This window comes from Helicoverpa armigera, chromosome 29, assembly GCF_030705265.1.
Source record: "Helicoverpa armigera isolate CAAS_96S chromosome 29, ASM3070526v1, whole genome shotgun sequence".
Classification (NCBI taxonomy): Eukaryota; Metazoa; Arthropoda; class Insecta; order Lepidoptera; family Noctuidae; genus Helicoverpa; species Helicoverpa armigera.
In genome coordinates, this window is record NC_087148.1 from 1,903,386 (window position 1) to 1,962,533 (window position 59,148).

A 59,148-nucleotide genomic window follows, 5' to 3' on the forward strand; every position below is an offset into this window, starting at 1 on the left:
TTTAATTTTGGAGTATTGCTAAGTAAGTTGTTAAAACCTTGTTCTGGACTAATTCCTAGTAGAAACTTTGTCGGTGTTTTGAATAGCAAGTTTTCCAAGTGATGTTCAGGAAACTGATACTGCAGTTTTAATAACTGATTGATGAACATTTTTGCTACATCAAAACATTTTTGAAAAATCATGCACATTTAGAAAAATTGACATCTGTACTGAATGATAATAAGATCATACAGAGGAACTCAGCACGACGATTGACGACAAATTATTAGATATAAAAAATAATAAAGAATATAAAAAAAATTGGTGGCAAAGCGTCTTCTTTCATGTCGATGACATGTCATATATTGAGACTACACTATGTTAGCCCAATATGCCGCCAGAGAGAGAGCGCGGCGGCAAAGCTGAAAACTATTTATCCTGATGTTATTCATATAACATGGTCACCCTTAATGGCGACGTCCTAAGGAATATGGAAAAGATGATTTTTTATCAGATATTGAATACATACAATTTTCATTTGTGCATGTATATTTAGTAGAAATTTATACTAAATGTTAGTGTCTTTATTTTGTTTATTCCGTTCCGATTTCAGGTAACTCAAGCATTTTCTCATTTCAGAAACGTCAGGATTGAGGAGCCACTTAAAATACCTTTTTTTACAAAATTCACTCAGTTTTACTACTTTGTTTATGTACTACAAATTCAGACACACTTACTACTAAATGTTTATGGGGTGTAATTTGAATTTGCCACTTACGATTCATGGGAATTCACACTTTCATTGTATGGGTTAAGGTGCCACATTAAAAGTATTGTATCTTCTTAAATATTAAAGGTACTGGAATTAAATTTTTAGTACTCATTGCGCTCAATTACTACTAAATCATACAAAATTTTCAAGAATGTACATCGTATACTTTCTGTGTTCCAACGTGGCTCCTCAGTCCAAATATTTAGATTGAGGAGCCACCTTTGTGTTCATATAACTTTTGAACTATTATACTACAAATTCCAAGATTGAGCCTACAATACTTTTTAACTTACTAAATAAGTACAAAATTTCATTAAGATACAAAAAGTGGCTCCTCAATCCTGATGGACATTCAAACTGGACTTTTACTACAATACATCCGCAGTCGGATTGCAGTTGAAACGGTCAGTTGACGACGACGCAACGTTAGTATTGTCGACGCGTCAGTGCGTTGCGATGCGTCGTCGCAACGGACCAACGTATCGAGTTGATCACACCTGCGTTGGGTTCTCACTAACACCGAAATTCAGCTTTCGATATAATTTGTCTGAAGCCCTACATACAGCGCTGTTACATCACGCATGCTGCGGGGCAAATTCTCGAGAAGGTAATCCTATGACATGAGTCGCGTGCGTAATGAATCCCTGACGAATAAATGAAACGATTAAATTAAAGATTGACACCACATTTTTATTCATAAATCTCTCCACAACAAACTTCTTTTTGCAAATAATCACTGTTTACATAAATAGGACCACACTGCCACAAACACTTAGGACAATCCAATGGGGCACTACGCTTTGGCTCTTGTAGGTCCACCCATCGGCAATACGAATGCTCTTCATAATCGGAGCCATTCGAAAATTTATCATTCTCATTGAAGTTTTGCCATTTTTTCATGAGTTTTTCTGGTCCACTTAAACCTCTCTCGTGAAGATATTTTGTCAGCTTTTCGATTTTTTCTGCTGCAGACACGTTAGAATTTTCCACGTTTGCTGATTCGTCGATGGCTTGGCACGATTCGGGCATATCCGAGACTTCAGTCCGGTTCTCGAACGATAAGTCCCAGGTGCCAAACGAAGCTTCTCCGATTGATACGGCGGGTGTTGCAGCTGAAAATTTTTCATATTCAAGTCTTACGCACCTAAAAGGGAGATTGTATTTATTATCAGCAAGTTAACTTACTACCTCTACTCCTATGAAGCTGGTGACTTGAGGAATTAACTAAGAATTAATGCTTGAATTACTACGAGTACCTACTTTGCATAGTACTATTTTCACGCTCGTCTTCGGATAAGGGGTGAACTGTACTGGCGTGCACAAGGCCTACAAAAACAGACAAGCTTCAATTGACAAGATTTGGCATTAAAATTAACTAAAGGGGACATGGCCAGCAAAGCTCTTAACAGCTTCTTCCATTAAAGACTTGGGGTGAGCTAAGGGCAGGTAATAAAACATCCAAAATATAAGTAAGAAGATGAGAAAACAACGTACATTTCTTTGGCTCATTATTCTGAAACCAATCCTGGGGTCCGGTGCCACATCGACAGAAAGGTGGCTGCTGTCCTTGCATCATGAATATAAAAGGCGCGCTCTCCTTATTCCCTGCGAGGAATTCCCTCATGTTCTCAGCAAACTGAGTATTATTCTGCCATTGCTCGAAGCAGTTCTTGAAGAACTCTGATGGGTTATCCTTATTTCGGTTAAGTACGTGCTTGTTAAAGCACTCTTCACAGAACACTTGTCCGTAGTATATCTTGATGTTGTCCGTCGGGATCGTGTGGCAGAAGTCTGAAAATAAGAATAATGTTAGGTAGGTTAGTAACCACTTAAAGTAAAGACTGGAAGCCGACCCCAACTAGATGGGGAAAAAGGCTCAGGATGATGCTAGGTTACTAACCAACTTCTTAGAAAAAAGACAAAAAATTTAAAATACGCTTTGAATTGAAGAACCTAAATACATATGCCTGACAGATGCACCACAGTTTAGATAATATATTCTCTGGTAAGCAGTTATGAAGCAACGCACTAACGTCCATAACGTTATGTACTAACGATACATGACACTCAGTACTGACAGCACCGATAGTACCTACCGATAAAAGGTTCGTCAATGCACATGAGTGAATGACATTTTCACGAACGCCAGTAGGTAGCTTCGAACTTGTACCAAAGGAAAACTGGGCTAATATTGGACCAGCTGGTTCCAGAAACTTCCTCATATACTTACAGCACTTAGCACACTGAGGGTGGAAGCTCTGCCCGCTAATGTTCACCTTCTCATTCTCGTCGACGCTCTGCAGGCAACGCGCGCAGATGCATTTCTTTTGTGGCTCTTCTGGTGCTGGTTGGTCTTCGGATCTCGTTTCTGGATGAACAAAGTATATTATTACCTATAGCTTTGTAAATAATATCACCCCTAAGACAACCCACCGACTGACTCACTGACAAAAACGATCCAAAAATAAGCTACATTGAATTCGGTGTAGATACCGTAACTGCATTCGTTGGGGAGAAGCCTGCGTCATTCAGCAATGGACTGCAATGGGCTGATATGATGTCTGATGTGTATGTACCAGTACTACCCGACAGTTTTTGACGCAGTTGAATTCTGTCAGTATAAACAACCCCATTGCCCTTAAAAACTGACAGCCGTCAACTGCATAAAACAATCGGGACCCCTATACTACCTTTGCTCTCATTTTGACAGTTAGCCTCTTGCGGCTTCGAGCCAGGCGCCCACTGCATCCACCAGCTATTGGAGTGCATGCGGGGATTGTCGCCCCTGAATCGCGACAGCACGTGCATCTTAAAGCATTCATTGCAGAACACGTGGCCGTAAAACATCTTCAGTGATGGAGGAATCGTTCGGCAGACGCCTGGGGAACAAAATTTAAGAACATTAGTAATATATACATATAATATACATAAAGAGCCCCAAGGCCATTGTCTGGAGCTCTCATGGTGCTTACTGCACGTAAAGACCAGGTTTAACGAGCGAAAATATGGAATCTGAACTGCGTAGGCCCAATTCACCGACAGCGTAAACGCCAGTTCTCTTAAAACAACCGTTTACTATGAAAATTGAACGTAAATTCGATTGTTTAAAGAAAACTGACGTTTAAACTGTCGGTGAACTTGGCCGTTTACTTACAGCACATGCTGCAAAGCCTGTGGAAGCTTTGACCTTCGATATCAACCCTGTCTTCAGCTTCGACGGGCAGAAAGCACCTCGCACAGTAACATTTCTTGGGTGGCTCCTGTGTCTTATCCATATTGCTAGGATAAGAGGCTAACGAATTAATTTTGTTAAGTAAAAAAATTAGAAAATTTTTAAAATTGTAAAATATTCTTGAGGAATCAGCAATTTTATTCCATGGCAGTTGGTTGGAAGGTGGAAAATGATTTAATAATAAAAGAACGTCGGTTCTATGAGGACGGAAGAATAGATTTTGAATTCTGCTATTTTTTCTTAGCTGACAGTAATATTATTTGCCGGTGATATTGAGAACTTTTTACTTGGAACACCACAGAGGATTGTAATAAATGATATAAAATCTTTTTAATAAAAAATTAAAGTCCGATTCGGCACTCCAAAAGTTTATTGTAATTTACTCTCGAAGATCTGGATTGAAATAATTTAGCAACTAGAGACTATTTTAAGTATTTCTGTAGTTAATATTTTGAGCTATATTATCGACCTCCCCCGTATAAACTGTAAATAAGCCAAAGGCAAGTTAGATATTCAGAAAACAAGCGATGAGTTTCAATAAGTATTTAATGCACACACTCGGATAAAGTTTAAGGATCTAACACTGAAAGAGTTTTTCAAATCGCTCCAGAAATTCCTGAGACTAGTGCGTTCAAACAATATATTAGTATAGGTAATTAGTATATTAGTATAGGTTTCAGCAATTTTTTACATAAAAATGCTCTTCTCGTTATGAAAATAAATAGTAGTATTGCGTGTTAGTTTCCATAAATATACACAGATGTCAGTGTTACCAGTTTGTCGAATTCACGTTGAGTTACATCACTAAACAAATGACGAATCTCATCTCGATTGTAAAGAACGTAGCGCGTCACTATTGTGTTGCATATGTGTGTTGTACGGAATTGTTTGTGTTATCTATCATGTTTTTATCAAAAAAGTGATGTTTGTGAACTTGTATGGATATAAATCTACGCTTATTTAGTGGTAAAGTAGATCCATTATCTTATCTTGATCAGTTCGTTTGCTTAGAAGTTGCTAAAACAGAGTTAGCATAGGTTATGACGGACGTTAACCGTTGTGAATGTACCAGCTCATGTTTTTACATTTTTATGATTGAAAAACGAACGTTTGAACGCGGATGGAGTGATTAACTGATTTATCATTGTCTCAGTCATCGTATTAACTACTTATATAGTTGTTTGAATTGATATTTGAGTAAATAAACGAGTTTGAAAATCGCTGTCGAATTGTCAAATGTAAGATGGGCTAAACTTTTTTTTCTGTTGAGATGACCCCGACGTTTACGGTTTGGGGCCTTCGACGATGAAGGTGCTAAATGTATTGTCTTAATGTGAAAAAGTTTTAAAACTTTCAAGAGTTTTTGTTTATTTGTTAGAGAGAACCAGTAAATAAAAATAAAAACAACATTAAATACCACAGTTTTGAAATTGTTTGAATAAATTAACACATTTTAAGATTTAAATGTTTTTAAACTAAATTAATATTTATGCTTGTCTTTTGAAGTAAGTGAGTGACTGATTTCCTCTTATCAATTGCATTTTTGTTTGTTTTCATTGAAAATGTAGGCCAAAACCTCATTGTTTTAGATCTATTTATCAACATCAAAGATAGTTATTATCTACCTTACTGATATCTTTACTTAGAACATTGTCTAAAGTCCATACATTAGTTTATACAGATTGGAAATCCACTCAGCAGTTTTTGAGATTATTACACAAACACATATTATCAGAAGAAAAACAACTTCGATTCAGTGTTATCAGCTATCTTTTTTAATGAAATATGGGTGTTTCTAAGTAATTTTTTAGCAAAATCAGCTCAGCCGTTTCAAACATGTGTCCCACATGATTTGCCTGTTTCAAAAATAATATATTATTCATAGAAAACAATGCATAATACTTGATGATCTAGATTTAGTATTCATCATTATCTCCCGAGCCTTTTCCCAACTATGTTGGGGTCGGCTTCCAATCTAACCGGACGCAGCTGAGTACCAGTGCTTTACAAGGAGCGACTGCCTATCTGACCTCCTCAACCCAGTTACCCGGGCCACCATGACTCCTGACTAGATTCAATATTAATCTGGTTTATTTTTATTTTTTACACACCTTTAGCACTACTCTGCACTCCCAGTTAAAAACTATAGATTCCCCTGATAAACGGACTATCTACCACAGAGCAAATTTTTTCGTGTCGGCCCAGTAGTTCCTGGGAAATGAACAAATTATTCACTTTTTACTGAAAATTAAGTGCAGCACAGCATGTCTTTTTCCCTACTTCTTTAACTGACACTACCTAGCCTTTTCCCAACTATCCAGTCCAGTCTAACCAGATGTAGCTGAGTACCAGTGTTTTATAAGGAGTGACTGCCTATCTGACCTCCTCAACCCAGTTACCTGGGCAAACCAATACCCCTACGAAAGACTGGGTCAGACTTACTGGCTTCTGACTACCTGTAACAACTGCGAAAGATGTTCAATGGCAGCCGGGAATTACAGTTTAATGTGCCATTCGAAACACAGTCATTGGTGTCTAAGATATACTCAGAAAGTACATACAAGCTTAGAAAAGTTGCATTGGTACTTGCCTGACCTGGAATCAAACCCGCGCCCTTATACTCGACTGGTCGGTTCCTTGCCCACTAGGCCACCACAACTTATTGGTTACTTATTACCATGACTTGCAGGTAGATGAAAGTTAGTAGATAAAAATCCCTAAAAACTCTAAATATTCATAATATTTTGTTTCAGAATGGTCCATCTGGATGTTAAAAAAAGAAAAATGTCCCGCCATGAGAAGGCAAAGAGCGGCTTTGTAAGTAACAACCTTTTTATAACTGTTAGGAAAATAATTAGAAATATATTTTTTTAACTTTAATATACTTTTATCAAAAATGTAGTAATACTGGAAGACTCTTTGATTTAATCTAAATATCATTAATATTACAATTACAAAATATACTGGTTTAACTTTCTAGTATATTTTGGAATACCTCTCTTATATGACATAATAAAGTGGTATTTATTGTAATTCAAAAGATACATGAATTTTGGAAAACACATAAATGTGTTTAGCTAACTTTCTAGGCAAAAATTTTCTTTATTTTAAATATTTACACAATTATTTTTACAATTAAAATTAAAAATTAACTTGCTAGGTACATGCTAACGACAGGATCGTTCAAAAATATTGCATGTCTAGACTAGACTTTTAGGTTTGGAAATTGCATGCTTTATTATTTATTATACATAGACATGAAAGCAAGGGATGGGCAAAGAGTTAAATGAGGTTCCACCCTCTGAAATGGAAAATGATCCAAAATTCTAGACTAGGGCTTTTAGAGTTGGTCCTGTCTGTATTGCTTAAAAAGACATTTCAATCAATCTTTCAGGATTTCTTTCTATATCCTAGCTTCAATAAATCACTGTCGGCATTGAGACTGATTAACAGCCTAAGTACTAAGGAGATCAACATGAAAGCAATAGTATTTCATTATTAAAAATTTCGTCTCCACCCATTCAATAGGATTCCTGAGTGCAGCAGTTCTATTAGTTGTTTAAAAACGCCTAAGCTCCGCCCCAATTTGTTAATGTCTGAGCCTAGGATATAAACGATTTTGACAGTCTCAAACTGACTTAGCCTTTTCATAGGTAAAACAATTTGCTTCAGCCAGAATATTCATCTGTCTGTGTTTATATTGCTGCTTAAAGTCTTAAGGCCAAAGTTAACCCACAACAGAAACGCCCTTTTTCTTGAAACAACTGCATACTTTGAAAATTGAATTTGAAAAATTCATAGTAAACAGTTGTTTTAAGAAAACTGACGTCGCTATTGTCGGTGAACTTCGGCCAAAACAATACTAAAATTTACAGTACATGAGTACAAATGTTTCTATACATAATAGGATTTATGACATCTACATACATATGCATGTATAATTGTATACATATACATTAGTGCGCCATTCAACCGTGTTAACTCTTAGTTCATGTATTCAAGATGCTGTGACATAGACGGCTAGAGGAAATATGTACAGACAGCATAAAAATATTTACGTACTTAACTTTTATTTATTTTTATTATTCAATACAATCTTCCTCTGTTTGAGAGTAGGCTTTTGCCCAGGACTGGGGTGATAAAAAGGCTAATGATGATGAATTGTATAAAACTGTTTTGTTGTATACTAAAGAGGTGGTAAAAATGTTTTTCTTTTGGATGGCATGTATAACCTAAAGAACTGGTATAAATGAGTTATTTTCCCAAGAAAACAGGTGAGACTAAAAAAAACTGATACAATCATTATCAACAGTAAATTATCGAGCTAATTAGTTTAATTCACGTGTTTATTGTTTTTAAAGAATTTCTTCTTGGTTTTTAAGTCATAAACTTTTTCTGAAGTTACTCTAACAATTATATTTACAACTTAAAAAAAGTAACAGGACCTTGTTTTCCACAAGTTTTTCCTAACACATCATCCAAATACAAAATATGACTTACGCACCATTACTAAGCTCTTAAACAAGTCATTCATTAAACCAATTGAGTTAACCCACATTACTCTAACTCGCCTCTAACCCATCTAACAAACACAACAGTTAAAAGTTAGACTACATATCAGTTAGTAGTGTGGGCTTGCTTCAATAGTTTGCGTGTATCTATCTTGTTGAACCGCGTCATAATGATGATATAGATGTCCTGCTAGTCGTAGTGGCCTAGTGGGTAAAGGACCAACCTCTCATGTATGAGGGCGCGGGTTCGATCCCAGGTCAGGAGTACCAATGCAACTTTTCTAAGTTTGTATGTACTTTCTAAGTATATCTTAGACACCATTGACTGTGTTTCGGATGGCACGTTGAGCTGTAGGTCCCGGCTGTCATTGAACATCCTTGGCAGTCGTTACGGGTAGTCAAAAGCCAGTAAGTCTGACAAACAGTCTTACTAAGGAGTAACAGGTTGCCCGGATAACAAGTGGCAGTCGCAATGTAAAGCACTGGTACTCAGCTGCATCCAGTTAGACTGGAAGCCGACCCCAACATAGTTGGGAAAAAGCTAGGCAGATGATGATGAGTAAGATAAAAATAACCATATATCTATTACGCAATTTTCACTAAACATCTTTTTACTCATATATTACGACATACACATACATAAAATACTGTGCAAATATTAGTTTTATTCTGCTATCGCTATATACGATAATGAGTTAGCAGTTACGATACTTTTCAGTCAGTTTGCAGACGTTCTGTGTTACCTACAGTGATTTTTTTCAGTTACAGTGAAGTTAGAGTTTTGAGTTTTTAACTGTTAAGAATTGGTTATACTGAGGGATAGGTTAAAGAAGTGTTCCCTTGTGTTGTGAAATTGAATTTTGTTATAATATCGAAAAGGGTTTTCTTGTGTAAGGAGTTTTTTCTGAAAAATACTTAAACGTATTTTTGAATATGATTGCGATCTTGGTTATTCGGTTTTTATGACCATATGGGTTAAAAAGAGGTTTTAATCTTTCCTTTGTGCTAAAATTATGAAGAGATTTTTTTATTGTACCCAAAAGACTCCGAAACTACTGAACCGATTTGAAAATTATTTCGCTGTAGGGAAGCTTCACTATCCCCGGGTGACAAAGGCTTATATTTTATCCGGATACGGGTAAAAGTTCCCAGACGAAACCGCTAGAAACAGCTACTAGTGTAGAGAGTTGAAGTTAGTGCCTCTTACTGGGATTTCAATATCTGATCTATCCATTATTTTGCATTTAGAGATTGAATTTTGACATTACTGCCATATAAATGATGTCTTATTGCAATATCTTATGGTAAAACAATCTATCCAGATCGATTATTGGAATCCCCAGCTAAGCATGTTACTGAAACATTACTCATGCTTATTCAAACATTGTATTTATTCTAATGTTTATTACGTATTGTGGGTGAACTCGTGCGCAGTATTTTGTCGATTTTGCTATCAAAAACCGCGAGTTTACCACAATCTGTTATGTAATATTGCTGTTCTTGTATCCGGTAGATAGAGCTGGTTATGTTGTCCTGATACGGGAAGTTGTTGTCTCGGGAGGCGGGTGAATCCGCGGGGTATTAGCTAGCTAGATAAATAATATAGCTGTCAGAAGCTAGAGCAGAAGCATTGTCTATAAAATGGGCAAAATATTTTAATCATTTCAGTTTTCAGTGATTGCAAAGTCAACTGACCACTAACTACATATTTATCACGGTTCATGAGCTATAAACCTTGTAAGTAATAGACGGATATGGAAATCCTAGTAATAAGGTCCTGTTTCTTCTACTGATCCCCAAAAACAGCAGGCGAAACTACAATTAAATACATATTATGTTACTTTTGAATATCTAGTTATTATTACATCATACATCATCCTCCGAGCCTTTTCCCAAACTACGTTGGGGTCGGCTTCCAGTCTAACCGGATTCAGCTGAGTACCAGTGCTTTACAAGAAGCGACTGCCTATCTGACCTCCTCAACCCAGTTACTCGGGCAACCCGATACCCCTTGGTTAGACTGGTGTCAGACTTACTGGCTTCTGACTACCCGTAACGACCGCCAAGGATGTTCAATGACAGCCGGGACCTACAGTTTAACGTGCCATCCGAAACACAGTCATTGGTGTCTAAGATATACTTAGAAAGTACATACAAACTTAGAAAAGTTGCATTGGTACTTGCCTGACCTGGAATCGAACCCGCGCCCTCATACTCGAGAGGTCGGTTCTTTGCCCACTAGGCCACCACGACTATTATTACATCATACATGATACTTTTAAAATGCAATCACTGGGTATTACATTTGACTAGATGTCGTGTTAATTACATTTTAGCTAATATATCCCACGCCCTTTGCGTGTGAGCTAAGACAGGGTTGGGCAAATGGTCATAGTATTAGTTTCATGAAAAAAATATTCAGTAGCTCTTTGCGTGAGGATTATTTCGGGTGTCTATAATAACTATTACCACTATATATGTATATATTTATTTAATATTTCTTATACATAATGTACAATGGCGGACTTAACGCCTTAGGCGTTCTCTGTCAGTCTACCTTTGGATGGTGGAGAGAAAGCATTGATATATTATTAAATAAAATCCTCCACCGCGTTTGTGCGTGTGTGATAAACTGGAAAACTATTGAACGGGCTTTTGTGTTGTTATACCAAGCGGTTCGCAAGTCATACATATCATATTGATCGTCGGTCCAAATATAAGTTCTGTTAAAAAAATGGTTTAAAGTGAGGTTTTTTGTATGTCACTGTGCCCCTGAAACTACAAAGGGAGAAATTACTGAGGCTGTGAAATTATTCGAGACGGTTATCGCTTATACATTACTTGCACACGAACGACTCCAAAAGGAAAATGGTTGTTTTTGAACATGTTGAGTTTTACTCAGTAATTGACTGACACTTCTTTCTGCAATATCATTAAAAAATCCTACCAAAGAACATAGTGTTACATAAATTAAGATGTCATTTTAATATTTCCCATCATAAAGAAGGTCCTTGAGTAGTCGAAATATCCCGTTTTGCCAAAGAAAAATCTACAGACAGGTAGTAGTATATACCCTCGGGATGTGGTCGAAAACGCGCAAAACAGTAGTTTGCAAAGTCTTATAAGTACTGGAAGATACAAGATGTTGTGCCAGCAATGCCTGAATGTTTCACCGTGTATCTAGTACCCACAGTTGATAATTACAAGAGTAATGTTGACGTCAACATGTTATATCATCTTGTGCTCACACGCTTATAGTAACGCGTACATAGGATTTAATAAAGGCTGCTGCATAATGGATGCTATAGAATTTAGCAGTATCTTCTTCTGCCTAGTCTTTTACTGTGTAGGGGTTCGGCTTCCAGTCTTATACGCAACTGAGTAACAGTGTGTCACAAGGAGTGACTGCCTATCTGATCTCTTCTATTCAGTTTTCCTGGCAGCAGGCAGCAGGATACCCTTTGGTAAGATTGGTCGTCAAGCTTTCTGCCACTATCTTCCCACCTTTATCTCTTTTCATTATTGAATGCTGAGGTTTGTGGTTTTCTAGAATACTCTTTATTATGACTGCATCACCTCTGGTCAGTGCGACTGCTGTGATGGCTTGCGGATTCAATTCCCCGGAATTATCTTTGTGGGTTGTAAGAAATTTTCACAAAGCAGTCCGGTGTCTGGAAGTTGGTAGTAATATTCCCTTGCATCGGATATCTCGTAAATGTCGGTGCTGTGCCAGATCTCTCTCCTATGAAGGAATAAAGAGTGCGTCTGTGTCTGCGCAAATGCTTGTGCACTATAATATGTCCTGTTCAGCTGGCTGATCTCCATAGAGAGAATAGCCGCCGTGGTCGTGGTCTCCACGCCATTATATCCAGCGTCTGTCCAGGCCGTTGGATGAAAAAATACTAGATAAATGATTGAAAAACGTTAACGTAAACTGAGGTGGTGAGGATCATTCTATTAGATATATGAAGTCCTCCTTAGAAATATGGATATTTACAAAACATGAAACTCAAATAATACTCTCAGTCCATACCTTACGCAATTATCCCGTCATACAGTAGAATTGTTTGTAAATAATCTAGGTATAGGCCGAAAACGTAGATCTAAATAACGTTCCTGGCCATCGGTAGTGTGTACGGTAACAGACGCGATTTTCCTGGTAAAACCTCCCCGTTTTACCAGGGAACCTCGTCCTCGGGAAGTCTGTTAAAAACTATCCTTTGCACACAGTTCTGTTTTTGTATACCAATTTTATACTATATTAGTTCCGTGTGTTTCTAATAGTTTAATTTGTGTGATTGTTTTTTTTCCGGTAATTTTGATAGTGACGTAATTTTGTGTAAGAATTTGTGAATGTGAAATTCAATAGTGGATATTTTCTTCTATTCTATTTAATACACTGTAGCTTGAGATTGGATTTTGAACACGAACATTTGTGGGAACTTATATTTAACAAGCTGATACCTGAAGTTCCTCGTTCTGAGGGAATTATCTCTTGTACTCGGATAAGTAGTTTTGTCCTTCCTCGAATTCTAGACAGTATGTGTACCAAATATTATTTAAATCGGTTCAATAGTTTTTTTGCGATCGACAGACATTGAGTTGTAATAAAGTATTTTTATATTCTGACGTCCAAAAAGTGCAATATTTTGCCTCTTTTTTGCATTGGCTATAAAAAAACAAACAGTATACCCTTATCGATAACAAACACAAGAATTTCAAATTAAAATACCTGCTTTAAGTACGTGGGACTTTATCATTTTATCGCCTAGATAAGGACAATCGCAGTAGACTCCATTTTTGTTATGGATTTCAGTTTAATACGGACGTGTTTGAACAAAATAGAGATTTTTATTCACCCCTAGTGGTTGAAGATGAATCTGTAACGTGTCAGTCATTGTTCAGGCGTTTTTGAGAACTGTGTGTGCAAATCAGTGGGTTATAGTTTTACAGTTTGGAATAAAAGTCATATCTATGACAATTAGTGCAAAGTCTTTATTATCAATTTAGTGTCCGTTCAGTGATATACGGTTATTATGATCCTTTTACTGGTTTAGTGGTGTAACGACCTTTTTTGAGGTGGGAAATCATCGGACTATGACGTGGGAGTGTCGGACTCTTACTGAGGAAACTCTGTTTCTTCTGGGACCATTTTTTGTATTAGGACTGTGGTTAGTTTTTCGAACAATTCCGCAGACCCGACAGGGTTTGGCCTAAAGGCACTTTTTCTCATCTTTATTTTATTTAAGGGTGTCTTAAAAGCGCAGTCTTTTATGTGCTATCATTTCTACTGTGGTTTCACTCCCGTTCTGAGGAAACTAATTCCCGAACTGTATATAGCATTATGTCTTCCTTTAGGCTCTCAAGTCAAATTATCTATCTTCCTTCGGGATCCTCCATATGAATGGGTTCTATCTACCTTCTACCTGCCAAATATATAAATAGGTTCAGTTGTTTTAGCGTAAGAGAGCGACGGACATATAAGAGTATTTTGCATTTATTATAATATGAGATATTAAAAAGTTACTCTTCTACTGTTTAGTCATTGCTTGTACGTGATCGTTAATTAATTTTAAGTGCTGTATTATGTTTCAAGTATCAAGATTGTTCATGAGGATTTAATCATCTGTCTTTGTGATAATAATATCGTGTAAAATCGTGTTAGTAATAGAACTTGCTATGGTTTATAATATAGGTACGGGATGTCTTTGAATAGCTTCCTATTGTGGTCCAATAGAAAGGACTATTATACTCCTATTGATCATGTCTTATGTGTTCTTCTAGAGCTTATGTTTAAGGAGATAAATCATGACGTAATCTCTGTGTCTTACTTAATGACTAAAATAAACCTATGTTTCTTCTGTAGCCCTTTGTGTACTAGGGCCTGTAACTATTCTGTGTAATCCCGTAATGTGTTTCTTCGTCTTCTCCTACAATACTATAATATGATCAATAGAAGTCTCTGATAATATTTTAATAGATCGTTTCATCACTGTCTCAATAACGACTAAATCAATTAACATTAATTTACAAAATAACTAAGTAATTATGACGTAAAAAACAGGTTTTCAACTAATCTAGTATACTAAATATTTCTTCACAATTCGACTGTTTACTTTAGCCAAAATGCAGCGTGTTCGCAACCGAATAACATGTAAAGACGATGAACTGAAAATGAGTGATGAATAGTGCAAGTGTTAAAATAAGTGAAATGTATAAAAACAGTGAGTCAAAATGAGTGAGAGAAACTACAATAGTTTGCCGCGGCTGAAAAGGAAAGAAACATGGAGAAGAAAGGGGGTAAGCCGTAATGATAGTCAGTGTTGTTCGTCCAAGCCTTGGAGAATATGACTAGCGGAGGTGCCATAACGGAGAATCTCCTAAGAAAATAGCGCGCCAAAATGCGGGTATGGGCACGAGGAACGTTATAATCATCGGCACGAATCTTGAGCGCTGACCTTCACCTGCGCAGAAATAATTTATTGGGTCCCTTTTGTGGTATGAAGTGAGGCGCGGAGGCGGGCTAAAGCGGTGATTGGCCCGCAGCGCATCGCGTCATACCCGTCACTCGGGATTGGTTTTTTGCTAATAAATCACTTCTGCGCAGGTGAAGGTCAGCGTTCAAGATTCGTGCCGATGATTCTACTGTCTTCGCCCTTTCTTCTTCTTTCTTCTTTATTTCTGAAGGCATATGCCTTCTTTGGATCATTGACAAATGTCTTAAAGAAGGCGTAGTAATTGATCCTTTTGGTCATACCCTCCGTGAGTATTTGAAGAAGATGGCGTCTGAACTACCTGTATTATGGCATCTCCGCTCATCTGTCTACTCCGTGGTCCAAGCTTTTGATGTAGTGATTGTTATGTGATCGTTTCACTAATTAAGATGGCTGTGTTACTAAAATCTTTTCAAGTTACACTGCGTCCGAATTCTGAAGTCTCTCGTCACATAATTTTGCCCCTCTGAAGTCAAGCATTTTTTGCCTCGCAAATATAATAGTCTCTCGTATTTTGACTGTTTAAAGTCCAAAGTAGCTAATATAAGAGCGGGAAAGTTATTTTTAAGAGGCATGGCAGATTGACAGGCGGCTAACTTCAGTCAAGTCAAAATACGGTTCTCGTCAAGTAACTATGCTGCTGCGAAGTTGGCTACGCTAGTGACATCATGGTAGTCTAAATCCGATGTCATCTCACAAGTAACATTCTTTCTAGCCATATCGATTTGACAAATCATCGTTTGCCATAAAAACGTATAATAAGATGGCTCAATGTTTCTAACAAAACAGATTTTTTTCATTATATATTAAGACGCATATTCTTCATCTACACTAATAATATAGTATAATATACATAAGCTGAAGAGTTGGTTTGTTTGAACATGAGAACTATTGGACCAGTTTACAAAATTACTTCAGTGTAATTTGAGAGCGGGAATTACTGAACCGATTTGCAAAATTCCTTCAGTGGTACATAGCCCATTTATGGAGACTATATATTTTTATTTGCTTGCATAATAGTTCCCACCCGACGCACAACCTATTTACCGAGGAGTACCTACTATAGGCTACTTTTTATCCTGGTGCGCGTAGCAATTTCCACAAGACGCGAGTGAAACCCCTGGCGTAGACTAGTATCGTATATAAGTTAAGCCATAAACCAGAGATCTAATATTGACTAGATGAGGTCACCTTATGAAATCACCGTAGGTCAGTGTCGACCGGTGCTGGAATTTGTTTTTATACAAGTTTCTTTGATCCGACTAAAATGAATAAGGATGTTTTTTATATGACATAAACTTTTATCTTACTCATCTTTTGACTAGCCTTTTCCCGACCATGTTGGGGTCGGCTTCCAGTCTTACCGTATATATCTGAGTGCCAATTACTACCTGTACCTCTTCAACTCTGGCAACCCTATCGGTAACCCCTTGGGATGACTTGTTGTTAGTGATTCTGTCTTCTAACTACCCGTAACCCACCAATTTAACTTGTTTTCCGAAACATAGAAGAAATCGTTATGACAAGGTCACCAAGCCACGGATAGACCGCGCCTAGCGTTGCTTAACCTTACATATTACCTTACGGCTATTACTTAATAACAATAACACTTTTTATAAAAAACTAAAGCCGACTTTCATAATATGCCCAAAACCTTTTCCTAAGCCTGACAAATACTGTGCTAAAAACTGCATCAAAATCGGATTCAGCTAAACTTGAGATTTGTAATCGCCCACAAACATAAATAAGCATATAAACAGGTGAAACCGAGACCCCTCTTTTTTGAAGCCTATCTAAATATCTATTGACAATGGCAATAAAAGACATAACCTTTTGGAATGCCGTCCGCCCTAGCCATCGACCTTCCTCGCCAGATGTGAGCAGAATACTGATGTCCTACTCATATGGTTGCCTAGGCATTGTTGGGTATCTAGGCCAAGATTGGTTTTTATTAACGCCACGAGGTTAAGCCGTTGCTGGGGTCAGGATTTGGCTTTTGAATCAGGACTTTTAGTCGTGGAGACAGTAGAAATTTTCGCAGTTTTGGAGACAGTTTTTAGGGAGATGTTGAATAGCTGTATTTCATATGGAGCTACTTCGTATCAGACTTTCTAAACTCAGTTGTGTGGTATCAACATAATCTCAGGTTTATAAAGTTGAAGAATAAGTTTGAAAAATTTGAACCGATTTGAAAAATTCTTTCAGCGTTAGATAGCCCATTTATCGAGGAAAACTATAGGCGATCGTTTAATCCGGGTGCGAAAAGCAGTTACCACGGGACGTGGGTTAAACTGTCAGAAGCTAGTTCATTATTTACACTTCTTCTGACTAACCTACCTTTGTTCCTTCTGAGGCCCTTTATGTACCAGAGCCACGGTAACTCTTTCGAGCATTCCCGCAGCCCCGGCAGGTTTTAGTGCACCAAGATTGCCTAAACATTGTCTATTTATATCTATGTTTATCGATTGATCTGTCTCCATTCTTGTTTTTACAGACATGTCTAGTTACCACTTTTTGTGCTAGACGAGTTCGTCATCTGGTTGCGATTTTTTGTACTTTGCTTTGACTCATGTCAGCTCTTGAGGTTTTACTGTCGCTCCCAATAATCTATCTATATTGCTTAGCTATCATTGTTATATAGGAATGTGACATTACTGTTTGTATGGGGCTTGTGTCAAAGTTCTATTATTTTTTTACTTTTTTTTAACGATGTCAAATGACCCCTCCCGCTGTGGGTTACGCGCGGTGAGGGAGTGTCAGACTCTTACTGACTAAAAACCGTCGTGTTAACTGGCCAGGGCCGCGGTAACTCTTTCGAACAATCCCGCTGTATTCTTCTTTGACTATGTCAGGTTTTGAGGTTTTCTCAATATTCTATGTATCAGTGTTTTGCTTATTTAGAGATGGGAATTTGACTGTTCTTGCCCTTCTTGCCCTGTTCCCAATTTTATTTGGAATAAATAAATAAGGGCGCAATATGTCTCCTGCTTCCATTCCTAACTCCGTTCTTATTCATGTCATCTTTCATTGAGATTGCTTGCATGATTCTTATATCAAAGTTTATGTTTAATAAGCAAATAAAAGATAGATACAATATTGAAACGGCCGTTAGTGTACCCGTTTAGTAACAGTATTTGTGATTTGTAGTTCTAGTCAATTGATGCCAACGGGCATGATTTACAGTATGTTAAAAATAAGGAAAATTGTTCATATACATGTGTATACAGGGCTTCAGTAGTTTCCGTATTGCTGTAATCATAGAATAGTGTTATCGTGCCAATAACCAAAGACTGCTGTTTAGCTATTGTAGCTGTTTGATTTTTTCACATACATTTTGAACTAAGTGTAAACAAAAGTAGATCTTTTTATTACGTACAGCGTTGTCAGATATTTTTTTCTCCCTGACTTCCCAACCTCAGATCGTCCTTATTTTTTTAACTCTGTTATTTTTGTCTTTTCCATTCTTCTCCTGTCGCAATTGATTACATCCAACTACGTATAATTTAAGGCTTCTGCAATGGTCTAACAGTAGTCGGGAAAAGGTCATTTTACGATAAACCAGAGAATGTCAGTAAATAATTAGTCCAGTTTCTTGACATTATCCACAAATAACACTTTTGTCGGTCAGTGATTTTGGAAATTATCCTTTTTAACGCCCTTATATTAGCTTCACTTGTCTCACTTGACCCACTTCCCGGTCTTCGATTAGGATGAAATTTTGCACACGCTCTGAGTTCTGATGACAATACATGACTAGCGTGTTTTTTTAGTTTTTTAAAGTATTAACTTTTTTGGGATCAGGTTAAATATTGCCTTCCGAAAATCTTAGGAAATTCGGGAACAGCTTGATGCAAAAATTATTTGATAGATATTCCTTGACCTCGAAAACCAATTCAGAAATGATTTTAGTTTTGAGGGAAGCATGAAAATAATTTATCTGAGTGTACCACTTCAAGTGGATATAAATAGTGTTTAATGTTATTTGGCTTTGACCCATTTCTCTATAATATTATTATTTTGCACTATGTGAAAGAGACTATAAAACTTCGCTGTCCGTCTGTCACCGGGCTGTATCTATGAACCATGATGGTTAGATTGTTGAAAGATTCACAGATGATGTATTTCTGTTGCCGCTATAATAACAAATACTGAAAACTAAAATAAAATGAATGATTTACATAGCTCCCATAAAAGAACGTGATATTTTTGCTCGTTTTTTTGATAATGGCACGAAATCCTTCGTTCACCAGCCGAGTTGTAATTTTCTCCTGTTTTTTTAAGGCTTTAAAAGAGTCCTTACATTATTACCCATCTTAAAAAGATGATAGGCATACTTCCCATTTGTCCTATCCGTTTTTACTTTTGTGCATTAAAAAATACCTATATCTGAAACAGTTTTTTTTGTAATATTATAATGGTATTCGTCGTATATTTATGCAAACACAGATAAAACTAAATGACAATTAGTATTCGGAAGTCTATCGGAATGCAGTTTGGCAACATATTAACAGAACTAGGTAGCTATTAAGATTTTATAATGTTTCTATTATGTTATGTACTGTTTCAAACTGGTTGAGTGAACTTGAAAGCTTTGTTAGTTGACCTTAGATATATCACGAGTTTGTGAGGTACAAGTTATAGCGATTTTAAGCATACTATACCTATTTATGTCTTGTGATAGATAGCCCATTTATCGAGGAAGGATAAGCTCCATGTTGTTTCAACAGGATGTGAGCGATACCGCGGGTAAAAGTCTAGACAAGTTAGAATCAGCTTGACGATATCCAGGTAAATAGAAAAGAAAGAAGTCATGTTCCGTCGTCTATAAATAAAAGAGTAGAGAAATAATAATGGTGATGATGATACCAGTTTTCAGTCGAAATCCTCGCCAGACTTACTGACTAAAACCCCTCATGTTCCTTCTGGAGCCACTTCTGTTCCAAGTCCGCACTCGTTTACACCTAACAAAGTCATTTTTGCACCCAGGTGTAATGTTCTAGTATAATGAGTGCTTTAGTTTATCGCCATCATTGAGGACCAACCTCAAGCGGCGATTTGATAACAGTTTCCGTGTTAGCTCACCAGATAGTACAACATGCTCTTTGGTATACACTGAGATTACAGATGACATATGAGATAATAAAATAGCTTGGTCATGAACATTCTTCATTCGGCAGTCGTTACGGGCATTCAGAAACCAGTAAGTCTAATACCAGTCTAACCAAGGGGTATTGGGTTGCCCGGGTAACTGGGTTGGGGCGGTCAGATAGGGCAGTCGCTCCTTGTAAAGCACTGGTACTCAGCTACATCCGTTTAGACTGGAAGCCGACCCCAACATAGTTTGGGAATAAGGCTCGGAGGATGAATAAGATTATAAGATAGCTTTGTTTACAAGCCGATTACCGGCCACGGTGGTTGTTCTCTCTCAAGGAGATCAGCCAGCTGCGCAGGACACATTATAGTGCACGAGTGCACTCCCTATTCCTTCACTCTCATAGCGCGATGGGACGACAATCCGACACCACCGGAGAGAGATCACAAGCAGGACCCTAGTCTTTCTTGTTCTATTTAGTTGAGCTTGCACATATTCTATGACGTTATTTCTAAGGGACTGTTTTATGGTCACGATTTTTACATCAACTTTAATAGAAGGTCGTTATTGTTATATTACAAGTATTTAAAATATCAATAATAATGGTATTCTTTTACCATACCTGTCACGCTTTTTCGATTATAGTTTTGTTATTTCAATTTCAAACTAGATTTTGCCCTCGACTTCGTCAGCTTTTCCAGGAGAAGAAAATACGATATTTCCATCTTCAGGGCTAAATCACACTTCACTACATAGTATAAAACAAAGTCGCTTTTTCTGTCCTTATATCCCTTTGTACGATTGAATCTTCGAAACTACACAACGGATTTTGATGCGGTTTTTTTTGTATTTGGTGGGGAAATACTGTTATCCCGCGCGAAGCCGGAGCGGGTCGCTAGTATATTATAAAAGCGAAATTGTGTGTTTATTACTTTTTCTGCTCCAGGCGAGAACGGCTGAAAGGATTTTCATAACACTTGGCACTAATACATATATGGCTATTTTCCTCACTTCTGTAGAGCCAATGTCATCTAAATTATACCTACTTAAAGTAGGTTTACTTAAATACGTAATTTCATAGTGATGTTGTGGTTGGCTTTACATAATATCTTTACACATAGGTCACTGTGCCACGCCTTTAGCCTCCAAATAGTAGCCAAACCGGTTTTTGACCACTAGACAAGAAGTAAACAATATTTTTATATTAAGATCTATTTATAACAATGATTGGTATTGATTGTGACTCAATCCTTCCTTAATAATATGTTTGTCAAAAGTCTTCAAATCCATGTAATTGTATTTTATGACTAGAAGTTTTCCCTGGGTTTTTACCTAGGTACGTCCCGAAGGAACTCCTTTCGCATCCGGATAAAAGTTAGTCTATAGCGTTCCTCGATAAATGGGCTATCTAACACTGAAAGACTTTTTCAGTGTTAAGCGAGTTCAAACATACAAACTCTTAGCTTTATCGTATTCTTTATTTCATTAATTAAAGGAACTAAGAAGTGTTCGTATTATTTTAAGTTAAGACACAAATTATTATTTTAGCTTGGTACAATTGCACCGAAGTTGATGTATTTTTTTCGTAAGCTAGAATTGGTTTTAGGCCAAAACACCAATTAATTGTCAATCAGCTGCAAAATAAGTTCGTTTGTAATTAATTTCAAATTAATAAATCGTTAGTCAGTATAATGATGTCGCAATATCATGTTTTACAAGTCGTCAAAGTATCAAGTAACTGATTTAAAAGATATTTATCTATACTAATATTATAAATCTGAAGAGTTGGTTTATACTCGCTAATCTCAAGAACATAACATGGACAGTTTTTAATAAATCTTTCATATTAATTAATAATGTTTACTTAACTAGTGCATTCCATAATGTAGGTACATAAGGATTATTGTGTACATTAGAATTATTGTGGTATGATGTAGGTACATTAGAATAATTCAATTATGTACATAGGTAATTAAGAATATAAAATGGTTGTCACAATTGTGGACCCTGATGGGCAGAAGAATATAGAAGAATAATTCTGAAGATAGAATTTCATTTATAGTACCTATAATATACTGTTGTTTTCAATGTTAGATAACCCGTTTATCGAGGAAGGCTATACCTACGGTGTTTTTTCTATCCGAATAGGAAAAGTAGTTCTCACAGTCCGCGGGTGAAACCACTGACAGAAGCTAGTATATAACGTACTCAAAATGGCTAAAGCCCGCATGTGGTCGCGTTTTTGTTATGTAAACAAAACTGTAGTATGTAATTATAAAATCCGCGGGAGATGTTGACCTGTATATTGAAATTAGCAGTTGTGCCACAGCCGAAATTATCTTCCTTGTAATATAAATTAATAAGCATTACATACATAAGCATATTATAATTTGCATATGGAGTAATTATTGCAGTAACTGGCCACTAGTTTTTTTAGTTTTCCTCAATGTTAGATGTCAGAGTTTTCTTCCGATTCCTAAAGGAACTAGTTCTCGGCCTCTGATAAATAGTATATTTAGCCTTTGTGTTATTGTGATTATTAGGCTAATTTATTGCTAAGTTTCAATCGAAATCCTAATTTCAGTAGTTTTTACGTCATTCATTCAACATCTCTCCTCTATAATATTATTGTGATAAAACAGTTATAACCTGAAAAGGCAAAAATTTTGCTGTCACTACATGTATGTATTGTCGAAAACGACAAATAAAAGATACACATGGATAACTCATTATAATTTACCATAATACGTCTCATACTATGGTATATTCCAGTCGCTGACCCATAGGAAATTCGCTAGGTTATGTCATGCTTGATTAAACTGAGTAATTAAGTTGCCCCTCGCTGTTCATTAGAGAGGCCGTATCTATAGTCGGGTAAGTCGACTTTTGCGAAACTCGGATTTTTCGGAAATATTCATCAAATTACGTCACAATTTATTTTCATGATTTTATTGTGAAAAAGCACTGGTACTGAGCTACATTCGGTTAACCTGGAAGCCGACCCCAACATAGTTGGGAAAAAGGCTCGGAGGATGGGGATGATGATGATGACTGTGAAAAATAAGCTAATTGTGATGAACTTTAGATACGCTTTTGAAATTAGGCACCTATTTACAGATTTTTCTCTTTCGCAAAGTTAAACATTATAAATGTTTTTATTAAACTGCACTACACTACTTCACACTTTATAGTATAGGTAGGTACTGCTGTTTGTTTTCGCAAATAAATAAATGTGAATTATTTTAATTTCTTCATTATTTTGGGCCAATTTTTAATTTAAATATTCATAAATCTTCTTCATTATTTTGTGTCAATTTGTAATTATATTTATGGTTAATACTTCAAGATCTAAAATACGGATGTTTCAGGTCTTACGGCATCAATTCGGGGAACGAACAACAATTTATATCAATCATATTCACAGATGACGAGAGATTTTTTTTCGCTAAACAGTGACCAATCTTTTTGCGAATATTGGCTTACGTATTGCCAATTTAGATAAATGATTCCTAGTCACAAATACCGCATAAGTACGTAATGACGTCACTTATAGTTTTAGGATGAAATGAGATCATTCTAACATGATATATTGTTTGAAATATGTGGTTAGTTTCCAAATTAACGTGTTGTTATAGTATGTGGTTTACTTGTTTGTAAATATTACATCTTCGATTGATAAAATTAAGATTTTGACGTAGGAAAGAGCTCCAAAAATGATAGTCTGCTAATTATGCTGTTGTCCGTTTCCACTTAAATTCAGCTGAATTACAGCACCTATTTTATCATTCGTCAGTAATTATTGTGCTATATTTATTCATCAAATCTTCATTATAATTTTACTGCCCCATTGTTGGTTATACGCTTCTTCTCATAAAAAAGATGGAATGAGCGTTAATCACCACGCTTGCTTCATATAAATTTCGGATAATTTGTACTATTTTATTACACTTCAAAATTAAAATCATTTTTTGGTATAATTCCGAGATCCGCACTATAAATACTCCCAGCTTCACTGGCGCCAACGCATACATGAATCATCTTGCAGTGTACGTTCTTAATTCAAAAATATCGGTCGCGATCCCGATTCTAATTGGACGGTTCGGGATACGGTAACGGGTTTTTGTGACGTCATTATTTATTAACTTTCGTCAGTTGTACAAAGGTACATTAAAGATAAAGCTTCTTTAAATCTATGGCTGTCTCTTTCTTTGTCAACAAGATAATAATTGATAGCAATAGATTTAATGAAGCTTTAATTTTAATGGACCTTTGTGCAACTGACGTATTGTCTGTTATTACGTGGTTAGGTTAGGTCTGGTGAAATATTAGATACGAATATTTTTAAGCTGTTGAGTCTGTTTGAAAAAATATTTCGGTGTTATTGATAGCCCATTTATCGAGGAAGGCTTACCTATAGGCTACATTTCATAAGAGTAGTAGTTCCCTTAGGATGTGAGTGAAAATTACGGCAAAAGCTACTTTGTCTTAATATGGCGTTATTAATATTTAGAATGTTGGTAGTGGTCCATTATATTTAGTGACGGTTTTCCGCTACTTTCAACCTACGCGAGAAATGGCTGACTTCACAGCGGCAAAGCTAATTGACGAGAACTGTATTTGTAGGTAGTGTTCCAAACGAGCTTCAAAGTCTCTTTAGCAGATTTTCTGATTACGAAAAAATCGTATATTGTAAAATCCCAAAAGATATTTTGTAATACTTATGAATGCAGCTCAAACTCAATATACTCCAAACAAAAATATACACAGAAGTTAATTTGGTTAATCAGCAAATAAACACATTTCGTTAAACACGTACATTTTATTACCTTCGTACTACGTTTGAATATCTACGCCTCTTATGCTTGGCTCGAAGCCAGGAAAGTCAGTAATGATGTCATTATGACGTTTTGTTTGAATCATACCTGATCAAGGTCTAATCAAAAACTCGTCGGCAAAAACGTCAGTTTCCTTAAAACAACTGTTTAGTATGAATTCTCTAGTTCAAGGAGAAAGAATGTTGCTTGTGTGATGACGGCAGATAGAAGAGTATGGAAGGAGAAAGCATAGGATAAGGGGCTGCGGGATTGTTCGAAAGAGTTACTGCGGCCCTGGTACATAAAAGGCCTACGACGGAACACGACGGTTTTTAGTCAGTAAGAGTCTGACACTCCCTCACCGCTGTTAACCCGCAGCGGGAGGGGTCATTTGATGATTTTGACGTCTTTAAAAGAAAAGTTCCACCGACAAAAACGTCAGTTTCCCTAAAACAATTGCTTAGTATGAATTTTCGAGTTCAAATAGAAATCATTATTCTTTTTTGCCCATATAAATACATTTGACACAGTGAAAACAGAGAGATTATGTACAACGGCCGGCGAGCTTAACCCAGTGTTGGGTTCTCTTACAGCCAACCTTAGAGTGAAAGAGTGATTTGATGGCGTAGGGCAAATGTGCAAAGAGTGTTGCTTGTGAGATGACGGCAGATAGAAGAGTATGGAAGGAGAAAACATGCTGCGCCGACCACGAATAAAATTGGGATAAGAGCAGGAAGATTATGATGAACTTTCTTAACAGTTCTTTTAAGAAATATAGACGTTTATACTAATACATGTCGGTCCTGCTTGTGATCTGTCTCCGCTGGTGTCGGATTGTCGTCCCATCGCGCGCAGAGAGTGAAGGAATAGTGAGTGCACCTGTGTCCAAGCAAATGTGCGTGCACTATAATATGTCCTGCGCAGCTGGCTGATCTCCTTAGAGCAGTAGATGGGGCTTATAATTCGGTTAGAAGGATCATTGGACGATTGAACTTGATCCCAGAAATGCATTTGTTCCCGATAAGTTCCTAAGGCAATGGTGTCCAAGACACTCAAAGAAAGTGCACTAAAATAAATTACAAATATCAGATATTGGTAATGTTCTTTGTAATGGTACATTTGACTCATATAGAATCCATTAGAGGCCATTAAAGAGCCATAACTCGGTGCCAATGACTTCCGAAGTATAGTATACAAATGAAGGTGACAGAAATAACTTTGTCAATTGGCAATGTAGTTATTTTTGTTGTTACTTATCAATCATATCAAAATAGACTTTTCAGTGTTAGATAGCCCGTTTATATAGGAAGACTAGGTTACTTTTTGCCTGGCATATATAAATTAGTTCTCACGGGAGGCGGGTGAAACCTCTTGAAAAAGCTTTATTAATAATTAAATCTTATTATAATAATGCACAAATGGAGATTTAGTCACAAGGTTCTTTGTCAGAGGAAGACCTGCCTAAGAATAGATGGATGGATTGCCTGAAAGATGACATGAATAGGAAGGGAGTGAGTATCAGTATGACATATGTCATATTGCGCCGACCCCAAATAAAATTGGGAACAGGGCAGGTGAAAGAAGTCCTTTGTCACGCTTTTTGAAACGGACCTATTCAGAAATCAAGGGTAAGAGAGACATCAGACTTTCGTAGAAAACACCAACAAAAATAGTCCACCTAATATGTATTTTGTCAACCACAAAAATAAAGTCTAAGGTTTGTGACACACGCGCGATTTTGAACGCGTGTTTTATAGATATGTTATTGAACATGACTTTTACTTATTTGAAAAAGTGATAGATGACATTCCAGGAGTAAAATCTCAATACTTTGCAAAGGTCCTATTTGGACACCATAGATTAAGGGAGAAGGAAAACAATCGTGAAGAAACTGGTACCTTCTCTGGTGTTCCTTCTCCGTATGAGAAGAGGCCTATGCAACAGCAATGTGACAAAAAAAAGAAATAGAAGAATAGAGTAGAATGGGTATTTTTACTGTTGATGATAAGTGTGTTTGCAGTTTTTTTCGGCGTAAAATCGTGCGTGTGCAAAAGGCCTTAAGTACTTGGACAGATGTCAAGTGGTCATCTACTTTAAATAAATATGTAAATATGACAATGATCACATTGTTTATATATTGTCCGTGAAATAAGTTTACAAAACAAAGATGAGGATTTTTGGAATATCTAAGTTTTAGAGATGATTTGGCTGAAGAAGTTTTTTTGTATCCTCCGAGCCTTTTTCCCAATCATGTTGGGGTCTGCTTCCAGTCTAACCGGATTCAGCTGAGTACCAGTGCTTTACAAGAAGCGACTGCCTATCTGACCTCCTCAACCCAGTTACTCGGGCAACCCGATATCCCTTGGTTAGACTGGTGTCAGAATTATTGGTTAGAAAGTGTTTTGTATTATTTACACTTATGGATAACCTCGGTTCTTCTTAAAATAAGTCTTGCAAAATTATGTGAAAATTAAACAGTTTTTTTTTAAGAAACTGACGTTTATTTTGTCAGTTTACTAGCGTGGGCCTAAAATTATTAACATTTACGTTTATTTTTAACAACGTTGGATTTGAACCCTCTCAACTGTTTTTTTTTACGATTTCTATTTTTGCTCTATCTCAAGTAGCCCAAAAAATATGACATTCCTTTCCTTTAAGTTAGCTTATCTTAGCTAATCTTGCCAAACCATGACAGACAAACATACGTCGCACTCAAAGATTATGTACATATTATAATTATCCCACAATGTCACAGCTGATTTTATGCACAATGACGCCACATATTTAAATACATAAGTACTAAATAAAAACACTCGGTGGTAATTTCTCATAGCTTTAGTTTTCAGTATTAAAATGTACCCCGCGTTGATCGGTAGTGCTAATAGTGTATTTGCCTGTTTTGCAAATTTCGATCTAAGGGTCAAGTGATTTAAGGTGCATTTTTTATTGTAGTGTTTTTTAGTGCAAAATTGTAGGCGGGATATTTTTTTGAATTTTATGGTGTTTTTGTTATTGTACCGTGCTAGTGCTTTTGGTTATTTGAAAAGGGTTTAATGAGGATTTCGGTGACCTATCTAGATGGAGATTTGCTTACATTAGAGATAGAATTTTGATTGAATTGACTAGAAAGAATGTTACTTGTGAGATGACGGCACATAGAAGAGAAAAGTTGATGCGCCGACCAGAAATAAAATTGGGATAAGGCAGGATGATGATGGTGATGATGAGATAGAATTTTGATGATTTTCATACAAGTAATCTGAAATTCCTACCTTTGTAAGCAAATCTACAAATAGGGTACTAGCTGTGTACCTCGATTTCACCCGCGTCCCGTTTGAACTACTCAGTGTATCCGGAAATAAAGTAGTCTAAAGCGTTACTCGGTAAACGGGCTATCTAACATTGAATTAATTTTTCAAATCGCTCTAGTAGTTCCTCAGTTAAGGGTGTTCAAACAAACAAACTCTTCAGCTTTATAATATTAGTGCCTATAATAGATATATTTAGTTTTCATTGTCTACCTTTTCGTTGAATATAATGCACCACAAGATGATGCAAATAAGATGAGCTCATAATGCAATTTACATAGACAGGCTATATGTACTTTATTTACCGACCATAACTTAAGTCATTTTGAAGAAAAACTTCATTTTAAAGTGGTGTAGTTGTAGGTGTTAAGAATGATTTTGTATTTAAAACTGATAAGTCCAATTTCAGGAATACTGTAGTTATTGTCAAATAACTTTTCTGCTCCGAAGTTAGCGCTAATAAACACACTCCTGCGCAGTTTTTGGAAGAGTCGCTTAAAATTTCTAAAATAGCTGGATTGTAAATGCTCTTTATCTTAGACTAGCAGTTTTCCCGCGGTTTCATCCGCATCCCCTGAGGACTACTGCCCGTACTGAGATAAAATATAGCCTATGTTAGTAGGTACTCTGGAAGAGTGTAGCTTTCGGTTGAGTACTTTCGGAGCCTTTAAAGTACAAACAAACAAATGGTTGCTCCTTATAATATTAGCTAATATAGATGTATATAATATTAGCAGATGCATAGAACTTCAAGTAAATAGTAGAAAAATATGTTCTATTCGTTTTATTAAGGCCAAGCACGGTATGATAATAATTATTTCTTATACTCCTAGATAGCCAATAGCAGTGCCCCAAAATAGTGATTATATAATAGTGAAATGGTGTAAATAAGTGTTGAACATGGACACTATAAAAAGCATGGGGGAATATATTGGAGGCTTTTCGGTAAGTTTAACTGAGGAATCTTCAGGAATGTTGTAGAAGAGTTTTGTTTATAGTGGCTAGTGTGTGGAACTATAGTAGATGCCCGGAATTTATTATAAAGGTTGTATAGTTTCTGGGTGTTGCGGAAGGCACGTTAAGTTCTGGGTCCCGGCTGTCATTTGTATGTGTTTGGCAGTCGTTACGGGTAGCCAGAATCACTTCTTCTTCTTTCGTGTCGATGACATGTCTTATAGTGAGACTACACTTTGTCAGCCCAATATGCCGCCACAGCGAGAGCACGGCCGGATGCGCTCATAAGGTCCTCCCGCGAGCAAGTTTCAGGGCACATCCGTTGCATTCTGGCTTCTGTCACCCGAAGCCAGAATCACTGACAACCAGTCTTACTAATACTATACGATACCGCACTGGGTTACCTGGGTTGAGAAGGTCAGAGAGGCAGTCGCTCCATGAAGAACACTGGCTCTCAGCTGCACAAGTAGACCCTTACATAGTCGGTTACGCAGATGATGATGATCTACAGGTGACGATAGCTAATATGTTGATGACTTTTCAAAATCACTGTTTTTACGTAAATATTCGCCCACGGTTCTCTCCAGAATATCTCGAATAATTTACCAAAGGAGTGTCAAATACATAAGGTGAATCCTATTCTCAATGCAAACCAATGTGATGACAAAATAATGACATCACACCTCTTTGCAATCGGTTTATAACGACCTTGTACCCGCCAACGTGTGTATATAAGTTCATTGTTTATTTATATACTTACTGATATATTCGCTGAATCACACTTTGAATAAATGCGGTTTATACACCGTGACATTTTAGTCGTCTTACAACGGCAGCCCACTTCATGTATCCAATGACTAGAACACGTTCATTAAGAAAATATATATATTTATGACATTTGAATAATTCAAAAATAAAAATAAATTCATTATTATGACGCATGACATAGATTATAAAAACACCCTGTAGTGAGCGCGGCCCGAGTCTTGTATCAATGGAGCGGCGCGGCGCGGCGCGGCGCGGCGTCTTTATCATAAAGTTCATTCACCCTAGCGCAAAATAAGTTTCTTACTATTGCAATCTTAATGTTCTCATTATGCAGCAGTTTGTAAACTTGCACTCTTACTTAACTTGTAACACTTAATTCCAATTCTTCCTTCATACTTTTACGGGCTTAGGACCGTCAGAAACATTTTTCGTAATAAAACCAAAACAAAGTGATGTAAGTTGACAATGACGTACCTATTATCAGGCCTCTGTCACTGTACTTGCGCGCGATAAATGCCTACCGCTCGCTGGGTTACCGGTAGCCCCACGCGGCTCAGGGCGCACAACAGTCACACGCGCCGCGCCTGTTCCAATATTATTATTTTTATTTCGTGCGGGTTGATCACTCCTCGGTTCCGTAACATTATTAGATTGTTAGGCGCAGCGTACAATCTTCTTGCTTCCCTTAAATTGTCACCAGCTATTGCGTGCACGCGTACCATTTGTAGGTACTCGATATTCGAGTAGCGACGGTTCCTATCACTCATCATGCAAGACGTATACCCTATTCACTCGTAGCGATCGCGAACAACACTTGATTACCGGCAGTGCGCGCACACTTCCACTTGCGGTGTTCGGACGGCAACTGAGCCACAGAATGACCTTTAAAACCTATTTTTAAGTAAAAGGCGGCATTTATCAAAGTCCACGTGGACTCTTTGAAAAGTGCCGTCGTCGTCTTTGGCGGTGCCGTCGTGCCGCTCGTGGAATGAATCTCATTGGATGACAGTCCACGTGGACTGTGCTAGATTGGCTTACGATATTTTGTCTCGTAAAAAATGGAGATGGAACGATCACTCGACTCGAGCGCTGGGAAGGTACTACTTTCTACCGTTTGATACGTAAACATTATAAACAGGATGTTTCTTATTTCTAATGTATTATTTATTTTTCTTTGCACCTATTATCTTAATTAATGCTATAAAATTAATAATCATGTCTAGTGGTATTTTATGTCGGATACATTCAGTGGACCACCTTTGTAAGACGACTAAAAAGTCGCGGTGTATATGTCTCTGATGAAAATTTTTCAGGTGACGAAAATATTGTAGATTTTCGTTTTTGATGATGACGCGCAGAATTGAAGTCGGATTCAAATGTTGGTGACAAGTAATTTTTTCACAGGTTTTCGAATTTATTATAAAAAATAGTTTGTGATTTCAAGTCCTCAAATCTTCCTAGTATGTTTCTGCGATATTCAAATATATTTTTATTCGCCTAATGTATTTCTTGAAACACATGAGAATATAACGTATGAAAATCAAATTGGGAAGAGATTAGTGGGAGTTTTTTTAAATGCTATTAGAATTAGGTATTTCTGGTTTTAGTATGTAAACGTAGACTTGGTAGGTGTATTTAAATATGAAATAAAATATTGGAAATATTTGCTTATCAATCAACTTACACTTAAGTCAGTTTAATTAAAATTTCAGACAACACATTGTCCGACATATTCCATAAACAGACCATAGAGCATACTATTAATAAAATTAAGTAATAGCGCATCGCCATTACAATAAAAATAGCCGCACACTGAACACTAAATAGTCGGCCGATAGTTGACACGATGGCTGGCAAAATTCTTTTTAGATAATCTTGATTCCAGTCTAAGTTTTCAGTCGGTCTGATACCGGCTAAATATCTGATCTTTGTAATGTGCGTACTACCATTTATCTTCATACTGATATATGAGAAAAAGTCGTGGTGTGGTGGCCTAGTAGGTGAGAACCAAGTGTGAGTGTGGGTTCGATTCCAGGTCAGAGGGGTCATTTGATGATTTTTGACGTCGTTAAAAAAGGTACCAATGCAACTTTTCAAAGTTTGTATGTACTTTCTAAGTATATCTTGGACACCAATAACCGTGTTTCTGAGAGCACGTTCAACGTATGTCCCGGTTGTCAATGAACATCTTCGTCACGGATTGTCAGAAGCCAGTAAGTCTGACAATCAGTCTTACCAAGGAATATTGGGTTGCCCGCGTAACTGGGCTGAGGAGGTCAGACAGGCAATCGCTCTTTGTAAAACATCAGTACTCAGCTGCATCCACTTAGACTGGAAGCCGACCCCAACATACACTCGGCGTCACAAAAATCGCACCTCTTTATAAATTCCCTTCAAAGTCATTTTAACCCTATTAATCAATGGTAGACATATGATTATGAGGTATCATTGGAAAGGCAATTTATTTAAGTTTCAGAATAAATCAATGGATGTGGTTATTTGTTTACATGGATATAAAAAACGCGAGCTAATGCAAATCATTAAAAAAGGAAAATTTTATTTTATCAGTAAAAATTACAACAAAGTCCTTTAAAACAACTTAAAACCTAGTGTTACCCCCCCTGGCCATGATTTCTGCTTCCATGCGTACTCTCATGGACCTGATTAACGTGACAACAGTCTCTTGCGAAATGTTGTCCCATTCTGCAACCACGGCATCTTGGAGGTCTTGAAGAGTGGTAGGGGCAGAATCACGTGCCCGTACTCGCCGTTTCAGTTCATCCCAAAGATGCTCAATAGGGTTCAGGTCTGGAATTCGCGCCGGCCAGCGCATAACAGGGATTCCAACTTCATGGAGGTAGTCTCTTACAATTAAAGCGGTGTGACAGCGGGCGTTATCGTGCATTAACGTGAACCCACTGCCAACAAAACCCGCATAAGGGACAACCTGCTCCTCTAAGATCTCTGTTACGTACCGAGCAGCAGTCAGCGACCCTTGCCCGCGAGCACTTCCAGTCCGAGAAACACACACAAGGTTCGTTTTGCCGTCAATTGATTTGCCGCTCCAGAACATACACGAGCCACCCCCATATTCCATTGTCTCTTGAATACAGGCTTGCGCGAATCGTTCCTCTTGCCTCCTATACACTCTTCAACGCCTGTCGTTGCAGAAAAGACACACCCTTGTCTCATACGAGAAGAGCACAGCCCTCCATTGATCTATTGTCCAATCCACATGGTCACGGGCAAATTGCAACCGGTCTCTCCAATGCTGTGCAGTCAATTTTGGCCCTGTGGCAGCCCTATGAGCTCCAATTTTCTTCTCCTGCAGCCTTCTTCTAATCGTGGAGACGCTTACAGAAGTTCTGCGAGCTGATCGCAGTTGTTGTTGCAGCTCAACAGCATTGGAGAACCGATTACGTAAAGACGTCGTAACAATGAAGCGATCGTCTCTTTCGGATGTGCACCGTTGTCTTCCAGATCCACGTCTTCGGATATAGCCACCAGTCTCTTGGACGCGTTGGAACACTCGTAGAAAGGCAAAACGACTCAAGTTCAGCTGCCGAGCAACATCACACTGCCGCATCCCTGATTGCAGTAGTGCAATGACTTGAGCGGCTTCAGCTGCAGTAGTATCCATCTTCTGTTGTATTTTTCTTGCTTTAACTCATCACGTGTGTTCACTTCAAAGGCTGAATAGCGAATGACCCACATTTAACCTGGATCGCTCGTTTTATACCCTTGTAGGGAGGTTCAATTAGTTGCCGTTGTAATGCGTATTTTGACAACATTTTTTTAACGTTACGTGCTAATGAGATCTGTTATGTTTAGGAATTCTAACTGTTGTTAAATTAAAGGTCATTAAACACGCTTTCAATTGATACTAATATTAATTGGGTTTAATGTATTCATTGCTGGCGGGATATGCTTTAAACTTATTATTGAAGAGGTGCGATTTTTGTGACGCCGAGTGTAGTTCGGAAAGGCTCGGGAGATGATGATGCGTACTATTCATCTTTATTTATGAGCCCAAACTATCGGCCGATTAAAAGTGTTCAGTCTACACTTTGAACGATCATTGCGTATTGTCCCATTGTATGACTTGTAAGGGCGTCAATCGATTCTTTATTGTGTACAAACCGAATTGTACCTAATCGATTATACTAGTGACCGATTCTCTGTCAGTATGACCGACCGTTGCGAAAATGCTTACCCAAGGTTTTTCTAATTGTTTATCTTTTATTTCGGATGGTTTTATCAGTGTTGGTATTGGTTTTTTTTGATTTTGTGTGTGCTTGTGTGTGCGTTTGCATGTTTTTTTTTTCGTTATTGAGTTTTTTTTTATTGTTAAGTTTAAAGTGTGGTGATATTTTTTAAACTTATATGCCCTCGACAATTTTTGTTACGGGGATCCTAAATTGTTCAAATATTTATATGGGATTCAAAGGCATCTTTGCCTAGTTCACAATTAGTGGCAAGACTTGATTATGGCTTAAGTCTTTCAATATTTACATTAATTGTTCATAATAGAATGACGAATTTGTTGCTGTACTTAGTGACATATTACAACTCTCTCTCAGGCCCTAGATCACTGATGACATGAATGTCAGTTCTTTTTTAAAACAACTGTTTAGGTACTATGTATTTTTACTTTTCAAAGGAAACTAGCCGTTTCCCCGCGGTTTCTCTCCTGTCCCGTAGGAACTACTGCACGTACCTATATGAAATATGGCCTTTGTTACTCGCAGATAATTTAGCTTTCCAACAGTGAAAGAAGTTTTCAAATCGGTTAAGTAGCTTCGGATCCTCTTCATGTCAAACAGAAATAGTAATATTAGTGTAGATTTCTAATATGAACTTTATGCCTCAATTAATAAGACTCCTAATCCCTTGTTACAGCTGGACACATGGTTCGGGAGGCCGAAAAAGGGTGGGGGGCAGATCGAGCGAGGCTACGACACGGTACCTCGAGGGACGGAGCCGAGGGCTGAGGATGACGAGCCCTCGGCCGCCGCGGAGTACACCAGCAAGATAGATGCCTTAGATGACGCTCAGCTGCATCGGCGGTTTGAGGAAATGCTGGTCAGTATATGTTCCCCCCGCAGTTACTGGTTTCACCAGCGTCCTATAGGTCTTCATGTGTTTTATGCTGTCCTGGTACATGGTGAGCAGTAGCGTCGACACTTGGTATACAGGCAGTTTGATGCTGGTGAGTGTATGTTCCACTACACACGGGACCAGCGTCCCAAAGGTCTTCTTGTATTTTATGCTGTCCTGGTACATGGTGAGCAGTAGCGTCGACTCGGCAATTGGAGTGCTCTTGTAAGTTATGCTGCCCTAGTACTCGGGGAGTAGTTGCATGCCTTACTTGGTGTATCAAGAAAGGTGCGGGGGGGGAGAGGGCAGATCGAATGCGTTTCAGTTCAGACACCTGCAGTTCTATCACGAGTTGTATGTTCAAGTGCACGCACATTTGGACACAGGTGCACTCACTATTCCTTCACTCTCTGCGCTCGATGGGACGACAATCCGACACCACCGGAGAGACATCACAAGCAGAACCGACGTTAAAGTGCTCTCCGATGCACGGGAGTATCAATCAGCATCTTCCAGACTCCGGGCTTCTTTCTTTCTTTCTTCTTTAGAAGATTGCAAAAGTTTCTATATAAATAGACGTGGTAAATGCTCCCATGCATACTATACTCTGTAGAGTAATAACATTTGCAAATCGCTAATATGTAATATATTTTCATTACAGGCGGATATGAATCTCAATGAAGAGAAGAAGGAGCCGTTAAGAAAGTACCCTCGCGATCAGAAGAAGAAGATGCTGGTTGCCTATAAATTTGTTAATACGCAGGTTAGTTTCTGATGTAGTTATTTTGAAAATAAATAATTTCTGGTCCTTGGATTGTGTTCCGTAATTGATCCTTCCCTCAGCGTTTCGTCGGCGAAATGGGTGTCACCACTTCATAAAGTAACTTTTGAAGATAATTTTGTTGAACAAAAATCAGAAGAAAGAAGTCAGAGAAGGGAATCCTGAAATTTCTTTATGAAATTAATTTTGAGATCGAAAGGATTTTACAGAAAGGATCCTCGCTAAACTCTCTACAGTTTCATCATCATATGGCTACCGTTTTGCTAAACAACGTTGGGATCTACTTCCAGTCTAACCAGATGCAGCTGAGTACCAGTATGCTACATGGAGCGAATACCTATGTGACCTCCCCAACCCAGTTAGTTACCAAGGCAATCTGATACCCCTTAGTAAGACTACTTGTCAAAATTCCCGTGGCCTTTTATCTGACTTCTAAAATAGGAGTTTCTCAATTCTTTTATTTTTGATCATGAAAGTTTAACTTGAAAAATTATTTCCAGGAAGGCCGCTCCAAGTTCGAGAAGCCATCAGACTATGTTACGTACCTCAACCAGCCGGAGCTCTCAGTTGGCAAACTCCACGGATGCTTAGAGAATCTGAGGATATCGCTGACCAACAACCCGCTGTCCTGGATCGAGGAGTTTGGCACTAAAGGCATTGAGAGCCTGCTTACTACGCTTAACCAGTGTTATACGAAGTAAGTATTTTGGTGGTTTTTTTTCTTAACCTGAATTACTGTTACAGCCTTTTTACTGTCCCACTGCTGGGCTCACGCCTCCTCTCACACGGAGAAGGGTTGAGCATAAATAAAGGAGAAGCCTAAATTAGCGAATGAAAAAAGTAATAAGTCGGTCTTTTAGATAACTCTTAAATAAAGGACACGTATTTTTTCTTTTCTGTCACAAACAAATAATTACGGAGATACAGCACAATTGAATTTTGTGTTACGTCACTTTTAGGTACATTTTTACATAGACGTGACGTCATGAACCCATTTTTTTTAAATAAAAATGCATGCCAATAATATTTTTCGCAAATTTTAACTACGGACCAAAGAAACACTATTTTTGGGGACCTTCTTATCATGACGCAAACCCGTGTACGATCGTTGGTTGAAATGCATATGCTTCTAGTTACTGGAATTTGCTCATCGGTTGTTCTTATTGCTGAACTTTTAATAAGCATCGCCAATGAAATTTATTAAATAATTGAATGAACTGTCATTTCATGCTTCTAGTGGAAGTGGATTTTATCGGTAAGTCATTATACGGAATTATTACCCGCACATGGATAAAAAGTAGCCTTTTTACCTGACTGCCAAATAGGGGTACTTATTATCTAGTAGTTCTTAGCGTGAAAGAGACAAACGAGTATTTTTGTCTCTCTTTTACTCTTGCTTACTTAAAAACTCTTACATATTAATAATTATCAGTTGGCTTATGTGATTATTTAACATTTCCAGTGACTCCCGCTACGACAGAGTGCAATACGAGTGCATCAGATGCCTCTCAGCAATCCTCAACAACACAGTCGGCATCCGCACCATGTTCGAGTGCCGGGAAGCTCTGCCGGTGCTGGCCAGGAGTCTCGACGCCAGGAAGCCGCACTGTGCACTCGAGGCCGCCAAGGTAAGCAGTGTTACTGTGCATCAGATGCCTCTCAGCAATCCTCAACAACACAGTCGGCATCCGCACCATGTTCGAGTGCCGGGAAGCTCTGCCGGTGCTGGCCAGGAGTCTCGACGCCAGGAAGCCGCACTGTGCACTCGAGGCCGCCAAGGTAAGCAGTGTTACTGTGCATCAGATGCCTCTCAGCAATCCTCAACAACACAGTCGGCATCCGCACCATGTTCGAGTGCCGGAAGCTCTGCCGGTGCTGGCCAGGAGTCTCGACGCCAGGAAGCCGCACTGTGCACTCGAGGCCGCCAAGGTAAGCAGTGTTACTGTGCATCAGATGCCTCTCAGCAATCCTCAACAACACAGTCGGCATCCGCACCATGTTCGAGTGCCGGGAAGCTCTGCCGGTGCTGGCCAGGAGTCTCGACGCCAGGAAGCCGCACTGTGCACTCGAGGCCGCCAAGGTAAGCAGTGTTACTGTGCATCAGGTGCCGCTCAGCGGGACTGAACACCCACCGAGCCGGGACCCATAGATGTCGTCAAGATACTGATCAAGAACTCCCACAACGCAACATACATAGTTTGATAAGGAAGTTCAGAAGTTCACATAATAAGATACGTAACAGCGCTTTCACATAAGCGGATTTTACGCTCGATTTTTCCGGACGAAACTGCTGCTCGGATCAATTGACAACTCCCGGCGAAAAAGATGTCATTTAAAATCGAGCGACAAAGTTTTACCGTTCGGAATTTGTAGCGCACGACAAAAAACGCTGTGAATTAAACTTTAATCCAGATAAAAAATATTTTTCATGTGTCAACATTATTCATCAAACTTATTTTTTTATTCTTAGGAACTTTAACGTGTTTAATTGCTTGCTTGCTTGTAAAGGTTTATTTGACTGATGATTTGGCTTTCAGAATTCGTCTACCCGTTTGTGCATGACGAAGTAAAAAAACATACTTTTAAAAAAAAAACTGTGTTTTTACATGTGTTTTATATTATATTAAAAACTTATAATCTATTCTTCCAGGTGCTAGCAGCAATATGTCTGATCCCCAACGGTCATGAGAAGGTACTCGAAGCCATCACGATGGCCGGCGAGTCGAGCAGGAAACCTCGGCTGCTCCCCATCATTGAGGGTTTGGAGACGAAGACACCTGAGAGTTTGAAGGTATGTACCTCCTATATTACTAGTAATATTGTAACTTTTATTTCAGGATTTATAGAAGTATAATTAATGATGTAAATAAAATCGTATCCAGATATAAAAATATTATTATCAGGAAAAAAAAAGCCATTGATAAGACACATGAGTATTGTTCTCATAGTTATTATAGATTTTGCTAAAGACCGTGTATGGTTAAATTAGTTTATTTTTCAATTCCCATAAAAATGAGGCTTACTCATGGTAGTTTTTTTGACATAAGCCTCATACGAGCTGGATATAGGTAAGAACATTAGATGGGCGCCAGATGAAAAAATTACCTCAATATTCCTCAGTGGGTGTTTAGGTTATATTTAGTCAAGTTTTTAACTGAACACATGAACCAATGTGTTCTTTTAAAACTTATCTGACTTGATATAGACCCACCAAGCAATCTGTTTAGATCAGGGCTTAGGCTTACTACTTACTAGATACGTAAATCTCAATGCTAGGCCTAAAATATACTCTATTTCCATAGCAATAAGGTACAATATTATCTATTTACAGACAGGCTGTATGCAACTTATGAACGCGATAATCACAGAGCCAGAGGAATTGGAGTTCAGGCTACATCTGCGCAGCGAGTTCATGAGGACTGGACTTTATGATTTGATAGGTAAGGGTCATTTTACTTTGCAGGTTTATAATAGTTAGTTTGTCCATTATCTATGTATGAGACAATTAAATTCTTCAAAAGCAAACATGCTGTATTGCAAATAACTTTGCGGCTCTGAAGATGGCTAATAGTGACTTCACGATAGTCAAAACGTACTCATGATTAATACATACCTACATACTCATGCGCGAGGCGTTAAGTTTCAGAGCAGCAAAGTTATTTGACAAGAACTTTGTTATGTGATTTATGTATGTTAATGATATTGGGAAAAAAAATATGGAGTTTGTTACGCGTTTTCTATTCAGAGATTTGACGTAATTTTCAAATATTTAATTTGTGCCTGTTATATGAAATGACTTTTGTCTGTTTCTTCTGCATAATTTATTTTTGTCAGTTAGACTAGTTTTTATCAGAGCCGTTCCCTACCTACAAAATATTATATTTACCTACAGGGTTGTACAAAAAAAAAAACAGTAGTTATTTACAGCAATGTTTTTTTCAAATAAATAATTTCATAATATATAATTTGTGTTCAGACGAGCTCCGCGCGGGCGCTGAAGGAGCTCGGCAGATCCAGATGACGGTGTTCGACACGCACGCCGCCGCCGACCAGGACGAGTTCCTCGCCAAGTTCGACGACGTCAGGTAGCTACAGCATCATCATCAGCAGCATGATCTACAGCTGACTGGAAGCCGACCCCAACATAATTGGGAAAAAGGCTCGGAGGATGAGCAGGGACAGCCCTCTTCTTAAATAGAGAAAGAAATCACATACTTATCATCAGACTGTTTCCCAACTATGTTGGGGTCGGCTTCCAGTCTAACTGGATGCAGCTGAGCACCAGTGCTTTACAGGGAGCATCATAAACATCATTATCATTATCAGCCTTTATGAGGTTCGCTCAGGACCGATCGTAATATACTATCTATTGATTAAAAATTTTAAAATTAACCCCATAAAAGTTATGTCAAATTCCTATCCCTATAAAGCAAAACAACAGTTTAACAGAGTCCTGGGAACAGTCGTTAGTAACCCAATTCAAGACCCAGGACCCTTCAAACAGAGAAGAGAAATTACATATTCTAGTTCAGCATCATTAGCCTTTATAAGGTTCTGTACCCAAATTTCACTAACGACCGTTCAAAATATTCTATCTAGAGCATAAACCCAACGAAAGTTATCCCAAAAAAAAAAAACTGCCAATAAAAACAAATACGTATCCATCCTGGACTAAATAAAAAGAGTTTAATATTAATAGTAAAAGCTTTTAACTATAATTTTGTCGTGTTTCAGAGTGGATTTCAACGATGTGAATGAATGCTTCGAACTGGTCAAGAATCTAGTGATGGATACTCCGGCGGAACCTTACCTACTGTCTATATTACAGCATTTGTTGTTCATCAGAGATGATGAGCTTATTAGGTGAGGAAATACGTGATAATTTGCTTAGCATTGTGTCTACTAAGTTGGGGCCGGCTTCCAGTTTGATGCAGCTGAGTACCAATGTGATATATGAAGCCTTTGCGTTTCTAACCTCCTCAACCCAGGTACCCAGGGAAACTCCTTGGTAAGACGAGTTGTTAGACTTTCTGTCTTCATACAACCCATAAAGACTGTCAAAGATGACAGCCGGAACCTACAGTTTATCTTGCCCTCCGAAACACAGTCATTGGTGTCCAAGATATTCTTAGAAAGTACATACAAACTTTGAAAAGTTGCATTGGTACTTGCCTGAACTGTAATCGAAACCACACACTCATACTTGATACTAGACCACCACGACTTTCCTTAGAGTGCTAAACATTGACCACCAATTTTATATATATGTACAAAGAAATTGTATTTTAACTAATTTACTACGTATGTATATTTTCAGGCCAGCATACTACAAGCTAGTGGAAGAATGTATAACGCAGATAGTTCTACACAAGAACGGCTACGACCCCGACTTCAGAGCCACGCAGAGATTCAATATAGACGTGCAGCCGCTTATTGATGGACTTATTGGTGAGTTTTACAGGTTTTATATATACTTAGTAGAGTTGAAGTTATTTTTCATGGCGGAATTGCCGAATAAATGAAATCCTTAGATGTTAAGAAATTATATGTCAGTTACCAGTCTTATATGTACATATATTCTTGCAATTAATACATCATTTTTTAATAAATAACTATAAAAAAAAATGCTGGCTCTCCCATAGTGGCTTTATAAGTATGTGGAGTTTTAGTACTTTATATATTCTTCATTACAACTGTGTACATAAATTTAAAAAACAAAAACGTACCTAAATAATAAAACTTATGTATAGGCGTGGGACTTGGTCCCTTTGCCCAGTAGTGGGACAACACAGGCTAAATAAAAAAATAAATAAATAATAATAAGCTTTATGGAGCATATTTTATAAATACCAACTAAATGAAAGTTGCTCTCGTCTATTCATTTCTTACGCTTTTAGTAATGACGGTATTATTCTAACACATATTTAAAAATTGTACATGTTTTCATGTACGAGATCAAGTTGGGGCCAATAATCTTCCAACACACCAATTATTCCAACATTTAACCAACATCACACATCTATTCCACAGAAAAATCCCGAGCGGAAGAAGAGAAGAAAGTCGAAGAGTTACGCACTAAGCTCGAAGCCGCCATCGCAGCCCGACAGGAGGCCGAAGCCCGAGCTGCGCACTTAGAGGAGAGGCTGAAGGCCGGACAAGCTGTGGGGCCGGCCGGCTTAACTCATGGGAATATCGCTGCTATTGCTAAGGTAATTAGGTGCAAATTGAGTTGAAAAGGTTAATTTATACAACTTACATGATGGTCTCCAGTAAGGAAATAAAAAAGTATTTTTAAATAGCTGAAATAAAGGTACATAAGAACATATTTACGCTCATATTACTGAGAATAAAATGGGTCGAAATCGAGTTAAAAAGTGTCAATACATTTTTATTATTACATCATAATATTACGCGTGGAACATGATCGCTATTGCTTACGCAGTATGGTCTGAATTACATTAATGAGTTGATAAAACTGAAGATTTATATTTTTACTTTTTTTTACATTATTAAAATCAGATATCGAGACCTTACAATATTTTTTAACTTACTAGTTCCATTGTGCGTTCCGAGGGAACTACACTTCGAAACCGAATAAAAAGCCTTCTTCGATAAATGGGCTATGTGTATTTTTTCAGTGATGTAAGAATTTTTCAAATCAGCCCAGTATTTCCTGAACTTAGCATATTCAACCAAACTCTTCAGCTTTATAATCCTAGTAGGGATAATATATTAATGTTAAAACATATTTTACAATAAGAAATCACTATTTTCAGGTGATAGGCAGTCCCGGAGGCCCGGCGCCTCCGCCCCCACCACCCATGCCTGGAGGTCAGTATATACTATATATTTATTGTTTTATATACACATATATACTTATTAATTAATACATTGAATGTTAACACAAATCACCAATAATCACTTTTTACTTTTGGGTAATATCTGTATTGCGATAAAAATCTCTTTTGATGGTTAAAATGAGAATTTTTTATTTGCATTTTTTACGATAGTCAGATAAAATAGAGCCTTTATGCAGAGGTAAATTGGCATTTCCTTAGTGAATAAAAGTAATTTATTCGCTCCGGTAGGTATTGATTTTATTCGTTACAAAACATACAAATCTTTACGCATTATAATGCGTATTATTTTGTTAAATCAGTCTGAAAACAGTTACATCTTGAACAAATGTCGATAAAACATTCTAAACGATTTTAAATCTATCAATTATTTATTGTGATTGGACTAAATTATTACTTCTCCATTTCCTTTTCGAAAACAGATAGTCACAAAACAGATATTAGCCCAAACACATCACTTTTCCCCCACTTCTCTATCTGTGATGCACTCTCGGCATGTACTATAACTCTGTCTTTCTGGTGTGGTCCGTAGGGGCCGGCCCGCCGCCGCCGCCGCCAATGCCGATGTCAGGTTTGTTACCTATGTATTTCTTATAATTAAACTAGTAATTAAATTAACTTTTATAAATCGAGAAAGGTAAAAACTCGATAACACTTGTAAATGTGCAGATATGAAATTTGTCGGTAGTACTTTTAAGTATTTTTGATTAAAAATCAAGACGTTAGGGTGCATGTATTTTGCATGTGTTACTTTAAACGGCTAATGGGTTATAAACTGTTAGGTATTGTACAAAAAATAAAAATTTGCAGTTTAGAAAAGTCAAAATCGATTGACATAATTCACAATATATCATAGTAGCCTAGTAGCGGTCCACGATTTTCTCTGCATTTAGTTCAAAAATTTTATCCATGAAATATTCGCGTGTCGTAGTTTTTTGTCGACCGCATATTTTTTGCTCCTAGCTCAGAAAAATATACATATAATTCAATAAAATATAATTTCAACAATAGTAACGTTTATACTTAAATTCGTCGCAAAAATGCATGTTCTTTCCTCGTTCAAATAACACCTCTCTTCACATCTACCACGCATGAATATCCAATAACACTGGATGCGGTACTGTTTCTAGGTGGCACGGGCGCACCTCCGCCGCCGCCCATGCCCTCAGGTACGTTCTGTATCTCACTTGCACCTTCTAGACATGCTTTATCTGTGTATTTATGAGTTGTTATCATGCTTCGGTACAGCTATTGTTAAGGTAAATTGACGGGATGAAAATAATCGAAATTTGGTATTTAATCTGATGGGAATACAAAATTAGCCTGTGTTGTAATCAATTTGACTTTTTTATGTGATTAATTGGACGCCAGTATTTGATCATTAAAGAAAGACAAAGAGTCCATTCGCACGGGCGTAATTTTTACACGCGTTAAAAATACACATCTTTACCTATGTTTTACAAATAATAAATACTTTGACTATGTTATATGTATAAATACAATTCAGTGCTATTTACACGCACATTTTATTATAACGCGGCGTATTTTTATCTCGCACTCGATAAAAGAAATACAGAACGTTAAAAATACGCCAACGTCGTGCGTAAAATTCACGCTTACGTATTTTTAACGAACTGTGTGCGAACGGGCTTTAAGAATCAATTAAAAAATGCAGGGAACAGCACTTATCACTTCCTCACATTTCACAATCATCAAGTTTTGTGCTAACTTTTACTGTCACCCGTTAAACTGTTTGTATGTATATTCTCAGGCAATTTTTTGAAATATCGGAAACGTGGCAATTCTACTGTCAATGAAAAGAAAAAGCCTGTGTTTCTATGTATGTTACGTTTGTCCAAAATAATGTAGTTTCATATAAATAGATTGATTGATTAAGTGGATTTTTATATTGTTTTAAATATAACCTACCATTAAAATATTTTTTTATTTAGGTAGCAACATTACATGTAGCGATATTTAAAAGCTTATATGGTCATGGTGTTGTGATCTAGAAATTCATATTTCATGGTACCTATAGAATGGTGTTGGGATCATTGCAAAACAATTCGAGTAGAATAGCAAGTAGAATATTTACTATAGGTAAAGGCGGAAACACACTAACGTGTCGTGTCGTGACATGACGCGCCAGAAGCGATCGATCGATCGGTTTCATGCATTTAAATACTGGTGTTGCGACGCGACACGACAGATAAATATATCTCCAACTATATAAAATGTATGATACCGATAGCTTCTGGCGCCTCACGACACGACACGTAAATGTGTTTCTGCCTTAACTATTTAACTATAACAAATCGCCGATTTGCGTTGTAGGCAAGTGCACGGCTGGTTATAGTTATAGTTAAATGGTACAATTCACAAATGATGCATAGTTTGTTAAAGATAATGTGTAATGTAACCCACAGCAGGTGGAGGTCCACCACCGCCTCCCCCGCCGCCGATGCCGGGCGGGCCTCGCGGGCCGCCGCCGCCTCCGATGCCGGGTATGGGGCCTCCACCGCCGCCTATGATGGGTGGGCCCAGGCCGCCGCCGCCGCCCGGTGGGCTTATGATGCCGAGGATGGTGAGAAATAGTTGATTAATTTGAGGAGTGTTGAGGAGGTATGTTTGTGAGGATGGAGACTATTTATAGTATGGAAGAGTTGTATGGTACAAAAATAGGTATGAGGTGTGTTGGAAGGCACTTTAAATTGGTCTGGTTTTAATTGGCTGTAAATTGAACATCTTTGTCTCAAAACGAAAGAGTGAAAGACATGATTTTGTTTATGAAAGAAAATGGTTTTGTTGCAATATATTTAAGTAATTTTTTTTTTCAAAAATCCATTCCTATCCTTAGCAAAAATAATTGTGGAATGGATTTATTAAAATTTAAGTTCTTGTAACCTTATGTGTGTGAGTATGTTTATGTCTTTCTTAGTATACAGGAAACTTAGTCATACAAAGTATCTTTTAACATACATATTTATTTATTTTCTTTATGTTTTTAGCCCCAACCCGACGTATTACCTCACGGTTTGAAGCCCAAACGCAAGTGGGAGGTAGAAGGACCGTTAAAACGTGCCAACTGGAAGACCATAGTGCCGCAGAAGATGTCAGAAAAAGCTTTCTGGGTTAAGGTAATGTAATTAAATATTTGTTTCTAATATTATAAATACGAAGGAGAAGAATTCTGTCTGTCTGTAAAACTTTGAAGCTAAAACTACTGAACGGTTTTAAGGCGTGCAGACAGTCTAGATCCTGAGAAAATATACCGGGTGGAACTACGGGAAAAACAGTATTTTTGTAAAATCTAAGAGTAACTTCAAATACAGCGTCATTCTAAAATTGTTATAGAAAAAATAACACCCGAATGAAGAACCCTCTCCTTTTATTGGAAGTCGGTGAAAGATATGGCAAAACATAATAGATCAACAGCGTTATTGCTGTTAAGAAATTGTAATTTCTCTTGTCTATTGTTCGTGACATTTATTTTAAAGATCTTTATTTCTGGATATGTGCTCTGTCTATCTATAAATATATATAAATCTATCTACTAGACTTGACTAGCATACTAAAAATATATCTTTTTAACAGGTACAAGAAGACAAATTAGCTTCACCAGACATTTTAAGCGGTTTAGCGTTGAAGTTTTCAAGTAAACCGGTCACTAAGAAAAACGAAGATGCAGTTGACAAGTAAGTTATATTCCATCATCATCATCAATACCATTTGTCATAAGTCTGACAACCAATCTAACCAAGGGGTATGGGGTTGCCTGGATAATTGGGTTGAGTAGGTCAGAGAGGCAATCGCTCCTTGTAAAACACTGGTTCAGATGTTTAGTCTTACGAAAGTGGACGAATCATATTTGTGTGTAATGAATATACACACTGTCTTTGTATAACTTAGCAACTCGGTTACACTTAAGCATACAAAGACAATCTGCATGAACATTTACACACTAGTATGTCTCATCCGTTTTCGCGAAATTAAACATTTATACACAGCTACATCTGTAAAGACTGCAAGCTGACATAATAGGAGAAAAAAGCTCGATATGTTAAAAAATAAAATGACGTCATCTCTTTTTAGCAACCCAGGTTCATTTTATTTTAAATACTTGAAATAAAATACGAGACCTGTTCAAAATAATATTACATATTTTCACTTTGAGATGCCTGTTCACTTCTCATTTATCTTCAAATATACCCGCACTAATTCATTAAAATTCTTTATTTTGTATACTAACAAAAATAAACTAACAAGCCCTTAAAACAAAGGTTCTCTTCCAGGGTCCACACGCTAAAGAAAGTCAAAGACTTAAAGGTGCTAGATAGTAAGGCTGCTCAGAACCTGTCTATCCTACTGGGCGGCTCGCTCAAACACATGTCATATGAGCATATCAGGACGTGCGTGCTCAGATGCGATACTACCGTGCTCACTGCCAACGTGCTCGACTTGTTAATACAGGTAAAATATTAAAAATATATGTATAGTTTAGTTATATAGCGGCAAGAGAAATATGTAATCTGTGAAAATTTCAACTGTCTACCTATCACGGTTCATGAGATATAGACTGGTAACTGACGAACAGACAGAGAGACAGTGAAATTTTAGTAATAGGAGCCCCAATGTACTCTTTCTAACCTTAAAAATGCTTACAATATAGATCGGATCATTTCAATATTCTCTATATTACGGTCAATTGTTAACAACTGTTAACACCGCCATCTACACAGTCGCCGACGCAACTCTCAAACAAGTATCCTGCATCGCACATGCAGTGTTCGCGCGCATCACGTCGGGGTCACCACTGTGGAGGTATGAGAGCAGAGAGTAAGAGCATCATACCTCGCTCTAAAGGGAGGATCCTCCGACCGGACAGGTGTTATTATCCGGTGGGCTACTGCCCGACAGTTGTTGTCGGGGTGATCTTGTGTATACACAGTGCGCGCGAACACTGCATGTGCGATGCAGGATAGTTGCGTCGGCGACTGTGTAGATGGCGGTGTTGTCAGTTGTAGCACCGCTACATCATGTAAATAAATCAAGCTTACAATAGGTCGGATTATTACAATATTCTCTATATTACGGTAAATATTGTCGAGTATACTTAACTGTCTATCCTACTGGGCGGCTCGCTCAAACACATGTCGTATGAGCATATCAGGACGTGCGTGCTCAGATGCGATACTACCGTGCTCACTGCCAACGTGCTCGACTTGTTAATACAGGTAAAATATTAAAAAGATATATAGTTATATAGCGGCAACAGTAAAACAAAATTTGTGAAATCAGCAAAGTCAAAGTCAAATCATTTATTTCATTTAGGAGCATTTAGTTATAAGAGTCTCGTTTTAGCCTTTGAATTCATAAAAACACATTCAATCGGTCGGATTATGTAAATAATTCTATATAACACGGTAAATATTGGCGATTGTACTTACCTGTCTACAGGTAAATCTTTATAGGAATATCATATCCTCGGATAACTCAAATTAATGGTTCAGTTAAAAGTCCTCTGTAGCAAAACTGCCAGAGAAGGAATGATGTTTGAGCAATCCTCGAAAATAATTCGCGTTACAGAGTCGGAAAAAAAGTAATGAAATTCTAAAAAAAAATCATGACCGGGTGTTTCTAAATCAAATAATAGAGGTAGCATGTACTCAAAAAAAGTGAGAGAATGTTGTTGCAAACAAAATAAAACATTATAAAAATAAAATAAATTAACAAGGATATATTTGTTTTATTTTTTCATTATGCTGAAGTTGAAGTACATTCCTAAAGTTTTTTTGAGGTGTCGCTTAACAATTGACGTCCTCACATACCCGCGAGTATGTTTACCTCTGGCTATATTTTTTTAAGAAAAAAAAATATATCAGAACTTTTTTAACTTTCAGTACTTACCCCCAGCGGACCAGCTCAAAAAGCTAGCCGAACTAAAAGTGAACAGCGAAGAGTTGACGGAGGCGGAGCAGTTCGCGGCCACCGTGGCTGACATCAAGCGCCTGGTGCCCAGGCTCAGGAGTCTGGCCTTCAGGGAGCACTATGCCGAGGTCATCTCTGAAGTTAAACCCGTGAGTATAACCTATTAACAGGGGGTCAAAGAGTCATAAAGGGGTCAAGGAGACTTAAAGGTGTCAAGAAGTCGTTAAGGGGTTAAGGGGTCAAAAGGGTGTCAAGGAGTCATTAAAGGGGTCAAAAGGGTGTCAAGGGGTCAGGGTGTCATAAGGGGGTCAAGGTGTCATACAGGGGGTCAGGGAGTCATAAAGGGGTCAAGGGGTCTTATCATGTTCTTCAGATGGAGGAGGTCAGATAGGCACTCACTCCAAGTGACACACTGGTACTCAGCTGCATCAGGTTAGTTGGGTAAAGGCTAGGCAGATGATTAGCCGAGCTCGAAGCTCACAGCTCATAGTTGACGGAGGCGGAACAGTTTGCGGCCACCGTGGCTGACATCAAGCGCCTGGTGCCCAGGCTCAGGAGTCTGGCCTTCAGGGAGCACTATGCCGAGGTCATCTCTGAAGTTAAACCCGTGAGTATAACCTCTTAACAAGGGCTCAAAGAGTCATAAAGGGGTCAAGGAGTCAAAAAGGTGTCATAAGGGGTCAAGGAGTCAAAAAGGTGTCATAAGGGGGTCAAGGAGTCTTAAAGGGGTCAAGAGGTCTTATCAAGTTACCGGGGGTGAGGTGGCCAAATAGGCAGTCGCTCCATTAAACACACTGGTACTCAGCTGCAGCCAGTAAGACTGGAAACCGAATAGTACCTCCTATATACTCCTTGTGTACTCCGTAAAGAACTGAATGCCTTATGTACTTACCCTATATACTCCCTTATGTACCTGGCTTTATTGAACGTAAATAAATGTATGTGAATTTTCAACAATTTCGAATGATCAGACACTTAATTGCTGTATTCGTCCCCCTGAAAAATAATGATGAAAATAAATTAAATTTGGTTACCAGGGTTTTGTAGTCAGCATTGTAAGGGAGTAATGCTTCTAACAGTAAATTTTATTTTGTTGTTTAGTAGTATACCTAAAACTATCCCAAGACTGACCAACACTATGCTGAAAACCGCATCAAAATCGAAAACCATACCTGATATAATCGCGCACAAACACATACATACAGGTCAACCTGCGAACATCCCTTTTTTTAAATCGGTTAATAAACAAAAGACCTACCAAACCACCAAAAATTTATGTTTTAAAACAATAATATGTTTTTCCCAGGACATAGTATCAGGCACGGCCGCATGCGAAGAAGTCAAGTCCAGTGAGAAGTTCGCCAAAATACTAGAATTGCTACTGTTGTTAGGAAACTATATGAATTCCGGGTCCAATAACGCGGGCGCTTATGGCTTCGAAATCAGTTTTCTTACTAAGGTATGTCAAAGTCAATGTCAATTTTTTTATTTCAAATAGGCCTATAAAAGCTCTTTCGAAACGTCTAAGTTAGGTCCCCGGTTCCAAAGAGTTGGTCTCATGGAGAAGAACCGGCAAGAAACTCCATGGAATGTCTTAATTATTATGGTGATTTTATTTTAAGTAAATTATGTTTATCGAGTTTTCTGAGTGAACTACTGCAGATAAATGAGGAAGTAGAAGATTATATGTTATTCTAAATATAAGCTATATTACTGCCAAGCTTCATCAAAATCCATCCCATAGTTTTAGCGTGTAAAGAAAGATAGATATACCCATACCCATACATCTTTTTACCAAAAAACTGTAAACTCTTTTAAATCAAATGATTTTTTTTTTCAACTTTTTACTTAAAAATGTATTTTTTTGAGGAACATAATGTATATTTATTAACTAGATTGATAAGATCACGGCAATATTAAATTAGGTAACATGATAAAATGTAAGCTTTGGTTTTTTTTTTCAGTTAACAGCGACGAAGGATCTAGAGAACAAACAAACGTTATTACATTACTTAGTAGAAACCATAGAGAATAAGTTCCCCGAAGTGCTGACCTTCGCAGAAGAAATGCCTCATGTCGACAGGTAATATATTTTTACTGTAATTACAAAAAAAATAAAAATTCCACCAGTCAACCAAGGGCTATTGGGTTGCCCGGGTAACTGGGTTGAGGAGGTCATCCTTGTAAAGCACTGGTACTCAGCTGCATCTGGTTAGACTGGAAGCCGACTACAACATAGTTGGGAAAAAGGCTCGGAGGATGAATTAAAAAAAAACATAAATAGGCTTGGTGAATGAAAAAACTTAGATAACCCTAAAATAATAACGAAGATACAACACGTTTGCATTTTATTGTACTTCACTTTTAGTTACAAATTTTACATAAAAGTGACGTCACAAGCCCCTACTTAAAACTAATTTAAAATGTTTTAAAAATACTTGGAGTACTTGAAAATATGTAATACTAATAAATTACATTAAATGGTCTATCTAGCACTGCAAGTATTCTTCAAATCAGACTAGTAGTTAATAACACAACCTTATACTATCAAACAAATTCTTAATCTTCATAACATTAATCAACATTATGTATTCTTCTCCACAGAGCCGCACGAGTGTCGATGGAGAATCTCCAGAAATCTCTAAAGAAGATGGAGAATGACATCAAGTCGTTGGAAATGGATCTAAATAACTCCAGAGTGCCTCAGTGTTCAGATGATTTGTTCAATGAATCTATGAGTGTATCCTTTTTTATTAAAATATTATATTTTTAACCGACGATGCCAAAATAGGCCTGTTAAAAGCTAAATGTGACTGTGTAGTTTTTCTTTGTGGTAGAAAATTTTCAAAACAGTGGTCTTAGCCATGTTCCATGTAAACCGGGTTATACGCTGTTTTGACATAGACGGCAACTTAATTTTGATATATCCTGGTAGCAATTATGTCTGGTCGAATACGTGTCTTAAAAATATAAAAAATAGGAATTAAAAATGCTACCCTTTAACTTTGCTAGTTCATTAAGTGGAGCAACATTTTTATTTTTAATTCTAGTTAGCTTTTTGCGATATGATTTTTTTTATCATTCACCCGTAAGTTGCGACGCTAGTTTCTTCGGAAATATTGCGTTATGAAATCTCCGCTAGACATTTTTTTTTCTAAAGTCGAAGCCAACTAGTTAAAATTGAATAATATATGTGTGTATCAATACTTTAAACCCTTAACTCTCGAACCAGTCGTTCGCAATAGAAGCTCGCGGACAATGCGACCTCCTACACTCGATGTTCCGCAAGATGGAAGCACTATACTCGGAGCTGGCGGAGTACTACGTGTTCGACGCGCACAAGTACACGCTCGAGGAGTTCTTCTCCGACATCAAGACCTTCAAGGACTCCTTTATCGTGAGTATATTGTAGTTGCCAGGTTTTTGTCGATAACACGATTTTTTTTATGGTTAGAAGGTCTTTTTTATCAAAAGTTTTTTTTTTAATTGGTTCACCGTACAAACGCGTTCACCGTAGCGATGAACGCGTGTCTATTGGAACCCAGTGCATATATGAGTCAATTGCCCTAAAAAAATCGATTCTTTTACACCTGTGAAACGCAATTGTCAGCCTCATAGAATGTCATAATATCATCTGAATTCGTCTGTAATTTCTTGAATTCTTCCAGATACAAATAACTGATTCGACCCACGAATATTATGATAGTTAATCAATTTAATAGATTTTTTATGTTATCACAATAGTGGAAGGTTAATATTCGATTGGTAAGATATGACAGATTCGCGTAGTTTGATTTGCTAGATAAAACTGCTGATAAACAGACCTGTTATCGAGAAAACTACATTTCTTTTCTTTTTTAGAGTTCCGTACCCAAAGGGTAAAACGGATTTTTTCACATATGATGTATTTCTGTTGTCGATATAACAACAAATACTGAAAACTAGAATTAAATAAACATTTTTTGGGGCTCCGATATAACAAAAGTGATTTTTTTGTGCTCGATATCGATAATGGCAACAGGTAGATGCTTGAAATATTCACAGAATATGGAATGTATTCTAATTTTGGAATGTTTTCTAAATAATAGTACGGGGGTTCCGGTTCTCGTGCGCGAGTCCGACTCGCATTTGGTCGGTTTTTTTTGTTAGCCTACGCTGTCCCACTGACAGATTCATATAGTTTTATGTGCTATCATCTATACATACATACATACTTCTTCCCCCAGGCGGCCCACACAGAGGTATCAGCAGCCCGCGAGGCGCACGCCCGCGCCGCCCGCGCCCGCAGCGCGCGCGCGCAGGCCGAGCGCGAGCGCAGGGACCGGACACACCGGTACAAGCAGCTGCTGGATATACATCAGGCTCAGGATGGTGTTATGGACAGGTCAGTACTTCACTTGTCTGTCTGTTACAGCCTTTTTATCGTCCCACTGCTGGGCTGCGGCCTCCTCTCACACGGAGAACGATTGAGCATTAATCACCACGCTTGCTCAATGCGGGTTGCTGATTTCAGACTATATAGTCCAGGTTTCCTCAAAATGTTTTTTTATCAGCCATTTGTGTCTAAGGTATACTTAGAAGTACTTACAAACTTAGAAAAGTTGTTACAATTCCACATCAATCGAGGCAAATTTGAGACAACTCTGACGCTAGCTAGTGCTTGTTAGGTGATTAAACCTGCAGCCTACTAGATAAGAAACAGACAACTTATTCAAGTGGATAGTCTAAACTCACTCACTTGTCCAAATGGCTAGCCCAAACTCATTCACATGTCCAGATAGATAATCTAAACTCACTTGTCCAGATATTGTCCACTTTCGACACTTAGACCGGGAACCGACCCCAACACAGTTGAGATTTTACGCAGATGAAGACTATATAAAATTGTAAAACACTGTACCGATATAAAGCTAGAATGTTAACATATCTATTCCATTACAGTTTGATGGAGGCTCTACAAAGCGGGTCCGCGTTCAGTCGGGAACGGCCTAGGAAGAAAGCTAATCCGAGAGTAGCTGGAGGTAAGATATCATTTCTAATTTGTACAATTTTGTAAACACTTTTGGTGATGTGTTTTTCTGATTTGATTAATATCGATATTGTTAAAGTAAAAAAAAATATCGAGTTATTATTAGTAGATATTATGTTGGTAGATTTATGCCAATTTGTGCGTAATTTGAGACGTTATAATGAAATCCAAAATTTCATTATAATACTTATAATCGATATTAATCAATTCAATGTACTTTATGTACTTTAATGTTCATTTTGACACAAAAAATAAGGATAATTTACCCTAGAACTTATAGTAGTAGTAGTAGTTATAGAGTTACGATAAATATGAAATGGCTCATTTACCCACTGGCACAAATGAGTGGAAATAATTATAGGGCAACATTTTTATTTTGTATATAAAAAGTGGTCGTTAGTCAATAAAAGTAATTAGCATGAATTTTATATTTAAATATCCTAAATATAAAAAAACACACACCAAAAAGTCTAGGGTAAATTATCTCCTAAATTGCTAAACCACAAACGATGTTCGCACACGCACCCAGAGGATATAGACGACGGAGAAGGATTGGTGCATGCTATATTGCACCGGTTGCAAGGTATGTCACTTTCAGAGTGCATCTAGCTGTGTTAATATAGCTTACGGTGGTTTAGCTGAAACACCATATAATGTAGAAAAATAGAAATTTTAATTCCTAGAAAAAAATACTAGAGAAAATTCGTAATACATAAATAAATAGAACACAAGATATAACGGATAGCATTTTAAAGACATAAACAAAATCTTTAAGTTAAATAAATAATGGCGTCCACGGCTGATTTCGGCCACGGCGGCTGTTCTCATATAAGGAGATCAGCCAGCTGCACAGGACATATTATAGTGCACGAGCATTTGATACAATTAGTTAGCCATAAAATGCACTGCAAGTAACTCTTAAGGCGGGCCCCTTAAAAACAAGTAGCTAGTAGTAGCCTACACAGCCAAATTTTGCACAATATAACTAGCTTTTAGTCACATGGCTTATTCAAATAATAGAAATTGAATTTTAGGACTGATTTATTATCTGAAATATTCTTTTTTTAAATAAAAAGATTTGTGGTCCATTTTAAGTTTACCCATTTGACAAATATATGATTAAATGATAGACTTTACTAATGTAAAATATATATTTTCAGCTGAAAGAAGAGCACAGTTAAGTCGGTCGAGATCGCGGTCAGGTTTAACGGGCGCTATGACTACGAGGGAGTTAACTAAGTAAGTAATATATTAATTAAAAATTAACTATGTTAAATAACCATATGTTTGATAAATATCATCGTTAGTTTGACAAATATCATCGCTATTTTGATAATTATCATCGTTGGTTTGACAAATATCATCATTAGTTTGATAAATATCATCATTAGTTTGACAAATATCATATTTGGTTTTCTAAATGTCAATGTTTTTGTAATATCAACTTAGAGTATTTTTGCAATATTTAAATTTACAAAAGACAGCCCCCAAAACGCCGGCCCTTCACCACTTCCAATGTGTTATTGCTGGGAAGAAGAAGAGGCGCAACAAACTCCCCAGCAACACATGTCTTTCTGTTAGATTTGAAGAAAATTCCTATATTATTATTTGTATGAAAATTAGTGTTACTTATAAAAACATATCTTAATTATTTGTTTTTTTTTTCTTCCCTAGTGAATTGCTGAGCAACGCGTGATGAAACTCACACCAAGTGATATTAGGAACTTAATATGACATTGACATTCGATTTTTTCACAGCAAATTATTGTCTTTATACAAATTAGTGAAAGCCCCAGATAGATTTAATTTCTTAAATAAATAATTAAAAATTTTGTAGGGTAAAAGTAGTAGCTTTGTATTTTTCAAAGTTGTATAAAATGGAAACTAGCGAAATATATTATTTTTAGTTAAAATATTTTTATTGAAAAATTTAAAATTTGCTGTGAATACTTCGAGTGTTTCATTGGATTTATATTGCATGAATGATGGCTCTTACAATATTTTTTAATTGCAAAATTTTTCGTCAGTCAGACTCGAACTACGGCCTATTTTTCTTCACACATAAAAAGTACCCCAAACTGACAAAAAAAACTGTTGTTAGTTTAGGGCCCAAGTTCACCGACAGCAAAACGTCCGTTTTTCTTAGAATACATCACTTTTGAATTGGACGTGAAAATTCACAATATCATTAAACATCCTTGCCAGTCGTTACGGGTAATCAGAAGCCAGTAAGTATGACACCAGTCTAACCAAGGGGTATCGGGTTGCTCGGGTAACTGGATTGATGAGGTCAGATAGGCAGTCGCTCCTTGTAAAGCACTGGTACTCAGCTACGTCCGGTTAGACTGGAAGCCGACCGCAACATAGTTGGGAAAAAGGCTCGGAGGATGATGACAGTTGTTTTAAGAAAACTGACGTTTAAGTGTCGGTGTAGGGTCCAAAAGTTTGTGCAATATAAATTCGATAGCATATAGCAAATAAGTATAAAATAATAATATTATTTTGTAAACTTGGAAACGTAAGATACTTGCGTTCAAATTAAAAAAAAAACGATACGAAATTAATGCATAGATATGTCATAAATAAATAAAAAAGACTTTTTGTACTAGTTTTAGTAAGTTGGTACTTTAAAATAGCCTACTGTATTACCCTAATTTGATTTGGGCTAAAATACTTATTTAGTTATATTTCACCATTTTTCTCTAAATAATAAAATCTAGTGAAAATCTTCCTCAATTCTTGTACATAAAGCTTGATATTACTACTACAAAAAAATTTCAATTTTTTTTCTCCCTTAAAATAAAAATTAATATCCATAGATTTAAGGCATCTTCAATAAAAAATAGGTATTTTAAAGTACCAAGTTATTAAATTATTTCATATGCGTATACATATAAATTGTCCATTTATGTCTGTATATATTTGCTATTTAATGTGGTAATCAGTACTGTAAGTAGATGCTAATTTTTAGTATCAGCCTTATTAGCTTATAAAATCGCGTTCTGTCGTCCCCACTCCAAATTACTTTGAAATGGGGGATAAATTTTCTTTTTCATCTTTTCCTAGCTGATGTCTAGATGGCTCTGATCTTGGTACGTTACTGGAAAGAACGGAGCGTCAAATCTTATCAAAGTCATATAAATTTCAAGTCGTATAAGGAAACGTACTTATGTTGAATTGCAAAATTATTTGCCGCGAACGGTAGGTCTATTTTTTTTTCTGAACTTGAGCTTTGTTTTTGATATTGACTAGCTGTTTCCGGCTGATTTATTTGAGAACTTCTCTTTAAAGAAATCTATAAAAATACAGGTAGTCAATAAAAATGTGGCTTTTATACATTTAAAAACTATGGCCTGATTATTACAAATATATTGCATATGACAAGTTTCAAGTGCTGATTTTGTTCATCCGATTTCACTATGTGAATGCTATAATAAATATGTCTACAATTCAATTAATATAAAATTATCTTAACCCCCCTTTTAAACAGCTCTCATCAATACGCTTTATAAATATTAAACAATTATTATTTTCAGCAATTCACAGAAAACAAGAAGTATTATTTTGTGAACAGCCATTTTTGTCCCGTCGAGCCGTCCTAAGATATGGTCAATTTCCATAGATTTTGACCTTAATAATCATATTCAAATGTCTCGCTACAGGCGTCAAAGTATTCGCTTATTATTGTATAGAAACATCAATAATTTTTTATTTAGTTTTAATCTGCATTTGTTTCAATTTCACACGAAAAACGATGTAAATGTAATGATTTTTTTTATTTGATAAATATTACAATTAAGTTTTTTTTTTTAATGTGTATAGGCTATAGGTTATTACAATCAGCGTCATAATAATTTAATTAAAATTGTCACTCGTCATGTTATTTCGTCACAATTTACTTAATTTTTCTCATATTTGTGAGCTTTGTCACGAATTTGACAGATGTCATAAGTTTGACAGATGTCATAAATGTGACATTTCCTGTCTCCTAAATAATTATGTAATTGTACTACTTATTTATTGAATATATTCGTCAAATACGACGATAAATACATCACTTTGGCCCCAATGTCATATTTTTAAGACATTTTTTTAGCACAAAATTTGTTTAGCTTATATTTAAGACAATATTGAATTGAGAATTCTTGAATCTGTTCGTAGCAGTGTCGCTGACTGTACCTAGTATATGTATACATGTAAATATATTTTTGTAAAATGTTACATTTTTACTTAATAATAATGTTTTTAAAACTATTCACTCGTTTTATTCACTTACCTTACTTCTGATAGGAGTTTCAACTGCGTCATATATCAAAAAATTAGACCAGTAAGTAGTCTTCCCCAATAAATGGCCTTTCGAACGCAAAACAATTTTTCAAATCGGTTCAGTTGTTCCTGAGACCACACAAACATCGTTCGATGACATCATCTGACGTCATCCCTTGTTCAACAACACATGTTGTTCGACGCTCCCCACCACATTGGACTATAAAAGGCCGGCTTTCAGCGAACGCGCGTTCATTCGTATGTCAGCACTCGAGCTAGACGGACCTCTGTCATTATTATTGTTCATTTTGTTTGCGAATTTATTTAATTACTGATTATTGTGGTAAGTTATATAAGTGTAATAAGTGAAAGTTAATAAACAATAATGAATCCACAAGATGGTATTTTTCGAGAAAGCACCCCTCCTCTTACAAGCATACAAATTAACTCTTTTTATAAATAAAATATTTTTTTTATATTAAAATTAATTTTAAACAACAATAAAATCACGACCGTAAAATGTCCTATGATTTACCGTACAATTTATGCTAGTCATATGCCTAGCCAACTCCACAACTATGTTGGGCTTGGTACCAGTGTGCAACATGGAGCGACTGCCTATCTGACAACCCCAACACTTGGTAAGCCCAGTTTTTGATTTCTAACCACCCGTAACGTATGTCTTGCTTGTTTGGGTTTACAACTTTTAGTACCGTCAATTTCTTCATTAAAAGTAAAAGCTAAAGTAACGTCATAAAGTAAAAGTAACGGTTAAATTAGTTTCTTCTATTAGTTTTGCTGTTACTTTAGCCTGAAAAAAACTAATTTGACCGTTACTTTTACTTTATGACATTACTTTGGCTTTTACTTTTGATAAAGAAACTGGCTGCTAATAAACAAAGTAATTTATTATTCCATATACATAGACAAAACAAGCATCAAGCAATTTATTATAACATCAAAATATTGCTATAATGATGATAAATAGTATTTAAAATTTATATGTGAACATAATAAATTATCTGCAAATAACTTGTAGCTTGGTTTGGGTGTTGATGCCAGGAATTATGAATTATCTCATACCTATATAAATCAAATGTAGCCTAAATAAATACCTAGGTCTACCTAGATAGATTCCAACGTTATAAATAATGGCACATTACTGTCACCTACTGCCTTTTTATCGTCCCACTGCTGGGCTCAGGCCTCACACGGAGAAGGAATATAAATACATAATATTTTACAAATGTAGGTACTTTATTTAGT

General features: G+C 37.1%; 2 protein-coding genes across 2 annotated transcripts; one reads left to right on the top strand and one right to left on the bottom strand.

Moving 5' to 3' along the window:
- Positions 1 to 1,420: 1,420 nt before the first annotated feature.
- Positions 1,421 to 4,166, bottom strand: LOC110378527 (uncharacterized). The gene is made up of 6 exons (XM_021337821.3): positions 3,906 to 4,166; positions 3,442 to 3,630; positions 2,982 to 3,119; positions 2,246 to 2,542; positions 2,012 to 2,077; positions 1,421 to 1,863 (listed from the first exon to the last, which is right to left on the bottom strand). Exons 1-6 carry the CDS (start codon positions 4,024 to 4,026, stop codon positions 1,442 to 1,444), a joined length of 1,233 nt encoding a protein of 410 aa, XP_021193496.1. The 5' UTR covers positions 4,027 to 4,166; the 3' UTR covers positions 1,421 to 1,441.
- A 622-nt stretch (positions 4,167 to 4,788) lies between these two features.
- LOC110378508 (protein diaphanous) lies at positions 4,789 to 57,870 on the top strand. The gene is made up of 29 exons (XM_064042768.1): positions 4,789 to 4,949; positions 6,737 to 6,800; positions 14,616 to 14,794; positions 34,824 to 35,006; positions 35,683 to 35,784; positions 36,303 to 36,499; positions 37,265 to 37,430; positions 38,453 to 38,593; positions 39,134 to 39,242; positions 39,779 to 39,887; positions 40,537 to 40,665; positions 41,120 to 41,250; positions 41,833 to 42,011; positions 42,579 to 42,633; positions 43,192 to 43,230; positions 43,790 to 43,828; positions 45,086 to 45,243; positions 45,668 to 45,796; positions 46,254 to 46,354; positions 46,952 to 47,129; positions 48,560 to 48,736; positions 49,894 to 50,046; positions 50,552 to 50,670; positions 51,192 to 51,327; positions 51,820 to 51,984; positions 52,814 to 52,971; positions 53,529 to 53,608; positions 54,777 to 54,855; positions 55,291 to 57,870. The coding sequence occupies exons 3-29, from the start codon at positions 14,729 to 14,731 to the stop codon at positions 55,310 to 55,312; spliced, it is 3,300 nt and encodes a 1,099-aa protein (XP_063898838.1). The 5' UTR covers positions 4,789 to 4,949; positions 6,737 to 6,800; positions 14,616 to 14,728; the 3' UTR covers positions 55,313 to 57,870.
- The last annotated feature ends 1,278 nt before the right edge of the window (positions 57,871 to 59,148 follow it).

Coding starts and splice junctions, on each gene's coding strand:
- LOC110378527 (XM_021337821.3), bottom strand. CDS start 4,026: ATGGATAAGACACAGGAGCCACCCAAGAAATGTTACTGTGCGAGGTGC. Junction 3,631..3,905: donor CAGGCTTTGCAGCATGTGCT/GTAAGTAAACGG, acceptor TTTGTTCCCCAG/GCGTCTGCCGAACGATTCCT. Junction 1,864..2,011: donor TGAAAATAGTACTATGCAAA/GTAGGTACTCGT, acceptor AAAAATTTTCAG/CTGCAACACCCGCCGTATCA.
- LOC110378508 (XM_064042768.1), top strand. CDS start 14,729: ATGAGTGAGAGAAACTACAATAGTTTGCCGCGGCTGAAAAGGAAAGAA. Junction 43,231..43,789: donor GCCGCCAATGCCGATGTCAG/GTTTGTTACCTA, acceptor TACTGTTTCTAG/GTGGCACGGGCGCACCTCCG. Junction 45,797..46,253: donor AAAAAGCTTTCTGGGTTAAG/GTAATGTAATTA, acceptor TCTTTTTAACAG/GTACAAGAAGACAAATTAGC.